The sequence below is a fragment of the Triturus cristatus genome, chromosome 12, assembly GCF_964204655.1.
Source record: "Triturus cristatus chromosome 12, aTriCri1.1, whole genome shotgun sequence".
NCBI lineage: Eukaryota > Metazoa > Chordata > Amphibia > Caudata > Salamandridae > Triturus > Triturus cristatus.
Window position 1 is genome coordinate 678,136,439 of NC_140595.1, and position 72,089 is coordinate 678,208,527.

Consider the following 72,089-nt stretch of genomic DNA (forward strand, 5'->3'; position numbering starts at 1 on the left):
GGTGTGTGCTAAGACTCTGCTTCTTCCCCCAAAAATTCGCTCCCCCTTTCCATCTAATGCAACTGTGAAATCACCAGAGCAAGACGCAATAAATCTCTGCCTATAATTCCTCTCTGCACACAGAGTCATGTTTTCACATTAGTCCCAAAACGAAATTTCTTTGCCAATTTGAAAGCACACTTACTGCTCTTTTTTTTTTCGGCGCAAGTGAAAATCACTTTTACAGACTGACACATTATGAAACCACTTTTTTTGGTTTATTTAAATGCACATGTCCAAACTGTTTTTTCAGACCACCACCATGTGTATTCTCGGTGACTGCCTACACTCCAGCAAGGGCAACCAGCCTTAGTGATGCTGAATGTATTTGCATTACAGACTGAAACCTGAAAACCCCACTCGCTTGTAAATACTGTGCATGACTATACATGGCAAGCACATGGGTGTGTGCTAAGACTCTACTTCTTCCCCCAAAAATTCGCTCCCCCTTTCCATCTAATGCAACTGTGAAATCACCAGAGCAATACGCAATAAATCTCTGCCTATAATTCCTCTCTGCACACAGAGTCATGTTTTCACATTAGTCCCAAAACTAAATTTCTTTGCCAATTTGAAAGCACACTTACTGCTCTTTTTTTTTTCGGGGCAAGTGAAAATCACTTTTTACAAGTGAAAATCACTTTTACAGACTGACACATTATGAAACCACTTTTTTTGATTTATTTAAATGCACATGTCCAAACTGTTTTTTCAGACCACCACCATGTGTATTCTCGGTGACTGCCTACACTCCAGCAAGGGCAACCAGCCTTAGTGATGCTGAATGTATTTGCATTACAGACTGAAACCTGAAAACCCCACTCGCTTGTAAATACTGTGCATGACTATACATGGCAAGCACATGGGTGTGTGCTAAGACTCTGCTTCTTCCCCCAAAAATTCGCTCCCCCTTTCCATCTAATGTAACTGTGAAATCACCAGAGCAATACGCAATAAATCCCTGCCTATAATTCCTCTCTGCACACAGAGTCATGATTTCACATTAGTCCCAAAACGAAATTTCTTTGCCAATTTGAAAGTACACTTACTGCTCTTTTTTTTTTCGGGGCAAGTGAAAATCACTTTTTACAAGTGAAAATCACTTTTACAGACTGACACATTATGAAACCACTTTTTTTGATTTATTTAAATGCACATGTCCAAACTGTTTTTTCAGACCACCACCATGTGTATTCTCGGTGACTGCCTACACTCCAGCAAGGGCAACCAGCCTTAGTGATGCTGAATGTATTTGCATTACAGACTGAAACCTGAAAACCCCACTCGCTTGTAAATACTGTGCATGACTATACATGGCAAGCACATGGGTGTGTGCTAAGACTCTGCTTCTTCCCCCAAAAATTCGCTCCCCCTTTCCATCTAATGCAACTGTGAAATCACCAGAGCAATACGCAATAAATCTCTGCCTATAATTCCTCTCTGCACACAGAGTCATGTTTTCACATTAGTCCCAAAACGAAATTTCTTTGCCAATTTGAAAGCACACTTACTGCTCTTTTTTTTTTCGGGGCAAGTGAAAATCACTTTTACAGACTGACACATTATGAAACCACCATGTGTAACTACAACAAAAACAATTTCCATTTCTATTATTCATTTCTTAAGTTACCACATACATCCCCTCTCAAACTGTAAACTCACCTTTAAAATTAGTTAGTTGTGAAAGAAATGTGACACTCAAACAGCAGATTATCAGAGCCAGGATCTCTGTTGTGTTCACCTCTCTCCTCTCAGCAGAACCAGATAATGGCAAACTTTCCCTCTATTTTTCCACACATATACTTGTAAGTTTCAAATCTCAGTGCTTCCCCCTTTTTTTCAAATGTAATCACACATTTCTATTGGTTGAAAACCAACCCTTTTCCAAAAGTACCCTTCCCCCAACTTGACTTCTGCCTAGTACCCTTCCCCCAACTTGACTTCTGCCTGCTACCATAGCAACAGCTCATGGAACACTGCTGTGTTGAGTTAGGTCAGAAGTTCGCCAAACAATGTTTCAATTCCACAGAGCAAGAGTGCTTGACTTTTCAAACCTAACAGCAAATCCATAGTACTGTTCTTTGGTTACACATTTTTTTTTACCAATACAAAACATGCTTCTATTAATTTACACATACAGCCTAGTTTTTATTCTAGAATGGTATGAAACAGCCAATCAGTTCTTTTTGTTTTGAAAAAAATATGTATGCCTCCATTTCCAAACTGTCTTTCTTTTCATATTGCCATTCTACTGAAAGACACCTCCTGAGTGCATCCAGTTCTCCTTTGAAGATGTTCACAGTGTGGATTGTAGGGCACAGCTATGTCTTCTGGAGTGAAAAGTTTGCAGAGAAAACAGGTATGGTGAGAGACCTTGCTTTGCCAAATGTAGACATTAAATTGATTGGTCAGAGAGGGTTAAAGTGGCACCAATTGATGCCATTGGTGAAATCCTTCATTCAAATCCAACACCCTGACCTCATAATAGTGCACTGTGGTGGCAATGACCTAGGCACTTTGACTTGGGTAGGTCTGGAAATGCTTATGAAGGACACCTTTGCACAACTGTTTACACTTTTCCCTAAAACTGCCTTTGTGTTTTCCAACATATGCCAAAGGCAAAAATGGAACTGGTCCAATAATTTCTGTCCACAGATTGACAAAGCAAGAAAGCACGTCAACAAATCTGTTTCTGCTTTCCTCCGTGACTATGGTATGGGTGCCATTTACCACAACAACTTGCGTTATGACATGCAAGACATTTATAGAGGAGATGGTGTGCACTTCAATGATGAAGGGAACAGAGTCTTCCTCTTGAACCTTAGACTCTGCATCGGTACTTACTTGTAGGTACCACTAAAAAAATGACTTCATAAACACAACAGCTCTTTTTAGAGCTCCCTAATTTCTAAACTCTTAAATCTGCTTTTCATTTATTTATTTTTATTTTTTTTACCGTATGCTTACCGTGAGCTTACCGTACGCGTACCCCGTGATTTTTTTTAAAATCAATAAATGTTTTTTTTGTACTTTTCTGTCCTTCTTTGACCCCCTTACAAATGTTAGGGGGTCTGTAACTCTCCTCATTGCCCCCTTTCCTTGTTTTCACTCTTTTTTTTCAGAGTGAAATACACAAAATGGCGGCCGCCGCTTCCTGGTTTCGGCCGATTCGAATGTTTACTAAGATCTAAGAGCCAATCAGAATCGCGCTCGCGCACGCCACCGTACGCTTACCGTAAGCGTACGGTAAGCGTACCGTAAGTGGGCTCAGATATATATATTGATTTAAAGGCTATTTTCTCAGAATCTACTGAACAGATTTACACCAAACCTACAAAAGGCACTTCCTTGACCTAGGGACTACCTCTCTGCCAAATTTTGAGTAATTCTGTTCAGCCGTTCGGGCTGTAGCTCGTTCTAAAGGTCCTATGGAAAAATGCATGGGAAAAACGCGTTTTGGGACCCCCCTTTTATCTCAGCCCCCGCTTGACGGATCCCCCCGAGACTTTCAGGGTAGGAGCGGAGCGTAGCGGAGCGTAGCGGAGCGTAGCGCCCCACCTATTTTGAGAAATTCGCGAGGATTCGTCGACCGGTGCCAAAGTTATTCAAAATAGAATGTTGAGGTTTTCCTATGGAAACGTGGTCCTAACTATAACTACCTACTGGCGACCGCCAGTAGGTAATATATTTTCTCATTTGAAGATGATCAACATTAATATTTGAAAGAAATTCCAAATTAAATGATAATGTAATCCAACATGAGACATATTGAGTAGTAGCAATGAGATTTATCTTCCAGTTGATTTAACAGAAAAATTCTATTTTTCAAATAGTATTTTTTCCTATCATTCTTTAATTGACTTAAACAATAAAGGAGATCAATACATAAGTTATATATTTGAAACAATTTAGCAATAATAATCTCTGTTGTATTTAGTATTACTTGCTATTTCTATAAACTTGTGATTATCCGAAGTTGCAGCCCCTGACAGAATTGTTTTCAACTTCAGGAACAGACCACATGGACCATGTTTAAGCTGGAAACACAGAAGCTCCAAGATCGTTCCACAATGCTACATGGTCTTCTAACAGTTGTGGGTTGCGGGCTGCAGGATATAGCTGAAGCGTGAGTACATAAAGATTGAGAGGGATAGTAGGAGTTGATATAAATTAAACTTTAAATTTAACTTTAATAACAGTTACATTGTTGAACTAAACTTTCAGGGATCTAAAGAAAATTTGGTATGGAGATTTACACTGCCTGATCAAAACAGCTTTAAATCAATGAGATCGAAATGGATGTGTGAACCCCAATTGGTAAGGTATAAAAGTGTTTTTGAACAAGTTGGACTTAAGGTTATGATACAAAAGTCCATTAAATAATTTTCTAATATACTTTCGTTTTTACAGATATCGCTATTCACTAAGGTTCAGGATAAAAAAAAAATAAGACAATTAATCGAACCGAAGAAATACAATGCACACCATTAATAGTATTGGAGGCTATTAAAGATGTCTTTACAAAGTAAGCTCCTATTCCAATTAATAAATGTATAAGGTTCACATTTTTTTCTTATTACAAAGACAACAGATCAGGAAAAACTGTAAAGGGTATTGATGGGTGAGGTAAAGTGAAGAACTATATATACACTGGCAACTATAAGATATGTATAAGGAAATACATTTATTGGATCTCAGCTATATATTGAGTTGTATATGTACCACTGCTATACATTATTCAGACCAATGATTTCATGACGTGTTTTAACTGTAAATGACAGTTTTAAATACTACAGGGATTTCACATATATATGTAATATTTATATGTGTGACTAGCATAAAAATGGGGTAAAAAAGATTGACCTGTTTGGAGTCTAGCAAGATAAAGCTACCCTAAGTATATTTGAAGGTGTGATGATAGATAATACTGATATATAAACATACATATTAAGACAGTTTCTCTATTCATGTATCAATTCTATTGAAATCTTATTATTGGTTATAGGGTAAGGTGTTTTTAGTATGAACATAATTTCTCGTGCATAGAAGTGATATTTTGTCATTCTTGAAATTGTTTTTTGCAGCCCTAAGGAGGCGGGTCTCCTTGAAAAACATGTTGGCTGCAATTTTGTTTGTGTAATGTGAAAGGGCAAGGAAGATCGGAAAGAACTTGGACTTGGAAGGAGCACCAGTCCTTGCTCAAGGGGGCACTCCCTTCTCACAGAAATAGGTCCCTGGCTCTAGTGAAGTTGATCCAAACTGTGCAATCACACTTTGAGTGTGATCCCCAGGCACACATCCAATTTGGAGTAATTGTGTTATAATTACGTTCTTTTATGGTGCGTTCATTTCCCTCCTTTGTCTATTACTCTTTTCCCCTCTTGGAACCTTCCTACCTCCTTCCCTTCTCTTCTCCCCTCTCTCCTTTCCTCTGTTGGTATTTCCCTACTGTTGGCCGGAAGGCTGCTTTAGAATGTTGGTGAGGGAATCCTTTCTAGCAGAGCAGCGGCTGGATGTGTACTGTGGAGGTGGAATAAAGAAGATCTTACCTGTATTGGAGTCTGCATCTTTATTTTAACAAATACCTTTGGAACGGGAAGGTTCTTCCTTTTCCCACAATCCCCCTTCCACCAAAACACAAAAGAGAAACCCTCTGGAACTAACACCTCTTAAGATTTTGATGTGATGTCTACATCAATAGCTCCTGGTTTAGCGTGCTATTGTTCCCAGGACCTCTAGGATGGCTGGCACTGGGTAGAAGTGCCCACCTCATGGGGCACAACTTGAGGGAATGCAAGAACCTTTTGTTCTACTGAGTGAGACATGAATGTTTTAAAGGCTTTTATTACCTCCATTGCATAATTGTGTATTGTGTACAATTAAGCAGATTTGAATGATGTGTGAATTGATTTTCTTGTTTTTTTTCCTCTATGGAGAAACATTTATCCCATCAAGAAATACCTTTTCTCTATACCCTGGAAGCAGAGTTACTAAAGTCCTTTTTTTGGGGATGGTCGAAGAGGAGTTTACAAATTTCACAAAGTTTGTCACAGACATTCCTTGAGACCCTTGTTTTGATTAAATATACGTAATCATACACAACAAACAAAGGTGACTGAGCCTGAGTGACTACACATCTATTAAAAGTCATGGGCTGTAATAAAAAGTACAGTTTCCATAGGTGAGCACATGGTGCTATCGTGCTAAACACCCATTCACCTTAGGTGCTAATTAACAAACCACACAACATGTGTTTACACTGTCCAAGGGAAAATCAAGCACTCAAGCACACAATAGTTCAATCATCGGCAGTCCAACTCATTTCAAATGATAGGCCATTGACAAAGAATAAATCCAGTCCACTGAAGTTTAGTTCTTCCTTTACTTCAAAGACAGGGTTACTGACAGAAAAATCCAAAACACTGCAGCCGACACTTGTTTCATTCTACTGGACTGTTTAAGGGCTGCAAAATCCTATTTCACTAGAATTACAAATATTAAACAGTTTTAAATGTATCCTAGTCGATGTCACTACGAGCCATCAACCAGTGATTAAGCCAGCAGTATATGTAAAACCCATTTGAAGAGCATAGTGATCACTAAAACAAAAGAGATTCAGTGCTCAGAAATTGGTGCCAATTTTTGAAAAAAACTTTGAAAATATAAGTTCAGAGAAATCACCATGTGACACAAATGACACCATATCACCAATTTTTGAAAAGAAAAGTGAGTCACCCTTTGGCCGTGGTGGTGTTTGTTTGACCTTCCTCCTGGTATAGTGTTTGGCTCCCTGTTTGTCCGGTCTCCTGCTGCCGCCTCTACACCAACAGCGGCCGCGGAGCGGACACTGGACTACATTACCCAGAGCCCCTAGCACCAGGAAGTCGCCGCCGACGCCGTATTTCGCGCCAGGAGGCGCATAAGAGACGGCCCTGATTTTGGCTGAGTGGGCAGTTTCTCTCACCCTTTGGCCGTGGTGGTGTTTGTTTGACCTTCCTCCTGGTATAGTGTTTGGCTCCCTGTTTGTCCGGTCTCCTGCTGCCGCCTCTACACCAACAGCGGCCACGGAGCGGACACTGGACTACATTACCCAGAGCCCCTAGCACCAGGAAGTCGCCGCCGACGCCGTATTTCGCGCCAGGAGGCGCATAAGAGACGGCCCTGATTCCCGCCTTGCGGGACGCGCGCGGGCGGCGCCGGGAGAAGCCCGGGAAAAGGGCGGGCCCTCTGTAGCCCTCAGGAGCCGAAGGAGGCCGGGCCGGGCTCACCCCCTTAACAGTTGCTGGTACTGTTCACAAACTTTTCCGTCTTGTATGACATTTGTTGGACTGTGATTTATCCTTTATTATAGTTGCATATGTCCACATAGTGGTGTTTTAAATAAGTTACATCGACATGGCTGACTGCGCTAACAGGGGTACACTTGATGGTTATTTATTGAAAGTTCCCACGGGCTCAGATCGTGAGACAATACTTGCTGAATTAAGAGTGAGGCGTCGTAATTCTATTGAATTGATTAAAAGTACGCCTTCACTCACGAGCCCACAGCATGTGGTAACTACTCCAGTTGTGAGTGGGTATTCTCCTAAAGATACTCCACTCCCTTCTGGTAAAAATGATTCAATCGTACAACCCCAAAATGTATGTGTTGTTGAGACATTGATTGATTTATCCCCAACTGGTTCACATACACCCCCGAGCCAAACTGCCGAGCAAGCAGTTTTTAATGGGTCACCACAAGCCAGTAAGAACCCATCCCACAAGGCTAATCCATCCAGGCAATTTAAACCATTGGGTCCTCTGCCTAACAAACGGAGAAAGATAGATCCTGATTTGTCAAAGAATAGAAAGACAAAACGTAGCCGCAATTCTGGTATGGCACTCATTGACAAAGATCCTACTCATTGTGCAGTTAATTTATCTTCTCCTGGTAAGCTTACATCCTGTCTCTCAAATAACATAAATGTTAAAGAGTTAATGGGTAATATAGATCAGTTATTGAAATCCCTGCTGTTACCCGTCGTTGATAGCTTAAAAGCAATTGAAAAAAGGCTGGAGAAAGTGGAATTCTTAATGAATAGTAAAATGGAATTAATTGTGGGTTCTTGTACATCGCACACAGTACCTTCTGCTGGGTCAGGTTCTGTTGAAACACCTTATATTGCTCCACTTTCGGAGACCACATTCCAAACTCAGCCGAGTACCAGCAAGATAACCTGCACAAATACAGATAGCAATATAATGCAACCCACTACTTTGATTAATACCAGTGATTACTTGGGAGATAATGTTTTGCCACAAAATGGCCCAATGATTGACAGGAAAGGCTATAAGCCAGCTCCTATTATTAAACCACATCGATCTTCCTTTATTAACCTGCCACCAGAAGCTGTCCCCCTTGTGGTAGTTCTTTCGGGTGTTCCTACCCTAAAAAATGGCACAACAGAGGGATATTCTCAGCTAAAGAACAAGGTGATTCACTGGCTTGCCCAGAACCGCCCTCTTCCATCATATATTAATGGGGATATTCTTCATGTACGGCGCTTACCCTGGCTGGGAAATACACAAAAAAAGATAGATGGAGACATTATTTTAATTAACTTCAGGGACCCTAGAGCTGTCAGTCACATTCTTAATTGGCATATAAATTACACGAGATCTTCTATTACTACTTGGGAACTGACTTTTTTCTATCCAAGAAGTGAGATAGTTCCCAATATTAACCTTGAGGCTCCACTTCTTAACCAATTCAACCCTCCTATCCCGCTCAGAAATCGTTATGAGGCACTAGCAAGTCTCGAGGATGTGGACTGACTTGATAGCCCCAAAGCTCCCCCTTTGGCCCTTGAACAGCCATCCTCCGACACACTTTTAGCTTCTAGCGACCCAAGTAAGCCAGTATTACAAGCAAGTTTAGATACCTTTAATGGCTATCCCCCTGCCCCAGATATTTTACCACCCGTTGACTGCTTGGTTGGTACCAAGACTATCATGGGGAACCTATTCTCCTGGAACATTGCTGGTTTATCCTCTAAAATGGATTCTGAGGATTGGATAGTTTTTGTTAATCGTTATGACTTGTGCATATTCCAGGAGACTTGGCTTTGTGAACCTCTTTTTGTGCAGGGATACCTGAATTATTCGGTGCCTGCACTAAAAAGACCGAGAGGAAGACCAATGGGGGGACTAACTACATGGGTCCGCCAAACTCTAAAATTAACTATTAAAGTTGTAGAAACTAATAATCGAGATATCCAACTAATTAAAGTGAACCTAGAAAATTTAGGTACGCTGGATATTTATAATATTTATGTCCGGAGCAATAGGAGGGGAGCTTAGAGACTCTAGCAGTCTTGAGCTGTCTTCTTGACACCCACTCTCCAAACAATAACATTGTCATTGCAGGCGATTTTAACAGAACGTTTGAGCCATTGATCAATGAAGACAATCTTTTTGGGGAGGAAGAGGATTGTCAATGGGGAGTCCCTAAACTAGAGCTCAAACCGGTTGTGCGCTGGACCAGTGATGTTATAGCCCTAAATTCCATCTGCTATGAGAAGGGCTTAAGAGCTCTGAATGGAAGGTCTAACAGTGACAGGAATGGAGCCAACACATTCGACAATGGGCGTTACAGTAGTCGAATTGACTACGTTTTATGTAGTCTTAGTTTGTGGTCCACAATATGCGACATGGAGGTTGTTGGGAGAATTGAGAGTGACCATAATCCTTTGTGCATCACACATAAATGGTGGTCCCCTACCAACCGGCTTGCTGGTTTCTCTGAGCCGGTTCCTCCCCTGACTGTTCCAACTAATGATCTACGTAGGTTAAAGTGGGAAAAGATAGCAACTAATTGTCAAATTATTGCTGATATATCTGACCAGGTTGATCAAGCAATGCTGGCAATTGAGCTCTCTAACTCACTTGATACCGGTTTAGATAAGGTAGAAGGAATACATAATAACCTTTTTTCTACAATTAAAGATTATTTCCTCAAACCTGCAAAAAATAACGGAGCTAGAATCTTCAAGCCCGCCAAGTGGTATAATAAACAATGTAGAGAAGCACGTCTAGCCTTGGGTAATGCTATTAAAGGTGGTAAACCCCTAGTAATTCAATCAGCTAGAAGGGATTATATAATTAGCATATCAAAGGCTAAGAAAGCATGGGACGAACACCATTGGTCTGAGTTGCTGGTAGCCAGTAACAAACGGGACTCCCGGTCGTTCTGGCACATTGTCAGGTGGGGAAAATCTGGTTTTCCAGAAACCCCATATAACAATGTGCCTGAGGAAGAATGGGTGACATTCTTTAGAGCACAGTATGCCAACCCAAATAGTATTAGCTTGGGGCCAGAAACTAGAGTAGAACAATTCCAGGGAACTTTTTTTAGTGTCTCTGAGATCATGACGCCCTTGGTTCAGTGGCAAGTGGGCGTGCCCCTGGTCTTGATGGAGTGCCAGCGGATTTATTTATTAATGATAAAGAACGCTGGAGTAGGTACATCCACTTACTCTTGAATGCCATTGCTCTGGGCGCACCGGTACCCACCTCCTGGCAAGGCGCAGTAATCATTCCTATCTTTAAAAAAGGCGACAGGTCCAAGCCAGGTAACTATAGGCCAATAAGTCTTATAGACACTATACAAAAAGTTTTGGGACGAGTCATCGTCAATAGGCTCCTGGATTGGGCGGAGGAGTTTAATGCTCTTTCACCCTTCCAGGCAGGTTTCCGTCGCTCCACCAGTACAGTCGATCAGGTTTTCCGATTCACACTGCTACAGTGGAAAACCGTATTGTTGGGCAAGGGAAGTCTGTATGCGGCTTTTGTTGATCTAAGGGCCGCTTTCGACCTTGTCCCTCGTTCTACATTATGGTCGGTACTTAAGAAACAGGGACTCCCAAATGATTTATTATCCTTCATAATGAGACTTCACGAATCCAATTATGCTAGAATCCAATGGGGGGGGATGGGTTCGGTAACTGCGGACTTTCCAGTTGAAAGGGGAGTTCGTCAGGGTTGTTCGATGGCTCCTGTGCTTTTTACATTATATATCAATGACGTTGTGGGCCGCATGCTCTCAGCCCAAGTGGATGCCCCTTTTTTAGCAGGGACTAAAATCCCTATTTTAATGTTTGCAGATGACACGCTCATCTTATCGAAAACTCCTAGCGGTCTACAGCATGCCTTGTCTATTTTTGATCAATTCTGCGGGGAGTATGGCTTAGAGGTTAACACTGCCAAAACTAAGCTTATGATTTTTAACCCCCATCGAAGTTTTAAATCTAAAATTACTTTGAGCAATCGTCCGCTAGAGGTAGTGAAAACCTTTACATACCTAGGTATACATATATCTAAAGAGAAGACCTGGCGGCACCATATTGATCTTGCAACACTTAGGCATAGGCAATTGTCTGGTGCTATCTGCGCAGAGCACAGAAAATCCTTAACTAAACCTGTTAAACCCGCCCTGCAGATTTATGAAGCAAAGGCTATAGGCTCTGCGCTATACGGCGCCGAGCTTTGGGGTTTTGAAAAGGTGGCAGCACTTCAAACCTCGGAGAATAAATTTCTCAGGGCTATAACCGGTGTTCCTAAAAGCACCCCACTATTGCCCCTAAAATATGATTTGGGTAGAAGAGCAGTCACAGATTTAGTTAAGTTACGTCCGATTATTTATTGGCATAGGTTGTGGACCACTCCTGCACTTAAACATTATGCCGAGGGTTTTTTAGACATTAGGAGTTCTGATGTATACCACAAAATTGGATGGCTGAAATCATTAAAGACATCCCTTATCGAGCTTGGTATGTCCCCACTTTGGGAAGATCCTACGAGAGCAATCTTCCCTTCCAAAAGTATTTTAAAGAGTGCTTACTGGGAGATGGTTGCCTCCCGACATTGGAGAAGCTCTAGTGCTGGTTCAATGTCTGGTGAATTTTTGGAGGCAAAAATGTATCCCTGCTTAGAATCGTACTGGGACACTATTACCAGGCCTGGAGATAGGAAGCTCCTCTTCCAACTTCGAGCAGGTGCATCCTGTGACACCTGCCCTGTTTGTGGTATTACTAAAGAAACCATCGGCCATTTTTTATTCTCTTGTAAACCCTATGCAGTACCAAGGCGCATTTGGTTGTCCCCAATGTGCAAAAATTTTGGGACAGGTAGCAGTACTGCGGCCCTGCGTATTATATGCACTAGCACTTTGACATGGGTTTCAGTAGCCACCGCAAAGTACTTAGGTTGGGCGTGGTCAATTAGAAGGAGATTGCTAGGTACTTAACTACTCTCCTAATTATCGCAGAGACTGCTAGCTATTTGACTATTCTCTGTTATGTTTTATCTTCGTGTTTTTATCAGCCATTTTATAACTATTTTAACTTACGTTTTTCAATCATCTTTCTCTTATTAATACAAGTTGAACAGTACACGCATATAGGATTAATAATCTTAGTTAAAAATTCTTTTCTTCTTGAAGTGTGCTTTGCAATTGATGCCAAATGATTGAAGTTTAATCTTGTTTTAAAATGTATGTATTTGTATCTGTTTTATTGTATTTTGTTTTTGCTTTTATGAATGAAATTCGAATAAAGCATACTCTGACTGACTGACTGACTGACTGAGTCATAACAGACTCAAAGTGCAAAACTGGAATTTTTGGGCGCTGAACTCCAACAAGAAAGACAGGAAGAAAAGAATGAGTAATATCATAACCATAGAGCATAAAGCAACTGTGAGTGAACAAATCTCCTCAGAGGTTCTCTTACATAAAATAGTATATTAAAATGTAGGGTAAATCTTTCCAGCATATCCCAGTCATGAACAGTATTACTAAAGAATATGTAAAGGGAAACAAGAGGTAAAAAAAAAGAGATCGGAATCATGAACTATCTCAAATAATCGCTTAAGGCATAAACAAAGTAATCACGCAATAGGGAAAATAAGGGTCACAATAATGTGCAAAAGAAACAATTGATAGACAGAATGCTGGACAATGCAAAAATTCACCCCCACTCACAAAGGTCTGGGTTAAATCCATCATTCTTTTGCTCACCACACCACCCCAGTTTGGATCCAGGCATATGCAAATCAGCCTTGACCCTGTTCCTTGCGAGAACAGTCCAGCCCGAATTGCCAAGTCAGGTCCTTCCTGGACCGGAAAAAAGCATCCTGAGACGGTTTCAGGGCCCTTCATCAGCCAGGCTAGCTTGAATCCAGTGGTGTAGTGGGCACGGGACCCAGTCTGGGCATACCCTTCCCACTTAGGGCGACATATGCAAAAGAAACAATTGATCGACGGAATGCTGGACAATGCAAACATTCACCCCCAGTCAGAAGGATCTGGGTTAAATCCAGAATTCTTTTGCTCACCACACCACCCCAGTTTGGACCCAGCCATATGCAAATCAGTCTTGACCCTGTTTGTTGTGGGAAAAGTCCAGCCGAACTGCCAAGCCAGGTCCCCCCTAGACGGGAAACAAGCATCCAAGGACCGGTTTCAGGGCATCACCTTCCATCAGCCAGAATAGCTTGAATCCAGTGGTATAGTGAGCACAGGTCCCACATCTGGGCATACCCTTCCCACTTAGGGCGACATATGCAAAAGAAACACTTGAAGGATGGAATGCTGGACAATGAAAAAATTCACCCCCAGTCACAAGGATCTGGGTTAAATCCATCATTCTTTTGCTCACCACACAACCCCAGTTTGGACCCAGCCAAATGCAAATCAGTCTTCACCCTGTTCCTTGTGGGAACAGTCCAGCCTGAACTACCAAGCCAGGTGCTCCCTGGACCGGAAACAAGCATCCTGGGACCGGTTTCAGGGCATCCGCCTTCATCAGCCAGGCTACATTGAATCCAATGGTCTAGTGAGCACATGACCCACGTCTGGGCATACTCTTCCCACTTAGGGCGACATAAGCAAAAGAAACAATTGATAGACAAAATGCTGTACAATGCAAACATTCTCCCCCAGTCACAAGGATCTGGGTTAAATCCATCATTCTTTTGCTCACAACACGACCCCAGTTTGGACCCAGCCATATGCAAATCAGTCTTGACCCTGTTCCTTGTGGGAACAGTCCAGCCCGAATTGCCAAACCAGGTCCTCCCTGGACCTGAAACAAGCATCCTGGGACTGGTTTAAGGGCATCACCCTTCATCAGCCAGGCTAGCTTGAATCCAGTGGTGTAGTGAGCACAGGAGGGACCCACGTCTGGGCATACCCTTCCCACATAGGGCGACATATGCAAAAGAAACAATTGATCGATGGAATGCTGGACAATCCAAACATTCACCCCCAGTCACAAGGATCTGTGTTAAATCCATCATTCTTTTGCTCACCACACCACCCTAGTTTGGACCCAGCCATATGCAAATCAGTCTTGACCCTGTTCCTTGTGGGAACAGTCCAGCCCGAACTGCCAAGCCAGGTCCTCCCTGGACCGGAAACAAGCATCCTGGGACCGGTTTCAGGGCATCACCCTTCATCAGCCATGCTAGCTTGAATCCAGTGGTGTAGTGAGCATGGGACCCACGTCTGGGCATACACTTCCCACTTAGGGTGACATATGCAAAAGAAGCAATTGATGGACGGAATGCTGGGAGGACCTGGCCTTGCAGTTTGGGATGGACTGTTTCCTTTGAATTGCATATGACTGGGTCCAAACTGGAATGGCATGGTGAGCAAAAAAATGATGGAGCCCCAGATCTCTGTACTGGGGTGAAAGTATGACATTGTTCTGCATTATGTCCATCAATTGTTCTTTTTGCATTTGTCACCCCGAGTGGGACTGGTATGCCCAGATGTGGGTCCCGTGCTCTCCATGCCACTGGAGTCAAGCTTTTCTGGCTAATGAGGACTGAAAGCCTAAAACCGGTTCTAGGATGCCTGTTTCCAGTCCAGGGAGGATCTGGCCTGGCAATTTGGGCTGGACTGTTCCCATTGGGCGCAGGGTCAAGACCGATTTGCATATGGCTGGGTCCAAACTGAAATGGCATGGTGAGCAAAGAAACGATGGATTTAGACTCAGATATCTGTACTGCGGGCACTTACTCCAAATCCTATATATTCTTTTGTTGTGTAGTTCCTATAAACCTATAAAGGATCTGCACGTTTAGACAACATAGACTGTGGGATTGGGGTTGTTGCAGGGATTCTGCTTATGTACAGAACTATGCACAGGACCTCAGTGAATTGTGGTGTACCAAAAACTCACCTCAGAACCCAGAACCCCTTATCCGACCAGCATCAGTGTCCCATTCGTTATCCGAGCTTTATCTCGGCGGTCCCAATGTATAGACAACCCAGAGCAAGCGACTTAGGGTATTCTCAGGAATGGTGGGTATCAGAAATACCTGTTCGTAATTATTCTCATATCAGTCCACAACAGAATAAACAGAGACACAGTAAAGTTTAGGGAGTTTATTTTATAAACCTCGTGTCCTAAGATGCAGTACTTTGGCTAACATAAGCAGACAAATGATTAAGATCAAAACCATCAGCATAGTTACAATACCATAGAGAATGAAAGGAGTAATCATAATAAAATGACAGTGGATGACAGCCACATTCCTTTCGCTAGTAAACTAATATTATTGTTATTAGACTAATAAAAGGTCTCTAGGCTTGAATGGGGAACCCCATACCGTAAAGATCAGCTTAGTGGAATCACCTCACAGGATCAGCTTAGACTCTGCTCCTGGGAAAGCTCTTCTTCCGAATGTGTCTAAAGCATGTAGCCTGCAATATTAAAAGCACTCGACTTCAGGTATTTGCAGCTGCGTGCGTGTTATGGCTAAATAGTGGGCCGATCAACCTGAACCCAACAACATGCACCGTCTAGCGACCCAGACTGTTTCTTTGCACAATGTTCAGACCAAGGTCGCTACTCACTGTTAGCGATGTGAACAACAGACAGTTCTCGTGTGAAGCAAAGTCGAGCAAGCATTTCTCAATTAATCGTCTATGCGCATGGCCCTAATTACGTCACTACTCAAACCCGGGAAAGCTGCAGATAAATGTGACTCCTACCGGCCCCTCTCATTGCTCAACTGCGATGTGAAAATACTCGCGAAATTGATTGCTACTCGTATTAACTTGCTCCTCCCTAACCTGATCTTGCCTGATCAGGCAGGGTTTGTGCCCGGCAGGGCAACGTCCCATAACCTGCGCACTTTCTTTTCGATCCTAAACTCGGTACACGAAGACCTGCCAATGGCTGCTGTCTTCCTGGATGCCTCGAAGGCTTTTGATTCGTTAGAATGGGACTATGTCTTTAAGGTGCTGGAACGCATGGGGTTTCCACTCATTTTCATCTCGTGGATCAGACTATTGTATACGTCTCCTGGGGCTAAGGTGCTAATCAATGGCATCCTTTCTGAAGCGTTTCCCATTTCCAGGGGCACTCGACAAGGTTGCCCCTTGTCGCCTCTGCTGTTCGCTATAGCCATGGAGCCGCTTGCTGCAAAATTGAGGCAACATCATAAAGATAAGGCGTTACGATGTTTTCATAGGCAGATATTAATCTCCATGTACGCAGACGATATTACTCTTTATATACGAGACCCCAGCGAGAATCTTAATCCGATTCTTAGAGAATTCATCCGCTTTGGTAGGCTCTCTGGAATTCAGATTAATTGGAACAAGTCGCGTATTTTCCCTCTCAAGGCATCTACCAAACGATTTGTGTTGGACTACCCTCTCGCTTGGAGCGAAGGCGACTTTACGTATTTAGGTATACACATAGAAAAGGACAAAGATGAGTTATTGCGGACCAACTATGGAACGACGATGACACGTGTGTCCGCCTGCATTACTAGATGGATCACGCTCCCCCTTTCTATGGCGGGAATGGCCTCCCTGATTAAAATGGTAATATTACCTCAATTGCTGTATTTGTTTTTGAATATCCCCTTTCACCCAGGTGGGTTTTTCTTCCGGCACCTCCGCTCAGAGCTCATTAGACTAGTTTGGGGTGGGAAGTCACCCCGGCTACGGTGGGAGGTTCTCACTAGGCCGTACAGTCAGGGCGGGTTTGCTATATGCCTCAGCTTGCTGCTGAGCACTGGCTTGAACACCAGATCCCCATAGAAGGCACCTTGTATATCCCAGTACGGGGGACAGATAATACGCCCTCGACCGTGATGAGTACGGTGACTGCATGGAACCAACTCACAACCAAATTAGAGAGTGCCGTGTTATATGCGCCGCTCTTACCCCTTGTTTACCATCCCAGTCTGCCTCTGCTACAGGAGGTGGGGTTTCGGAAATTGGTTCGCACTCTAAACGTCAGGACGTGGGGAGATCTGTATCATAATGGTATGTTCCGCTCTATGGAGCATCTCTTTGGAGGCATCCAACCTTCGCCCCTTGAGGTTTTTCTGTACCTTAGGCTCCGGCACGGGATCAAGACACTAACACCTGACTTTCCAAAGGAGCCTCCGGCTGTTGTACCCTTACAACGTATCCTCTTGGACGAGGCCCCTGCAAAGCTAGTCTCCAAAATCTACGGGTCGGTTCACACACTTGTGATCGCCCCGCCGTTGGCGGCTCGTGCGAACTGGGACCAGGAACTACCGGTCCCATTGACGGACAAACAATGGGAGTTCTGCCTCCAGCAGACGGAGCGTGTCTCTTCTAGTAGTAGATTTAGGATAATACACTACAAATACATCCACAGATTATATGACACTCCTGCGCGGCTGTATAGATACCGGCTCCGGGACGACGATAGGTGTGATAGATGTCACGCCCCTATGGCGGACTTTCTTCACCTGGCGTGGGCGTGTGAGGCGGTGAATCGCTATTGGTGCCAGATCTTTACGGCACTCTCTACAATGATTAATTCGGAGATAGAACCCTCCCCTATCCTTGCCCTCTTGGGTTACGTGGAGCCCATACAAGCTTCACACCGCAAATTCATTGCGCTTGCCTTCTTGCTTGCCAAACGACGAGTTGCATGTAAATGGGGTAGGGGTAGGACCCCCAAATTTAAGGACTGGCTGCGAGATCTTACTTATTGTCAGGAACAAATACATACATACTCTGAACTTCTACCACCTACATCGCGACCTGTAGATATCTGGGCTCCATTACACTGCTACTTGTTATGAGGGGAAGCGACTGTTGAGGACAAGACATCCACATAACCTCACGCTGAGAAACCACTTAAGCCGTAGTGACCGTCAGTTAGGGGAGGGTACCCCCCCCTTGGGATGTGGTGCTTTAGGCGCTTTACAATGTGGGACTTCATCCCCTGTTCTACCTGTGGTGCTGGGTGCAGGGAACCGCTGGGGGGTGCCTGATTATCAGGAGCCCTATAGATGCGATGAGACAGATGTAATTGCCTGATACGTGTTTATGCCTGTTGTGTTTATTTCCTGCCTCCATTGCATTGCTTGTGAATGAGATGTGTACCAATTGCTGTACTTATGCAAAGCACTGTATGTTCGCACAAAAAACTTCTAAAATAAAGGTTTAAAAAAAAAAAAAAGCATTTCTCAATTAATACCATGTAACTACAGTGTCGTGTGCAAAAGCAGCAAAAGGGGCAAGATGGCTTTCTAACATCTAAAGCGGTTGTGCTAACTTAGCATTGTACGTATATAGATAGCAATCTTCACTACAGGGTCCAGACTAATGCAAGACACCCCACTGGGTTTGTTTGCCTGTATACCAGCCAGCACACAGTGCCACTAGAAACCCCTCTTAACAAGGAGAGAATAGTTCTTGGCACCTATCGAACATAACAACTCTGTCCCATCAGGGGTCTTGGACACAGTGCAATACTTTTCGCTCAGTCACTCGTGCTCACTTTGTCTCTGAGAAATACACAGAATAAACGGTGGGGGCGTTTTCAATAAGCATTTATTGAACCAGCGTCATTCTATTGTAAAATAGGTGTGCTGAAACAACCATAAGACAGAAACAGATATAAATGATTATAAGCACCAACAGAGTAAAAGGATGGTAGATTTCTACAATAGTGCTAAAACAATTAATACAGGCAGGTATAAAAATACTTCACAGTAATAATGCGTACTCCTAAGATGAGACCCTAACTAAATGGACCTAAGTGTATCTAGCATGTGTGGAGGTGTGGAGCCAAGAATCCCTCTAGGGTAAAGTCAACCCCATTACCTGAAGTGAGAGACATATGGGACCCCATCTTAGTCTGGAGATGGACAACCCGCGAGGGATGTCAGACCACAGCCAGCTGGAGTGTCGGCATGCAGGAACCTCAGCGTCTTGCATCAGTGAGTCAGCATGGTAGTCCCTTTTCTCCTCTCCCTGGCTCAGCAAAGATACGGTGTTTATATTCCTAAAGCTGTACACTCAGGTGATCTACTTTACTGTGTCAACATAACACCTTTACAGTCAGGAAAAAGTGTGTAGATGTGACCTTAAAAAGTCAGCTGTAAAGAGAACGGAGCAGACATAAGAGAAACAACTGAATAATTGCCTCCTTATGAAAAACAGAGGAGCGCATATACCACTTAAATGGCTAAGTAGTCAGCCAATGTTAGACTGCCACAATACCAATTCCAGTCGCTGCCTGTGTGACAAGCAGTGCAAAGAGACCTAAGATAACCTCCTGCATTCTGGCCAACACAAAGGGTCTCCTGTTATCTTCCATTAGGTAAAACGGAGGAGCGTGCACCCAAAAGCATTCGAAACTGTAATGCACACCCCACATATGCACATTTTGCTCATTCGCAAATGGGGGCAAATCTTAGACATAATGCCATTCACCTAATAATGCAGCATGAGACATATGGTCTCGAGTTGTACTGATCCCGAATACATAAAGGCTCTCCATCAGCCTGAAACATGTATAATTAAAAATGACGTGACTGACGTAAGTGACCATACAGGTTACAGCAGGCATTGATGAAAAGACTGGCTACATAAGCCAACAAGAACATATGGTATATGTATTAGTGTAAGCCACATTCACAAATTGTAGTAAAATATAAAGAATTGAGAGGGTTTTCAGTACAGCAAAAAGAACAAAACAAGCTAGTGGCGCGTAAGGCGTAAATCTAACCTCAGTGAGAGATATTGTTAGTACAGAAAAATGTCATTACCTCGTCTCTGATGGCTTTAGCTGTGGAAACAACTGGAAGCAGTAAATACCTAGGCAATGAACTGGTCATGCAAAGACCTATAATAAATTCATTGATATATGAAATGACTCAGTGTACTAAACATTTATATTAAAATATACATTTTATTCTTATAGATTCATAATAAAAACAATCTGATCCAGGATATTGCGACATACTATATTTGACAACATATAAACACATATACATTGCACAAACTAATAGAAATAAATTCAATACACAATTTTCAAACATACAACAGAATAATAAAAATGAATTAATTGTTGCTTATTAGCAAAAAGTGGCTAGATGGTGGACAAATTCTCATTTTTGTCTACGCGTGTTTCGGCGTATGAGCGCCTTCTTCAGGACAGCCACAGCAACCTAAGTAGGTATGCCAATGAAACCAAAAACAATGTTTGGACCCAAGGTAAATCAATTACCTGTAAATAGATAGTAGACCATGAAAATATGAATTGTCAAGCAGTCATTTAAAGAATGAATTTTTCTAAAACAAAATGAAGACTCCTCCTATTGTTCAATCAATATAGTATGGTATACATATCATCAGGTGAACCCAGCCGGGTCCTCCAAGTTGATGTATACATACGGTAGTAAAGAAGGAATTCTTTCTAACAAAGGTAGCACAGATAAATCCAAGTTTGCCGGTCTAATCGGGCTGTGTAATGATTTCAATAAAGGTGACAAGACACTTTTTTGGGCGAAGAGTCCATCTTACGGCGGGATTCCCGGGCTCGCTGTGGAAACGCCATGTATGTGCGTGACTCCATCTGGTCATATTTAAAAAGGCGGAAATGTAACCAAAGATCAAACATAAAAAACAGAGCACATCTCGACCCAATATAGTGACGTAGAGCGGCCGCCATATTGGCGTAGTATTGTACATCACTTAAAGTATGGACACCGACCCGTTTCCTGACTCATAAGTAATATTCTAACAATGTAGAGTTTATCAAATATATACGGAGAGAGGACAAAGGGAAGAAACAATATTCATGCAGTGATGTTTGTGAGGACATATTTCAAAGTGAAAGAGCAAACCCACAAAGCACGCATGTCACCCGTGAGTTGACACAAAACAATCACCATGTTGGCATCGTTATCAACAAAACGCGTGCGTAAAGGACCAACCCATTGTATGTCAAGTAGAAAGAGTATGACACTATTGTTTAATACAAAAACAAGGTAGTAGCATACGAGATGTAAGTATCAGTAAGGGAGGACAAAGTGCACAGAACAGGAAACTGCAATCATGTTTGTAAAGCCACACCATGAGGTGAGAATTCAAACGGTAGTGGATCCTAATGTATCACTTGATGTTTCCATAATTCTGTTGGTGAAGACCAAAGGAGGCATGCAAAATGTTCATCCTTGATAGTGAGATACATCAAAACGTATTCTCAATTAGTAATAAGAAAGGTCCACGTTCTTTTGTGTGAGAGATAACCAGCATGTCTACAAATAATCAAACACTGTCAGACTTGAATAAAAAGTGGAGCCAATCTAGCTACTTCCACACTTTTAGACACACGTGCCTATATATTTATAAAACGACATGCATTTCCTTATCTATATTTAACCACTGTTCCACTGCTCTCAACATGAGAATCCAATTTGCTTCACGCTGCATTAATCTGAGCGTTCTATCACCACCTCTGGGTGAGGGTTTCCCTTGCTCAATTCCATGGAAGCTGATTTTGATTAGTTCATTATCCTGACGTGCCTCATTGTAATGCATTGCAATGGGATGGTTTGGAGTACTGCTACGTATTGCTCTGACATGTTCTTCAATCCATCCTTTCCATGGTCTAACTGTGCTGCCAACATATATTAAGTCACGAATGCAATTTACAAATGAGTCAACTGCAGCGTTTTGGATTTTTCTGTCTGTAACCCTGACTTTGAAGTAAAGGAAGAACTAAACTTCAGTGGACTGGATTTATTTTCTACCAACGGCCTATCATTTGATACATGTTGGATCCCAAGGATTGAACTATTGTGTGCTTGAATGCTTGCTTTTCCCTTGGACAGTGCAAACACACGTTGTGTGGTTTGTTACTTAGCACCTAAGGTGACGAGGTGTTTAGCACGATAGCACCATATGAACAATGCTCACCTATGGACAACATACATTTTACTACAGCCCGTGACTTCTAATAGATGTGCAGTCACTCAGGCCCAGTCACCAATGTTTGTTGGTATGATTACATATATATTGCCAGATTTGCACTCTCTGTTGTGGTATATTGATTAGACAACGTTTGCTTGTATAACTGTAGCCATGGCCACTTTTGATGATGATTGTGATAAATTGATGAAAAATCTAATCAAACCTAGCACATCCACTGTGTCAGATAACCCACGCATGATAGATAATCAAGGGCTCAAACCCAAATTCTTATGGTTAGAATGACTAAAAAAAAACAGGAATTATCCAGATGGTGGGATGCCACTGTACTATGTAAATATGTGAACATGGAACAGGTGCCCAGAGGTTTGCATATACTCATATTTCTCACCTTCAAAGATTTAGACATGACTCATTTGGAAAAAAATGGGAGAAGCTTTTATTCACATCCTTGATTAGGGACACTGAGTTCAAAAGGGCAAAACCATTCGATGAAATTAACACACAATAGAAGGCAATCAGAGCTTTAAACCTACCAGAGGCAACTGATAGACATTATGGCACCCTTAAGGAGGAACTTAGAAAACATCAATTCTATATTAAGGATAAGAAAGTGCAAAAAAAAAGGGATGAGAGAAACTACCAAAATGGTAGAGTCTACACTTTTGCGAGAAAGTTTGTCAATGTCAAGACTCATATCACTACATATATGACTGAACGCCTGGCTCACACTTCCATTACTAATAGCACTTTGGACGTCTCAAGCATCAGCAGTGCTACTAGCAGTGAGGCAACTTCATCAGACAGACCCACCACTTCTACATCTACAGATCCCATTTTTTTACACTTACAGAGATTCCACAAGGGTAACAAACTGCAGTACAGGTAAGAAAACAACCAAAGAAAACAAAGAGGGGGAAATCAAGACACAGACACAAGATCAAGAACCAGGGAGGGTGTCACTACCAGGTCGGTCTCCCAGAATCAGAAGTAGATATGGGGGTGGTTCTTAGTGACAATACCCAGGGAACCAATGACACCATTAATATTGTCAACTTGTCGGATCATGAATTTCATAAAGTAGAAATAAAAATGCTTAGCAGAGGCCTCAGTTTCTGTGCTAGTTCTGTGCCAGACTTCACAGCACTTCATGTCAATTGTTTTAAATTCAGTGGAAAACTTACATTGCGCAAGTTTTTTAGGAATGAACAGTCATGTGAACATGTCACGCTATGCTGCTATAGCGGTGTCAACAGTACCACAGTAGGTGACATAAGGGATGTCCAACTTCTGCTATCCCTTGATGATCAAATAATGCTCACAGGTTTGGGTATCAGCACTTTCACGGAGGGTGACAGTATTCGCATAAAGAAATCTAAATTCACTCCATGTCTACCGACCAATAATTTGACAGACCAATTCTTGACATTGGTAACCCAGGACTTGTACAAATTAGAAGATCAATACCCTAGGGGTACCAAATGCATTAGACAAAACATATCAGTTAAGGAAAGAAGAGCATTGAACATGCTGAAAAATGACAAAACCCTGGTGAAGCTGGCACAGGGGGTAATGTGGTGCTTATGAACCACATTGAATAACTTGGAGAAATTGACAGACAATTATCAGATGATAAGGCCTATTCTAAGCTTTCAGGAAATCCACTCTCCTATACCAATTTGAAAGTGGAGAAAAGACTTAAACACTGGAGGGATTGGGGGTTGATAAGGGATCTGGAATTTAGATATCTGTTCAATTATGCACTGGTCTGCCCCTGTATTTACAACTTGCCGAAAATCCACCCAAAAAAACAGTTTACCTCCAGGGAGACCGATCATTTCTGGAATAGGCTCTCCCACTGAGAGACTATTAGAGTATATTTCTCTATTTCTCTAACCATTATTAAGAAGAATTACCATCATACCTACAGGATACTGATGTGGAGTGGGTAACCGGACATCTGCTTGTCACGCTTGATGTCTGTTCACTCTGTACATGTATTCTGATGACCCTAGGCATGAGAGCAGTACAACATTTCTTAGATCCTTGTCCTGCTGAACTGTTTGAACATTCCAATCTGCTAATGGAGATGATTCAACTAGTTCTTGAGAACAACTTCTTCACACACAATGGTAATTGGTTCCGTCACATTCAGGGTGTAGCTATGGGGGCAACATTTTCACACTCATTTGCTAACCTCTATATGAGATGGTATGAAACTGAAACACATTTGGAGAGAGGGCGTGGCAGAGTGGCTGGATAACAGCCTGTATTGGGGGTGTTATATTGATGTTGTGGTCCGGTACTACAGAAGCTTTGGTAGAATTTTTCAAGTAGCTTAACAATAAAATTAACAATATATCGTCCACAAACAAACAGAGTGCATTTAAAGTAAACTACTTAATCATCAGCATACAGGTCGAAGATAACAAACTTACAACACTGCTGTATAGAAAACACATAGCTTGTAACTCATTGCTACATGCCACCAGTGCCCATCCACCATCACAGATCAAGTCAATCCCTTATGGAGAGATGCTTAGAAAAAAGAGACTTTGTAGTGATGAAACGGTTTTAAATCAGGAACTCAATATAGTAGAGAACACATTTTCAAACTGAGGATACAGTAGAGCCCCACTAACGCAAGCACACGATAAAGTCAACAATGTTAAACAAACAACTCTACTAAAGAGCAAGAACAAGAATACAATAAGATAAAGATGCACTGATCTCTCCTTACTCTGTATTGAGTACAGAAGTGTATAAGATTTTGAGGAGACATTGGCATGTACTCACTCACCCGGGATGACACACTCAAGGAGGTTATCAGTAGGAAACCACTGCTAACACACGGCAGAGGTACAACACTGAGACCGTATCTGTGTCCCAGCTTCTTAATAGCCCCAAAAAAGGACTTGTGGCTGCCTGTGCCCCAAGTAGGTTTTTACAAATGTGGGTCTTGTTGTGTGTGTTGCATCCCATCTGACAAAATCACAACTTTTAACTACAATACATCCAAAGAGTTTAACATCTGTTCTTTATCAATTGCAACACTAAATGTGTTGTTTACTGTATAAAATGCATCTATGACTTAATATATATTGGCAGCACAGATAGACCAATGAAAGAAAGGATTGAAGAACATGTAAGAGCAATCCGTAACAACACTCCAAACCATTCCATTGCAATGCATTACCATGAGGCACATCAGGATAATGAAATAATCAATATCAGCTTCCATGGAATTGAGCAAGTGAGACCCTCACCCAGAGGTGGTGAGAGAATGCTCAGATTAAAGCAGTGTGCAACCAATTGGATTCTCAAGTTGCGAGCAGTGGAACAGGGGTTAAATATAGATAAGGAAATGCATCTCTTTTTAGAAATGTATACGCATGTGTGTCTACAAGTGGGAGGATAGCCAGATTGGCGACAATTTGTTATTCAAGTCTGACAATGTTTGATTGTTTGCAGACATGCTGTTTATCTCTTACACAACAGGACGTGGACCTGTCTAGTTACCCATTGAGAATTCCTATTGATGTATCTCACTATCAAGGATTAACATTTTGCTTGCCTCTTTTGGTCTTCACCTAACAGAATTATGGAAACATCAAGTGATACATTAGGATCCACTACCTTTAGATTTCACCCCTCATGCTGTGACTTTACAAACATCATTGCAGTATCCTGTTCTGTGCAATTTGTCCTCCCCAACTGATACTTAGATCATGTGTGCTACTACCTTGTTTTTGTTTGAACCAATAGTGCCATACTCTTTCTACTTGACATACAGTGGGTTGGTCCTTTACGCACGCATTTTGTTGATAATAATGCCAACATGGCGATTGTTTTGTGTCAACTCACAGGTGACATGTGGGATTTGTGGGTATGCTTTTTCACTTTGCATTGTGTCCTCACAAACATCACTGCATGAATATGGTTTATTCCCCTTGTCCTCTCTCCATATACATTTGATAAACTCTACATCATTAGAATATTACTTATGAGTCAGGAAACAGCTCGGTGTCCATTCCTTGTGTGGTGTACAATGCTATGCCAATATGGCACCCGTTCTATGTCACTATACTCGGTTGAGACGTGCTCCGTCTTTTATGTTTGATCTTAGGTTACATTTCTGCCTTTTTAAATATGACCAGACAAAGTCACTCACATACATGGCATTTCCACAGCTAAAGCCACCAGAGACAAGGAAATTTAATTTTTCTGTACCAACGATATCTATCACTGAGATTAGATTTATGTCTTGCACATCTCTAGCTTGTTTTATTCAATTCGCTGTACTGACATGCCACTCAATTCTTTTTTTGCTACAATTTGTGAATGTGGCTTATACCAATACATACACCATATGTGCTTGTCGGCTGTATGTTGTTAGTCTTTTCGTCAATGCCTGCTCTAACCTATATGGTCACTTATGTCAGTCACGTCACTTTAATTTTACATGTTTTAGGCTGATGGAGAGCATTTATGTATTCAGGATCAGTACTACTCGAGACCATATGTCTCGTGAGACATTTTTAGGTGAACGGCATTTCCTCTAAGATTTGCCCCCATTTGCGAATGCTCATGATGTGCATATGTGGGTTTTGCATTACAGTTTCGAATGCTTTTGGGTGCACGCTTTTTCATTTTACTTATTGAAAGTACAGGCAACCCTTTGTGTTGGCCAGAATGCAGGGGGTAACGTTAGGTCTCATTGCACGGCTTGTCACACAGGCAGCGACTTTGCGGCAGTCTAACATTGGCGGACTACTTAGCCATTTTAATGGTATAGGCGCTCCTCTGTTTTTCAAAAGGGGGCAATTTTTCAGCTGTTTACATTATGTCTGGTCTGTTCTCTTTACAGCTGACTTATTAGGGTCAAATCTACCCACTTTTTCCTGACTGTAAAGGAATAGACAGGAGTTGGGGGTAAGTGCCCTTAGGAGAGACTATTATTCTGACCCCTAATTCCCCAATTTCTTTATGCCTTAAGCCATTTGTTTGAGATATTTCATGATGCCAGTCCCTTCTTGGTTTTCTCTTGTTTCCCTTTATAGATTCTTTAGTAATACTGTTCATGACTATGTCCAATTTAAGTCTGACTTGGTTGGGGGTTGATCTGTGCAAACACGTTACAATATTGTTTTGTTTTAAATCATCAGGGGGAACATGGCGCCATTAGTTAGCTCCGGGCGGCAGCGGTCTCTCCCCCTCCTGATGGAAGGAAAATCACGTTTTAGATGGGCGAAGCCTTGAAATGTTGAACTCGGGGGTAAATCGTAACAAGCTTGTGATTTTATTTACCTGATGTGCCTCTGCTTTTTCTGGCGATCTCTGGCTCGCGTTTCGAGGTCGGCTCCCGCTGCGAGGATTTTCGCTGTGGCCGCGGTGGTTGGAGACGCCGATCTGCCGCTGAGAGGTGGGATCTGGGCGAAGGCAGCATTGCGTATTGCCAGGGGCCGACGCGCGGCTGCTAGGATTGGTTTCCTCGGAGGCGGAAGCCCCTGTACGGTCTCAGCTGCGGAGGCGGGAGCCGAACAAGTAAATGCACCGGAAAGCGACAGGGAAGTTACCGAGGAGAAGCAGCGCCCCTCGCTAATGACCGTGGTAAGAAAAAAGAAGAAGGGGACGCGGGGCAACACTCAGAGGGAGAGAATGTAGGAAATTAAACTGGTAGCGGTAGTGGTAATCTTGGTGCTCAACAGTCCTCAGGGAGTTCTGTGGCTGCAGAAGTTACAGCGGGGAGGAGTAATTGTAGTACCCTCAATAGATACACTCTGCGTCGTAGAGGTCTTTGGGGGCAGGACTTGTCCCGCACTGAAGCGCCGCTAAACATAGTACAAGTGGAGAAAACGATCACTTGACCTCATGTAATAGAGAAAAAAAATACAAAATCTACAAAACCTATAAAAACAAAATATAATCAACCTAAGTTAATTAACCAAGTGAGTACTCGGGTTACGCCATCTCTTCATACTTACTTTAAAGTACAAGCTCAGACCCGAGTTTTAACTGCCCAGGCCCCCCACAATCACGAGCAAGAGAAGCTAGATGGTGGTTTGGGAGCCATGGAGCAGAGAAATGACATGATTTTGCTGGTGAATAGTTTTTCTAGCTTTACAGAAATGGAGGACGCATTAGCAGCACCTCGAACCGGTATTACAGAACAAGATTTAGTGCAGCAAAATTTAGAAATCACTAGCGCTAGCTCCAACTCCACTTCTGCTTCCAGTTTAATTCTAACTCCTGCTATAAGCACTTCCTCAGATAAGCCGTCATCCCAGTTAGCCGGGCAGGGAGGAGGAGCAGGAGGACAGATGATAGGATCCAGTTCCACCACAGAGAATCTACTCCTAAATCTGATCTCTGAGATGAGAGAAAAATTTATGACATCTGAAAGAAATCAGCAAAAGATCCAGGGGGCCTGCGCGTCACTCAAACTAAGAATTAATGAAATAATAGGTAGAGTGGAAGCAGTAGAATCTACAGTTGAAGACCTCTCAAAGCAGGTTAAGGAAAATATAGTGGAGATCTAGAGACTAAAATTGAAAGAAAGAGCATTCTCGGACACACTGGAGAGTTTAGAGAACAACACTAGAAGAAACAACCTTCGGATTCTAAACATTCCAGAAGATCTTGAGGGAAGAGATTTAAAAACTTTTATAATTGATCTCCTAAACGATTTCCACCCTGAGATTGGGAAGTCGATCTTAGAAAACGATATCCCAAAAATTTACCGAGATCCCTTTACTAAAAGGCCCGGAAGGAAAAATCCCAGAAAGATACTAGTAAATTTTAAAACATATTCCATAAAAGAAAATGTTATTTCAGAAGGGTTAAAAAGGGGGGTTTATAACAAGGGGGACTGGTCTTTCCGCATTAGATCGGATATTTCACGCACCACACAGGAGAGGCAGTGGGAATTGGGAAAACAGATAGAGGAACTGAAGACCTTGGGAGCCACTGCAAAGCTCCAATTACCCGCCTCCCTGAAGGTGATGTGGGAGAACCAAATGTTTCATTTTAGAGACCCCGAAGAAGTTAGCACTTGGATTAATCAGATTAAAGGCTCATCCAATTAATGATTAAGTCACAAATTCTATCCTTATCCGTCAAGAGAGGGTGAGAGCCCATTGGAAAGAGGCTTATTATGCCTCTAGAGTTGAGGGAGGGTTCCCCAGGGAGGGAAGGGGAGGTGGGGTTTAAGAGAATGCACATAAATCAAAAAACTCAAGAACATTTTTTAATCACAGGACGGGGGAGCATATGGGAGAAAAACTAAAATAAATCGTCCTCAGTCACAAAATATTGCTCTAGAAATTATGACATCGTAGGTAGGAAGGTACTCTTAGTGGACTTCACGATAAAGTATCGATAGAGTACAAAATTTAAAAATTCTATCTTGGAATGTGAATGGGCTTAGGTTTTTTGCCAGAAGGAAGAAAGTTTTGGAATATTTGCGTATTACTAATTATGATATTATACTCATTCAGGAATCACATCTTACCAAGGAAGAGTGGGCAGGAATACTTAAAAATCATAAATGGATAGAGCACTGTTTCTATTCAACACAAATGACTCCGACAAAAGGTGTAGCTATTATTTTTAAGAAAAGCATCAGAGCAGTCATCGGGAATGTAACGGCAGATACTTATGGTAGATGGGTAACCGCCAGGGCAAAAAATAATTCAATTTGGTTTACGTTTGCTAGTTACTATGGCCCCAACACTGATGAGCCGATTCATCTTCAGTCTCTGTTCCTCCATCTGGGAGATGTAAATGACCGAATCATAATGGGAGGAGACTTTAACGTAGTCCTAAATCCTAATTTTGATTCTACGTCTAAAAGAGCGGTGGGGGCCACACAAAAAACCCGAAAAGTCCTACAACAATTAATGACTAAGGGAGGAGTTTTGGATATATGGGGTAAAAAGAAATCTACTTCAAGGACTGCAGGGGAAAAATTTACTTTTCATAACAAGAAATGTGGCCCCCATTCAAGGATCGACCTTTTTCTGGTGGAATATATCATTAGTAAAGATACGACTAAAGTCACTCATCTGCCAGAACATCTGTCCGACCACTCGGCCGTACTCCTGGAAGTTGCTCTACCAAAGCGCTCTTTACCAAGAAGGTGGACTCTGAATCGCGCAATACTCCTTGATCCCTTAATTATTGATAGGTTAAAAACAGCTACAAAGGAATTTCTCATATTTAACGTAAATTCAGCGGCTCATCATATTGTTTGGGATTCATATAAAGCCTTTTTAAGAAGCTTATTGACCTCTCTGTCTATAATACACAATAAGAAAGCAAGGGAGGGCATTGAGGTAATGGAAGACAACATTTCTCAAAAATCAACAGCATTACAACGAGCGCCAAATGACCCAAACAGAATACAACAACTATCTCTAGCCAAGAATGAGCTAATAGATCACCTTGAGGCAATAAATAAAAAGAAATGGGAGGCAAGTAAACTTGCCCATCATGAGTATGGAGAGGGCTGCGGTAGATTCCTTGCATGGAAAACTAAATCAGATTACGCTCGAAATATGGTGAAGAGCCTCAAATGTTCAAGTACTGGGACAATTAAAGAAGAGGATTCAGAGATTGAGGAGGCTTTTGTTCGCTTCTTTCTAGATTTATACTCTGAAGACTTAACCCCGAGTGAAGAAAACTTGGAAGCTTTCTTTCGAGATCTTCAACTCCCCACTCTTTCGACTGTTGATAGCAATAGCCTAAATAATCAAATCAGGTTAGAAGAAGTGTCGCAAGTTATTAAAAACCTGAAAAAAGGGAAAGCAGCAGGCCCGGATGCTATCCCGAATGAAGTTTACTTTTTAACTCTGTGTTTTCCCTGGCTCAGGAGTTACCGGCATCGTGGAATGAGGCCACGATTACAATCATTTTAAAACCTAATAAGAACCCACAATTCTGTGAATCATACAGACCTATTTCCCTGTTAAATAGTGACAACAAACTTTATACCCAAATTCTCTCTAAGAGGTTAGATAAAGTCGCTGGTTCCATAATACATCCCGACCAAAGGGGCTTTATGAAGGGGAGACAATTGCATGAATTAACCCACGACCCTATTGGAGCAATAGATCTAGCAAATTTATATGAGATTCCATTGGCAGTTCTAACATTTGACGCCGCTAAAGCTTTCGAGAGGGTCAGCTGGCCCTTTCTAATAGAAGCAATCCAACGCTTCAATCTGGGAAAAATCTTTGTAGCAGCAGTAAAGGCTCTCTACAATAATCCTTCTGCTAGGATTCTCGTTAACGGGATCTTAACAAAACAACTTAAAATTTCCAGAGGGACTAGACAGGGCTGTCCCCTTTCGCCCCTTCTTTTTAATATGTATATCGAACAACTGGCATGCAAACTAAGATGCCACACTATTCCCCCCTTTAGCTGTATGGGCTGGGAAAGGAAAATAGGTCTATATGCGGACGACCTCATGGTCCTGACAGGAGATTTAGAACAAGCACTTCCTGCGATCTGGGATCAGTTGGAGAATTTTGGGAAAGTTTCGGGATATTCCATAAATCAGCAGAAAACGGAGCTAATGATATGGAACTCCCAATATAAAAGCGATCTAGTAAAACATCAAATAAGATACCTTGGGGTTCAAATTATAAAGAATATAGATATGATAGCTCAGTTAAATTTTGATAAAACGGTTGCAAGTGTAAGACAGCAGTTACAGATATGGGATCTTCTCCCTCTCTCTATTGTAGGCAGATCTAACCTGCTGAAAATGTCAATCTTACCTAAATTTACTTTCTTATTTGATACTATTCCCTTAGAATTCTCTCAAATCTGGTTCAGGAAGGTACAAGGTTTATTCTCCTCCTTTATATGGGGTAGGAAAAATCCCAGAATTTCCCCCAAAAAACTTAGGAGGAAAAAATCTAATGGTGGTATAGCTACTCCTGATTTATATCTATACTACTGTGCTTTTCATCTTAAGAATTCACGTCAACTTTTAAATGATAGTCAGACCTACTCACCTCTCTTTACAGCCTTAACAGATGCTCATAATATACAAGCTGACTCCTTTCTTTTAAAATTTGGCCATCCTAAATTCTTCAAAAAGGTCAGACTGAAGATTCTTAAAGCAGCTATTAGAGTATGGGTTCAAGTGAGAGCACTACTAGACATTCCCTATTATAACGAAGAAACGCTGATTTGTGATTCTCCGGGTACTCCGGCATGTCTACAAGATGCCCTGACACTCCCCCTACCTAGAGCCGGGATACTAATATGGGGAGAGCTAATAGTGGACAATGAGTTAATCCCATGGCAGTGCTTCTCTACCTTAACCAATAACTCGGTTTCTAAATTTAAGTATTTGCAAATCCTAAGTTGGGCCAAATCAATAAGTAAAGAAAAGGCAGGAAATGGCGATCTGGTCAAAGGAATAGGCACAAGACCAGCACGAAAGGAAGTAGCAGCATGGTATTGGCTAATGATCGAGACTGGAGAGGAAAAAATGAATCATTTTGCAGAGAGCTGGAAGAAGGACATGCCGGGTGAAGACCTCAAAACTCTCGGGCAAGTATCTATGTCTACTCTTTGGTCATATGTGAAAGCTGCCCCCCTAAAAATAAACCATCTCTTTACTGTCCATAAGGCTTACTGGACGCCACTGAAACTTTCTAAATTGGGGAATGGAGCGACAAAGAAGTGCCCGAAGTGTGATGAAATCAACGTAAATGAGGTACATATGTTCTGGCAGTGTCCTTCGTTGGAGCTCTTTTGGGATCACGTGAGTAAGATCATTTCTGAAATTATGGGAAAAGAGGTTAGATTAACAGTACCTATAGTCATTTTCGGGGTAATTCCAAGGGGGATAGATAACCTGGCCCTATCAAGAAACCAGAAGGCACTTCTTTTTGTCTTGATTCTTCTGGTACGAAGGGAGATCTGCATAAAGTGGATCTTACCTATCTCACCTACTAAATCTGAATGGATAAGCTCAGTCCAGCGCATTTCAACTTTAGATCAAGCATGTAAAAGGGCTAAAAAAACTACATTCTGGGATTTATGGGATAACTGGTTTATAACTTATATCTACAACCCCTAGGTTTTAACTTAATGTGCATTAGTTTATCCCCATCATATTTTGATCTACATAATTTTGAGTTATTTTTCATTTGCTGCTATGTTTGATGCTTTTCATCATTTATTGTAGATCTGGCCACTCATCACTTATTTCTGGATTTATTTAGGTAAAGAAATATAATTTATGCACTCATTAGTCCAATGATTATGAACTTGCTCATTGGGCCGAGATGATGGGAAGCTAGCTAAAGCTAGGAGTGAACGCCCTTTGAATGAGGAGGAGCCTTGGTTATATCCGATAAGCCCCTTTTGAAGACATCCCCCAGGGGCTAAATTTACCCACCTTTCAATGAGAATAGACCGGAGTTGATGTTCTCTCTCTTTGGGCTATAATATCGGTCTAAGAAGCTCTTTTTTTCCTGAACTAAGAGCATGTTTTGTAGTATGAGGACAAAAAAAAAAAAAAAAAATAGAAAATACTGTTCATGACTGGGACATTCTGGAAAGATTTACCCTACATTCTAATATACTATTTAATGTAACGGAATCTCTGAGGAGATTTGTACACTCACAGTTGCTCTATGCTTTATAGGTATGATGTTACTCATCCTTATTTTCCTGTTTTTCTTGGAGAAAGTCTGCTAGTAGTGACATCGGCTACGATACATTTAAAACTGTTCAATATTTGTAATTTTAGTGTAATATAATTTTGCAGCCTTGAAAAAGTCCAGGAGGACGAAACACGTGTCGGCTGCAGGGTTTTGGATTTTTCTGTCTGTAACCCTAACTTTGAAGTAAAGGAAGAACTGAACTTCAGTGGACTGGATTTATTCTCTGTCAATGGCCTATCATTTGAACCAAGTTAGACTTCCAATTATTGAACTATTGGGTGCTTTAGTGCTTGATTTTCCTTTTTAATTAAATATACCCCAACCTGTTTGCAGAACTGCATGTCAGTCACTGCTTAATTTGTAAAATAATTAGTTCCAATGCCCAACTTTCAGAAGCCTGCAGCCTTTGCAATTAAATGTTGGTGTGCCCAATACCAAAGCTCCGCAGTCTTAAATTCACACAAAGTCATTTAATTTACTGCAAGACACTCCCTGCCCCTTTATCTCACTCTAGCATGTTCCTGCGTTCTCCCTTTTGTCACAGTTTTTCCTTCTTGCCCTTCTTTCTCATCCTCCGTCTTTTGATAAACAGTTGATGCATAAAAAATAAGTGCTGGGCCCCGAAAATGAGTGCTGGTGTCCCCCATCAGTTACCACATCTCATTTTCCCAAATTAAATATATTCTCATACATGCAACTCCTTCCTACACAACCTAAACAGCTTCACGAGCTCCGCTGCACTATCTGCACCACTTATTACTGATTAGACCTATGTAAGATTTTGATTAAATAAGGTTAATGGGCTGCTATTCCTGAAACTCACATTGCACAAAATACTCCACATTTTCAACAATTCAAGTAATGCAACAGTCTGGGCAGCCACAGCCCGTGCAAGTAAAAGCGGTGGGCCGGGGATTTTTATTTTATTTATTTAATTTACCTCGTCGTTGTCTGTCGAATCTCCTCCCAACCCGGCCCCACTGCCCCACCACTCTTACCTGCATGGGCCAAGGCTAAGTCTGATGGGCATGCTTACAGAGAATTGGTGTGCAGTAGCATTGCAAATCATTTTGCTGCTCTGCCCTACGCCAATTCAAAAGGAGAAGTATGGACCATATTTACAAGATACAATGCATTCCTGTCCTTTCAGCCAGTGCCGGAGCAAAAATTGCAGCAATGAGCCAAAGCAGGCACCCTAGCACCATGGAGCAAGGGTGTCTGTGTTGTTGGCATGATTGTTTTTGTGCAGGAAGGAGCCCCTTTGTGCACGAAAACATTCACGAAAGGCATTCTCCTTGTTCTATGTGTGCTGCAGAATCCATCACATGAGGAAAGAGAAAAATACATGGAGAAATTTAAACATTTCTCGTCATTACGCCTGCTCTGGGGAGGTGTAAGTTTCTGCCGCTGCCCCAGATTCACTCTATGTTGTAAATCTGGGGCAGTATCACAACACCCATGGAATGCTTCCCTGCCGCAATGTAAGGCAACGCAGCAACTTGTGCTGCATGGCTTACACCTCATCTACAAGGCCATGAAAAGATATGGGCATGCACTGTGCGCCACCGGATCATTAAAAAAAGTGATGTTTCGGTGGCGCAATGAGCTTGTGAATATGCCTCTGAGTGTTTTATGCTTGAGGGAAACTGGTTGAGGGAGACAATGTCTAACCTATAGAAGTTTTGTCCTTGGACGCACTATTTTCCCCTCACGTGAATCTCCTATTTGTATATTGCATGACTTTTCCGTGGGATATAAACCTTCAGAATAAAAAGTTAATAGAGGTACTGGTGAAATGTATTTCTTGTATTATGGATAATTTAGCAAAATGCTTCTTCTTCATAAAGAAAAACATTCACATTTTGCACACTCCTATGATACATTTTGGCGCAAGATATACATTTAGAGGAGTGAAGTAAATTCTTGTCTAACACTGAATGAACACCCTAAATGTTTTTAAATGTTCATCTAACTTGGATGTTACTTCTGGAGAGTGCAGAGCTCCTTCACTATTGGCCTCCACATTCGAGCCCACTGAGAAGTCATTGTGTGCGTCTGCTTGCTTTCTGCCTTGTGCTGATTTCTGAAAGTGCCTTCTCTGACAAGGAGATTTTCCAGCTATGCATGACCTTGCTAATGTGAGATTCCATCTAACATAACAAAAACTGTGGACGGGGTTGCAGCTTTCTTTAGTGCAAAAGGGCAGAGGCTCCAGGGATCAATTACTATCTAATCAGGGACCAAGTGGCCATTAACATTAAACGTGCTTGCCAGGTGGCCATGTGCACAATTTTTGACTAGCTCCTACAGAAACTTTCTGAGGATGGAGGTACATTTTTCCCTTCGGCTTTAGCCTCAATGCCTTTTTTAAAATAGTATCTCTTCCTGCCTCTTTACCTAATTGTGTTTAAAATACCCTTATAAACACTTAAAGAGTTTTTTGCCTCATTAATTCCCTCAAACATTGACTTCCATTGTAACAATTGGCCGTATAAAATTCAGTGAAAGTTGCTCAGTATGTTTTATCCAGTTTTCTCCATTTGACCTTTTTAATGCATTCGTGGTAGTGAGTCAATATATTTTTGTATACATATTTGCTTAATGTACTGTTCATGGAAACTTATCCTAGCACGGGGAGTGTCCACAGTAGGTCCAGGAGGTAAGGATCCATTGCAGATTTTAGCCTATCCACATAAGGTAAATTTGTGTGCCCTCTAAATTGAGCTCATTCACAAAATCAGTGCTGATCTTGAAAACAGGCATGGATTTCACCCTTCCGACATGGAATGATCACTCATGCCCAGCCCATTCTTCAGGGTCATAGTTGTGCTCCACCTACACTACTAAACGTTGAGTCAAGAATATTCATGATTAAATTGGCTTGTCTCAATAGGAACCTTCTGTTGAGGCCTTCGAGCTCAATAAAATATTGTGTTCAATTCAATAGCCACCTGTCACACCACTGCCCTTCTAGGTGGTACCACACACACTCTGCAACATCCTGTTTTATATTTTATTGCAAAAGTTATAAATAAGATGTGTCAACTTTTCCTCGGCGTGCTGTTCATGGAGGAAAACATAAATAAATCAATAGCCCAGGGCCCTTAACACTATGCCTTGGGAAATGTATTGGTTCCCAAGTTATCTAACATTCATAGTTACAAGGTTACCTTTGCTCCATCTTGGCAGAAGAGCAAACAATACGAAGCAACCATTGATTTTTTTTCTTATATCCCCTTCTGCTCCTTAGATTCGGTTTTAATACTTAAAAATGTAGCAAAGATGGTATTGCATGAGAGATATGATCTTTTCAAATCCAAATAAAATAAACCCCACCTGTGCCAATGATTCATAATTATTTAGTTTGATTTACTCCCAGCACATGCCAAATGTTTGTGTGTGTGTGTGTGTGTGAGAGAGAGACCGAGAGGGAGTGTGTGTGTGTGTATGTGTGTGCTTGTGTGTGTGTCTCCACAGAAAGTGGCAGATGTGCTTCCTGTTTCTTTCTCTTAGATGTGACATAACTTTAATCCTTTAGGGGCCAACCCGAAGTGCTCATTTGTGGACAAAGTCCACATCCCTCGCAACGTCAACAAGTTGTTTTATACACCTCTTTTGAATATGTCCATTACTTGAGCTCTCTCCTAATTTTTGCACAAACAAATACCTCTCTTCTGTTCTTAGGTTTCACTCTTTGAAGCTTCATTGTGCTTGTCTCCTCTTTACCCTTGGTCATTGAAGTAACCTAGTTCCATTGTGCACTGACTAATTGCTCTACAGAGAGTTGTTTTGGCTCAGTGACTTAAAAACGCAGCAAATAAGATTGGCATTTTCTAAAATTCCCTGTCATGCCACCCAGATCATATTTTCTAATTATTAGTGATTGTCAAACAGCGATTTGTAAACAACCGCTATTTGGTCATTGCTATTACTATTGTTTGTACACCTAGCCCCCAACTCAGTGATCTGGAAATTCCACCCTTTTCAATGACAATGTCGCCCCTCTAGCAAACCTGGTGTGTTCATTTGGCTACCAAGTTTTGTCATATGCAGACTGAGACAACACGCACATTATCTCCATTTCCAATGACCTGTAGTGGGTAGCAGGGAGGTGTAATCAATGTATGTCCAGCATTATTGGCTGGATGAAGGACAACTCCCTGAAGATTAATGCAGACAAGACTGACATGCTTGTATTTGGTGCTCAAAACTCCATCTGGTCAAGCACTTGGTGGCCAGAGGTCTGCGAACCTCTCCCCACCCCCGTCAGGTCAGCTAAAAACCTTGAAGTCATCTTTGATGGCGTTCTGAGCTTTGATGCACAGGTCAGTCCCACTGTCAGCACGTCTTTCAACATCATGAGGGTTTTGAAAAAGGTTATTCCTTATATTCCATCTGAACTGCACCAGACAGTCATAATTGCCCTGATTACCTCATGGCTGGATTACTGCAACGCTCTGTACCTGAACATTAACTGTGCCTTCCTTAATAAACTGCAGGTGGTGCAGAAGGCAGCAGCTTGTCTCATTCTGAACACTCCCAAGCGGCACTCCACTAGGGAGGGGATTATTTTCCTACATTGGTTGCCTTTCAGAAAACACAGTATTTTTAGGCTTTGTGCTTGGTCTTTAAGGCCCTCATAACATGGGCCCCTCCCATCTGAGGTTACTTTTTCAATAGTACATTCCGGGGAGGCAACTGAGATGTTCTTGACGCAAAAAATGTATGTTCCCCAGATTTTGTTTGCCTAGATGGGGTGGTCGCTCTTTTTCGGTAGCGGCCACCAAACTATGGAACTCCCTACCTAACCATATTTCAGATGAGGACTCTTTTTTGGCCTTTAAAAAATATCTGAAAACTTAGCTCTATACATTCTAGTATCCTTTTTATTGGCCGGCTCTCTTCTGATGGTCCTCCTTTTACACAATAGCACCTTGACGCCTATGGGTATTAGTGCGTTTTACAAGTTTTATCCTATCCTATCCTAAGTGTGGAGGTTTTGGGACCGCACTTTGTTCACAAAATATTCCTACAACCAATTCTGATTCAGTTTATAGAAGAGTGTACTAAATACGCCCCTTCCAAATACAGAATCAGTATGTATTTGCAATTCCGAATTGCGATTCGGTAACATGTTACTGAAAACAAATTTGGGATTAATGCATACCAAAGTGTATTTTCAAACTGCCCTACATATCCTCAATGCCGGCATACCAGCTTAACTCACCTTTGCTACATACCTATGCCTGCACAACTCAGGGGCCAATGCAGTAAACTTTCTCATGCTGCAATGGAATCCAAATAGTCTCTTTCATCAGCCCTGGACACAGTGTACAGAAGGACAGCTATTTAGATAGTACTGTTCTTATTTCAAACACCCAGTTCAAAATGCACAACAATTAATATTAATGACTGTGATTTGAAATCCCTCAAGTTAAAAACATTTTCCAAAATTAACAAGAGATAAAATATATATCGAAAATTATAAAACCATTATATCTGCGAACAGATCTTATTTTTTCAGAAACATTTTCTGGCATTTGGTATGCTATTACACATAGTATAATTACTTGAATCTGTATTGGCTACAGTTCTTCAGAACTGTAACAAGCTAAATAATGAGCCAACCTATACAAAATTATTAATAACCTGTATTAATATAGTCTTCAATGCTGAATGTATATCCTTTCTAAGGGGACCATTTGGATTGCGGGTGGACTCCAGTCCGCCCGCCACCCTAGCAGTGCTGGGAACCAGCCGCCAGTGGTGCGGCAGTCCCGCACCACCAATTAGGAAGCGACGGCCACCCTGGTAGTCGCATCCCGCATATCCAACATTGTGGCCGGAGGTGCTGTGAGCAGCACTCGCCACAATGTAGGAGATGAATTTTGTGCATTGGCATGCACAAGGTGCCTGCCACCTTGTGTATGCCAATGTAGGGGGGTACCATGTGTACCCCCCAAGTGCAGCCCCCCACCCCCAACCCCCTGGGGCCCACAACAGGCCCCAAAAGCGATTCCGCCATGGAAAAGCATAACACCGCCCACACAATAATATGGATGGTGGTGCCTGCAAGGCACCGCCACCATTTTATAGGCCCTTTCTGCCCGGTAGGCAATTGTGACGGCGCCACGGTAGACTCTCAATTGAAGGTCTTCTATAATCTCTGTTTTTAAGTTTTAAAAAGTAAAATTTATTAAGAAAATATGCATTCACATTGAGAAGGAATACAAAAGATAATCATTATGCATAGAAATATCAATGCTAAATGCAAAAAAAAAATCGAAAAGAAGCAAGATAAAAAGAAAAGAGAAGAAGAGAAGAGAGAAACAACAATACTCATATACCATTAGAAAACTGCGCATGCCCGCTTGCCCGTGCAAGCGCATTTTGTGTGAGATGGTGAGAAAGAGGAGGTGGGCAGCCAGGGGACGACGCAGGACAGGTAAGTAGTTTTAATTTACTTGTTTTAAAGTAGTATATTTACTTGTAAATAATGGGGAGTGGAGGCGGGTGGTGTAGTGGGCTATGCTGAGGGCCACTCGGTGTTCGTAACTCGGTGGCCCTCCGCGTAGTCCCACTACGCCCAGGGATAGTCCAAACACCCTTATTGTGAATGCCTAATCACTCAGGCTTTTGGTTGTGGGAGCGACAGCTAGCATGCTAGTCCTGGTGCTCCCAAGTGATTGAAATCGTTGCTCCTACCAGAGGGAGCTCTTGTGGTTGACAAGCCATTTGTGATGCACCCGAGCTTGGAGAGGTATTTGACCAAGCATGTTAGTAGCATGTTAATCACTCAAACCTAAGGACTGCTCTCTGCTAATGGAAGCTAAATGGCTGAATTAGTAATCGTGGCAGTATTGATATTTCTCGTGTCTGGTATGCTGATGCAGTATTGATATGAATCTCACAATGGAGACCACTGTGCCTGAAATATGGGTGTTCTGTCCTACTTTCAACCATATGATGCTCCTAGGACAGATTTCTACATTGAAGCTAATGTCAATTAGCGATATATGTCTAATTATTATTGGAGCTGGTACATTTAATAGAGATCCCATTCAAAGAGGCATTTTTAAATCAAAATTCAAAAAAGCCTCTACTAATAACCTTTTTGCTTGCATAATCTTATCTGGCATCCCTTCAAAAACATGGTCAGCAATGCAATGAGTGAGAGATTGAAGGCATTGAACCTCATGCACCTTGTCTGTAGTAACTGATGTACCTTCAACCTTTGTAATCAAATGATTAATTAGTTCCATTAAGCCAATTGTAAACCAGAGTGCACAATGGGCACGAAAAAAACATTGGTTTCAGGGATAACACAGGTGGCACTAACCATAGAGAAGAGACAATAAAGGTTGAACTAACCATTGAGACTTCTCAGTCCTCTATGTGTTTAACACATTAGAATTGACCCTATTTGACTGTTGCAATGACTTAAATTCTAAATGACTGTTATATGACGTGTGATAGTGTGATTCACCAAAATGCCTACAATGTAATGGTGAATTACCTTTAGTATGTAACAAACTACTCTGATACTGCTTTAAAAAAAGGCAGTTATAGCTGTGATACCAGAGCAATTAGATAATTTTCTGAAGGGCAGAGAAGTAGGTTTTTGGTTGCACTGGCAGGATGCACATTTTTAAGATAGATTTTTCAATATTTGAAATGTCTGAGTGTAAAATTCCTAGGTAATTCCTTAGGCATACGTGAACTCACTTACTATAAGCGGAGGAGGTTGTGGCTGTGCCTTCCCATGAAGCCCAAAAGACCTGCCATTGAGCACCTTTAACTAAGTCAGGTAAAAAGTGCTTTTGAGAAAGGTGTTTGTCCATCATGATGTTCAACAGGTAAAACCTGGGGCCTATTGCTGCAGCAAATATTGCAAAATGCTGGTTTCATACACCAGCACAGGTCAAACAATCCAAAATTTTGGACGTAATTCCCCATCGCAACTTGGAATAGGGTTTTAATTCTGTTTATATTAGGTATCTCTGCAACTCTATTTAATTTACCACTTGCAATTGGACCTTAAATTTGCTAACCCTATTGAATGGATGCATTTATCAATCCTGTGGTCGAGTTCAACATTAACAATCAGAGCATTACTCCAATTGTGAGATTATGTGTGCTGTTTACTGCCATAGGAACAAGCATAGATTTTGATTGATGCTTTCCTTATTTTTTTTACCTGTAGTTGGTTTGCTCTAGTGAGACTCTATCAGGATTGGATATGTACTACCCTGCAACAGTGATGTCATTGAGCTGCACAGGAGTGATGTGGATCCACCCCAACCTCTCCCACCTAAGTCTCTTCAAATGGTGAGTACATGATAGAGGCACCCACATGAATAGGGGAAAATGGGAACGAAAGACAGTGAGAGGAATATGCCCACTTGACACCAGGGTCACATTGTTCTTTAGTGTGAAAGTAGTTCACGTAAATTGTTGGATGCCCAGGAATTATATTTGTGGTGGTATAAGAGGAAGAAGAAAGATTATGATAACACAATGTTCCCCTCCCTCTTTTCTATGCTATTGGTTCTTTATGTGTTCAATAATCTGTGGTGTGTGGGCACCTGGTTTGGAGCTTGTTTCTACTTTCTTTTTAGACTTCTGTTAATTGAAATGAAGGCACTATGTGAATTTTCTATGACATTTTAGGTGATGACAGATCCTACAAAGAATTGAAACAAAAATAAAATAGTCATTTGATTTTGCCACAAGTATTCCAACTATGGGGTCTATTATGCACCGTAAAGGAATGCGGGACCGTCCGCAACAGGTGCGGCGGTCCTGCACCTGCAATTAGGATGCCATCACCATCGTGGCGGTGACATCCTCCATTCCCAACACTGTGGCGGGCAGGGCTCACAGCACCGCCCGCCACAATGCTGGGAGTGCCTGCCACCTTGCCCGTGCCAATGTAGGGGGTACCACAGGTACCCCCCACATGCAGCCCCCAACACTTAGTGGGCCCGCAATGGGCCCCCACAGGCAGAAACCGCATGCCTTTCCATGGCGGTTTTTCCGTCCGCCGCAGACCCCCAGCCATACTAATATGGCGGGGGGTCATTCAGACAAGGATGGCAGGTGGATCGCCCCTGCTGGGCCGGCAGTGGCTACCGCCGGCCCAGCGAGGCGATCCGCCCGCCATCCTAATGGTGCCCTAAATACTTTGTAGCAACCAATCTGATTAAATCAATTACACTTCAGATAGATATATCTCTTTTCACTCTTACCCTACCATGCTCTTCGTGTAATGATTTATACATTTACCAAACAGACCAGACATGTAACCAGTTGAGTCGAGAGCGCATTCCATTTCACTTCAAAGAAGCTTTTCTAGAAGAAAATAGTGCCACAAGGCACCAGTAAATGATTCTCAGATCCAGGTTGTTTCTGAAAGGTGAGATGTACGCTGCAGTGGTAGCTGAAGATTTCTCATGAGAGCTTAGGAACACTACAGCATGAAAGCTGGTCCACAGAAGACTCCGAAAATATGAAGAATGTCTCCTTGGTGACAGATGGTTCTCAAATCTAACAGAAATAAAAACACCTCAACAGCAACTGCTGATTGACGGAAAACTAAGGGATGCAATGGAGTTACTTGAGGTTTCAGAGATGAACCATAACTTTCTGAGTTAGTGAGACATGTAATATAGCTTCTTGGACAAACACATAAAGGCAACCACTATGTTCTAGAAGAGAGCAGTTAGTATCTACACAGAACAGCCGAGTTGGGCTCTATGGTCATAAAACCTTGCAGTCTCTCAAGTCTTGTGATTTTGCCCACCCATGAGTTTACAGACTTAACAACAGTGAAAACACACTATTCCTTTGCCAGCACCATGCTTTGTCCCTCAGAATTCAGGTGAGGCGTTTGGACCAAAAGAATATTTTGGAAGTCTGAAAGCAACATATACATCAGAATTGACAAATAAAGATTCCAAGGGCAACTGATGAGACCCCACAATAGTATTATTCTCCAAGGAACAAGGTGACAAGCTCACTCCAGCACATTATGGACACTGTCTCCACTTCTCAACTTTCCACTTATAAATCATTGCTCTCAGGTGTGTTAGTCTAATTAGTTCAAAGGAAGCGCAGCAAGACTAAAACACCCTAATTGCATTAGGGTAGCACACAAGGTTCAGGACTGGAAACAAGGTCCATAATGATTTAGAGAAAGATGATCACTTTACAGATGGAGTTTTCAGACTAGGAATATGAAAAATTCTGTAACAACTCTATGATCAGGATTACGTGGGATGACATTAATGCTTTTATTCATTAGTTCAATTTTGCATAAATATGAGTTTGGGTGGGTTGAACTTCACTCAGTGGAATTCTGCTGAGCTATATAAAAACTCTGATGGATTCTGTGTAGTTCTACCAATGGGTAGAAATAGGCATGTCACGCTGCTCGAACTGTGATTTAGCATCAGGAGTGCAATGCATTGAAAAATCAACTCGAACTGCAGCACGTGGCACCCAAGAGGATCCAGCTACTTAAGTTGAATTTGACAGCACTTGAGTATATTTTCTACTCAAGCAGCAGCCTTTTGACTGTGAATGGCAGTGAACACCCATGTTAGAAAATGTTGCCGGATGTCCTCCTAAAAACCAGAAATTGTTAGTAGACGCCAAATCTCTCTCATGCAGCCAATTTACCATCCTGCAGCTGCACTGGAGAAAAATTTCCACCACAGATGATTGGGAAAATGTGTCCGGAACGCCAAGTTACAAGAGTAACGTGGAGTCACTAATATTATGCTAATTCTACCAGTGGAACTGAATATTTCACCCACTCCTACTTATGAGGAGATGTGTGGTGTTCCCTCACCTGGTTTACCAGATGTCAGTGAACCAATCATAATTGTATTTGGTCAGTAATTCTGGACATAAGAACTGCACTAGGTTGTGGCTACAGCAGCAACCAATCCTCAGTCTGCATGATTTTCTCTGCCTCCACTTTCTGCCTCTAATCCACCCAGGCTCTCTCTCCACCCCACCCACAAGTTAGCACATACAATTACCACCTGCTCAGAGTGGGTGGTAAATGTATTTGATAAAAGTAGTTTTACAACTGAAATAACCATTCCACTATGGTACCTCTCCCCTCCATGAGGTGTTACTTGTAATTTCATGGTTCTGGGACAATTTCAGCTGTCAGAAATGGTAAAGTCACACGCGATTTTACTGTAGCCTGCTACATTGCAGGGCTGCAAGGTTTATTCATGGAGTCTTTTCAATAGAAAAACTGGGACACAGTCCATCAAGTCATATCTCCAGTACCTTAATTTAACTAGTCACTAGCATCTGTTCCATACAAAAACTTGCCAGGAAATGAATGGAAATAAATATACAGGTATTTCAATTTCTGATAGGTCATTGATATTTATAACTTTATAAATGCAGTGCTCTATTTCTTACTTCTAGAATTTTAAGGGGGCTTCAGAGTGACAGGGTTGCTTTTTTTGCTTCCACTATCTGGGAGTCTATCTGGTAAGAATATAGACTGTATAGTCATTTCATAGTATACTCCCGTAAAGGGACTCATACAAGAGGGGCACACACCAACTCGAGTCCTCACCTGTGGAATAATGTATCAGTCTAGGAATGCATCTATTAGTACGTTTTTAAACACGTTATTACAGTTGTTGCTTGCTTAGCATCCAAATGTAAATCAATTTTAAAACAGCCAAGCACAATTTTAAAATCATTATTATTATTGTCTTTCATTAGTAATAACTTCCATGCAATATGAGTCTTACATACATGTGAAATCCAAATATTAATCACACTTTTTTATTATTTAAAAAAGTTAATTGTGCATATCACTTTTCACTTCCCATTGTAATGTTTCTTCAAAAACAGAGGCACTGACAACATGTGTTGTGTCATCAAGAACAACTTGAGGTATTTGTCCTCAGTAGCCCATTCACAGTTTCATATAACACTTTAACACTTACACCTGCAAGGGTGACTGGACATTTCAGAAGATATAAGAGTGTTGAGACCAATGCTATTTCATGGAAGAAATCTACAGTGGTTAAATTGGTCTTATCAGAGGCCATATGTTCCTCATCGAGACCGTAGTATGGTGTGTCACTATCACACTCATGTGTTCACAACCATTCCATAATGTGTTCCTAAAATATGACACAAATGTATAGCACATCGTTAAAGTGGGGTTGGGTTTATTAATAAAATAAGCCATGAATGTTCATCATCCCAATCAAGTGTAAAGCTATGGAATTCCAAAGCGGTAGACTACTATTACAGGCCACTTATTGGCAAAAACTGTTTCTTGTCCAGGTGTTAGCTGCCCTTCAACATCACACTAAAATTCAACATTCAAAAGCAGCGTCCAGTTCAACCCCACAACGTGGATTGAAACATAAGCCACGTTCAATATGTTGCTCTGTCATATATTTTGTGATCAATGTGTTTTAAACATGGTGATTACAAGAGGGACACATCTGTAGGAGGCAATGAAAGAGACACAGAGAAGCTGCCATCAGTCAAACCGTAGTTTAAATCACTAGCATTGCCAGAAAAAATAGTCAAATGGGGCTGCAACTCAGTGGTGTGATTGGGATTCAGCGGTCTGCAGTTGCAGATATCAGCGTGGTCTCTCAATGGAGACGCCACCTGTGATCCATTGTGCAGCATGCTGCCACCATGTACAGAGGAGTATGTGGCATTGCTGCTAGGCATAACAGAAGTTGAAGTTCCTTATCTGGCTCTCTCTGTTCATATGAAGGAAGGCCAAAATATGTGGGCAGAGAAGGATCTATCTCACACTGTAAGTGCTCATTAATAGGGCAGAGTGCAAACCAGTTCAACAGAGACTGGACTAATGATAGATCTGCCCCACTAATGATGCACGCAGGAAGCCATCTGACTGTTGTTTTCATAATTATGTTTTTGGACCACTCAATTACTAGACATGCTGTGGTGATGAGGTAAAAGGCACAGCTGGTCATCCCTACTTCCTAGCTGCTTGTACACAGTCCATACGATCATTTAGGCACTCGATATGCTCCTATGTCCTCTAGATTCAACATTATTGAGATTGAAGGAGTTGTATCTTGGTTCGCTTCAACTTTCTTTAAGGTGATGCCAGTTGTTAAGTGTGAAATGTTGCAGTGTCTGAGTGGTCAAGTTGGTAAGAATGGATCTGCATCGGCTACAAAGCATCGAGAGTCTAATGAACTGCAAAGCAGTATCGTTTCTGGGGTTTCTCACACTCTGCATGGTTCTGGGTTGATGAACTGAGCCTCAGCGTGGCAGTGGCACAATTGTCACAGAATTGTTTTCAAGGTGTTTGTGATGGTGACATTTTCAGATCAGCCTTAACAAATTGATAGCAGTTGCAGTCTTTTTTCAAGTTTAAGTCTGCTAGGTTCTCACCAGCACCTTTCTGGTCAACAGGTCTAGATCCCCAAAGGATAGTACCCCAGAGGCAAGGAAAACTATGCAAGACCCCTTCTAGCCTGGACTTTGTTCAAAAGATAATTTTTGGTATTAGTAGTTCATATTATCACTCATGTATTATTTACAAATGGATAATTACGTTCGTGAGAAAATTAGAAACCTGTTTTTTTTGTAATATTGGGATTCTCTGTCTCTGACTTTCTTCTAGACCCCAGAGATTCCTGGTTTGTGAGTCCCTTTTATTATCCTCGAATAGTGGTTGGACGTGCCTGGCTCCACTTGCTCTGTGACGCAACAGTCTAAGTTCTTTATTTTACTTTCATGCTTTACAGTTGTCTTTTATTTACTTTCTCGGTAGTGCCACTGGCAAAGGAGCTTACCGGTCTTTACAGAAGTCAACGGAACTGCAGTTTGGCTTTTTGTTTCCCCCCATTGCTTTTCATTGTGCGCTTCTGATAGTGTGATGCCTTCCAGCCAATCCACACCCTCTCCTAACCCGGCCTTTAAATTTAGTGGTACTGTGCAACTATACTGGCAGCATGCTCCAAAGGCAAGCCTGTCTGCGCCTGTCCGTGCCCAGATCGTGTCTAGCGCCAGGGTCCATGGCCCTTCTCTATCTGAAAATCATCCTCTCATCTCTTATGCCCCTGATATGCTCCACACTTAGATCAAGAAAAGCCAGCTACCTGAGCCTTCCCTCCCGCTTGCACCTTGTTTGGCTAGTTCAGCTGCTATCACTAAAAATAATCCACTCCAGTTGACACTCTCTTTTCTACCTCAACTATGCATTTGTGGACATTCCAAAACAAGCCTCAGCAAACTATTGTTAATTGTTTTCATAGAACCATGCCCAAGTTCTCAGAAATACATTACACAGACCAGCTCTTAACAGCTCAAGCATGTGCCGTCCCTAGCCTGCGGTCACCTTTGGTAATCTGCAGTAACCTTTAACCAACTCACCCTGGAACATCAGTGAGAATATCACAGATGACAAGGCTAACTTTCATGATGGGCATGAACTCCCTCTTAACACCCTGGCTCCCACTAAATCCCTTATGTCACTTCAATCTAATCCTGCCGCCTCGTGGTTGTCTGAGGAACTAAGGGACAAGAAGTGACTGTAAATCCTTGGAAAGCATCTGGAGATGTAATTATGCAGAGGAAGGTATGAACATTCTCAAAGCTGCCATTAAGGGCTATTAACACCTCACTGGAGTTGCTCACCTAGTTCACTTTGCAAACATCCTGTTAATTTATCTTGGTACGCATTTCGCCTCACCAAACATTTTCTGCAGCCTGCAGCATGCAACAACTCTATCATTCCTACAAACTTATTATGTTAAGCTCTGTCCTTGCACTTCATCAATAAAATCAACTTTATACAAATGGACTCCTGTCTCCAACCACCTATCACCTCTCTTGGTTTATTAAACACTCCTGTGACAGCCCCTAACAAAGCTTTCATGGACATTCTTACTGCTGTCACTCTGGAAGACACCCTCAAAGCCTTCCCCACCACCATATCGGTCTAACAAGATGATCCTTGCCCACCCCACACCATTTTCTTATGTTCAGAATATATTGGCCCTTATCTCACACATCTTGTCAATCTATCTTTGGAGTCAGCTTCTGTCCTCAGCTCTTGGAAATATGCACCTGTGGTTCCTCTACTGAAGAAACCTATTGCTGACCCCTTTAATGCAGTGAGCTACAGGCCTGTATCTCTTTTACCATTTTCTACTAAACCTACAGAGAAATGTATACATAAACCTATCCTGAAACCATACAGCTCTTCCTCTGCCCCAATCTCTCCTTCATGGAGAGTTGATTTCATTTAGACTTTTGAAGTGACTTTTTTTTATTAATTTCATGATCGAAGCTAGTGCATGGATCATGCACTGAAAGTTGCTACTGCAGCTTAAGGGAACTCGGCTGAGTTTCCAGAACTACTCTTCAAGAGGAGTTCTTCATTTCTATTCATTGCTCTCTTCCAGCAGAACTCTTCATGGGTTCATATTCAGAATAGGTCCTTTAGTTAGCATATTGGGTTTCTTTATGGAACACATGGATGCTGACTACTAACCTTCTTTTCTATTTCTGCTTTTATAGAATTTGAATAAAGATACTTAAATTCCAAATCATAAAGATAAATAAAACCTTTAAAACTAAACCCAACCTCTCATCATTTGACTCAACATAATCTTAAATGTCAATGATGTTTGATGACCTTACTTTGTAGGTGTCTCTAATGTTCGACACAGTAGAAAAGGTCCCTCCGACCTCCCTCAGAGGTATGGAGGATTCTCCATGGTGCTATTTGTAAATTGGTGTGTTTTAAGGGCTCAACCATGTAGGAGAGTCCTGTTGGGCTCCGGTAATTTCTGGCAGCAGATGGATGGGTTTACACTCAGAATAGAGACTCGAAAATAAATACCCAAAGATGTATTTTAATATTCCCAATTCCCGGATTGAGTGACGAACAGTTATGGTTTTGGCAATTGCGGTTTGAGTTGTGAGTATCAATAGTGAGAATGATGTTGTAATTGCGGTTGTGAGAGTAGAGTGAATGTTGTATATGTAAACAAATCGATATTTACATGAACAGTATTAAAAGTCATAGTTGTGAAGAAGTTGATGTCAGGCTCCAAGAGTTAACAAAAAACACACAATTGATGGATGGAATGCAGAACCAATCAAAACATTCACCCCCAGTCAAGAGATCTGGGTTTAATCCATTATAATTTTGCTCACCATGCCACCCCAGTTTAGACAGATTTTAAAATATTAATCTTGTTTGAAAAGAGATTTTAAGATGTGGCGTGTACCATCATTCCCATCAGTAACAGTAGGGACAAGTGTTGGTGGTTGATTAACTTTGCTAATGCTGGTAAAACCTTTTTGCTCATTAAGGTGAAGCTGCATTAATTGGTGTGAACTTTCGATGTTCAAGAAGTCACTCGTGATTGTGGATACTTTCTGGGTGAAGGGAGATGTAATATTTCTGTTACAAAGGAGTTAAGCAAACAAAACTGGTCAAAAGTTTTTTGTTCAAAAACTGTGAAGGAGGGTGGATGCTGCAGAGAGTAAGAAGCTGGCATCACAGTGTTAGTCCTAGGATTGACTGGTTGGTGTGTTTAGCGCTGGTATTGGTTGGTTGGTGTTTTCGGCTGCACTGCATATTGGACATAGTGAGTTTGAGTGTCGATCGCAGATTTGATGAAGGGCTACTGAAAATTAAAACTGTTATTTGATTGGTTATTACATTCTGACATATATGGAATCAAAATCAAAACATTTGGTTTCGCAAAAAACAATTAGGCCAATTGAACAGTAAAAATTAAATGTTTAAAAGATTTTAAGAAATGTATTAAAGGAGATGTTACTATTCCTGTTCAGAAAAGTGAGGAGTCGCCTCCTGAGGTACTTCAGCATATATAATGACAACTGAGCACGGTTTAGATCGTGTTTTTGGTTGAGACAATGGATGAGAATTACAGAGGATGAGAGGGAATTGCGTTTCCCTTGGTATGGAACTTTTAGTACCAGAATTTTAGAGCATTTATGGGGAAATTTTATGAAATGAAGGCACCAACTCCACCTATGTAATATGAAGCTTTACAAATCTGGGGAAAGGTTGGAAGGGAGAAAGAGAAGGAAAAAAAATCAGAGGAGAGCATGGAGAGCAATGACAAATTATGCAAACCCTCAATGGGATGAGGACCAGTGTATGTGGAGAAAGTGAATTATCAAGGGAACCAGATTATATCCAGTTCTTTCATCAGAAGATAAAGAGAAGGATATAAAATGCTGTTAAGCGAGAATGGGAAAATTCAGATGCTGATTAAGGAGATGAACTATTGGAAGAAATGCTGTCATCCCGACCAGCTCTTGTGACCTATATGGATATGGGAGAGATAAGCATTAGTGTGAGTCAGACTAGGCCTACTGCCCCAGTACAGCTAGAATTAGCTTCAACTGTAAGACCTTTACGGGTTTTGCAAATTGCCCTGTCAGTAATGAGGCAAACAATAACTCTGGTCCCCATTGACACTGACCCAGCTGTGTCAGGAGCAACCCCTACTGCACAACCTCAGATTGAATGAAGCCCAGAGGTAATAACAACATAAGTTGTCGAAGTACCTGCAAAACAGGACACATAGCTAGCACTTTGGAGACCTCAACAAAACATACAGGCTTTAATAAATGGATATGGTGGATAACCAGCTTGGCTTGAAGAATTTACAAAGGAAAGAAGGACAGAAGCTGCAGACTCCCGAAAGGTGCAGACATTAAAAAAGGATAAACCTTTAGACATTCCAAAACTAAATATAGCGCTAGAGGAATTAATCAGAGAATGTTTGAATTGTATTCATTTAGACCAGTGCAAAAGACTTGAACTTACCTTTTTATGTTAGGAGATTACTCACAGGGCATCAATCACAAACAACTACTTGGCAGGAATAGCAAAGAAATTTGATTTTGATCTCACTAATAATGTGGATTTGCACTGCAATTACCAAGTTGAATACGATGATCAGGCTATTGAGAATTTGAGTGCTTCTGGAATGCGAACTTACATTTTTTAATTAATTAGAGCTTAGGTTGGCAAAGAAGCATGAAAAGAAAAAGAAGCAAACTGAAGCGAGGCAGGAAAGGTGTTGTGGAAAGACTTGGATATGTTCTTTGACATTGTGGTTCCAGCAGATTTGTGGTCTGAATGTAACATTTCTGTGCCATGGCCTAAGGCTGAGCTCCCGAGAGAAAAGGGAACAGGTGATTTGTCACCTTTAGTGATGAGAAATATGAGGCAGTGATAACTTTCCTGAGAGGGAAGGTTCCTCCTTTTTTGAAAATTAAAAGAACTACTCAGGAACCAAAGGAAACTGTTCATGAATGCTAAGAGAGGTTGTTGCAGATTTCCACACAGCAAAGGGGAAGTGAATATCCTGAAGAGAAGGATGTGGGAATATTTGTGTTACAGTTTCCTTTGGGATTGAAGCCTGAGATTAGTTCACATATCACCCAAAATGTAATCAGTTGGCAGTCAAAATCATTAGATGAAAATCTGCGATATGCAAATTACTGCATTGACAAATTTGTTACAAAACAGTAAGCAGTAAGATAACGTTTATGTTAGCACAGACGAAGTTGGCTCAAAAGGGATTTCAAGTTCCATCGCTGGCTGGAGGTCAGGGTATGATGCAAGGAGTTGTTGCCCCGCAAGCAGGGTTTGTGACAAATGCAAATGAAATGTGAGTGTCTAAGGGATGTTCCAACAGGTGTGGGATCAGGAGCCAATATTGCCGCTTTGAAGAAAGTTACTCCTTGTCACATTTACAATGGGGTGGGGCATTGGAAGAGAGAATGTCAATTTAAACCCAAAAATATAACAGGGCAAGTCCAAATTTCACAGGGAATGACAGGTCAAAGGTTACAGGTATGCCAGTTTCAGAATCAAATGTAGGACCAAAACCAAAGGACTTCAAGGGAGCAAGGACAAATGGTAATACCCGAATGAATATAAACAAGTTGCCAAAATTAAGCCCAAATTAAATTCAAAATGCTACACCACAAGTCCAGAATTTGAATCAAGAAATGTTAGGACAATTTCCTTTGTTTGAATTGGATGAGCTTTGTTCTGAAAATGTAGACTGATGTTGCCTGAGAGAGGAAGAGGACTGCGTACATTGTGTAGTCCTAGAGGTAGAACAAAGTGGCCCTTATGTAGATGCAAACGTCTATGGTCACGATGTATCATTCTTGATTTATACAGGAGACTTACCTTTCTCTAGAAGATCAATCCAAGTAGTTGAAGTCACCAATAAACAAATGTCAAACACAATTTCAGTAGAGGTCCCTGTCATAAAAGGGACGTTTGAGGAAAAACATTAATTTGTAGTTTGTGATTTTAGCCCTGGGAACTTATTAGAAAGGGAGTTTCTAGGTACTGTGCCTTGCAAGCATGTAAAATCAATGGAGGTCTTACAGTCAATGATGGTTTCACCTACAAAACTGATGAAGAGTGAGCCTTTGCAATGATGACGGAAATAAGTGACACTTGGGAAGAATTCAAAGGGGTACAAGAAATTGTGACAGAAACTGAACAAAATTGGTGGATCAAGGCAGGTTGTACCAAAACGCAAATGATATTTGGATGTCCAAGGATGGAAAGCCCTTGCTGATGTGGTTAGTTTTGTTTCTCATCAGGTGGCAGCAGGCACACTAGATCTCCATCATGAACAGTGCCACAACCTCAATGCTGGAGATTAGGTCATCATCAAGAAGCACGTTCAGAAGACTTGCCTCAAACCCAGATGGAAAGCCCACTACTAAACATTGCTGTTAAATGTACTGGAGTCCCGAACTGGATTCATGCTTCACAGACACCGAGAGTGAGTAATGCAGAAGAAGGACCATTGGTCTTTCATCCTGAAAGAACAGCACTAGTGATTGCACATTCGGTGGAGAGACCAGACTGACCTGTAGCACCAGCAAGACAGCAGGCAGAAGAACAAGTAGTTGAACAAGCAGAGCTGCAGGAAGAAGTAAGGGGTGAAGAAGATAGACAAGTACAAGTCTTCAGTGAAGAATTCAGAGAAATTGAAAAGGAGTTCAGAGAAAAACAAAATGCTGCTGAAGGAACAAGCTCTGAAACTAAAAGACAGAGTCTACAAGCTGAAAGGCCAAGCAGTCCAAATAAAAGGGAAATAAAAAGGAGTTTGTCGATTGCTTGCATTTCAGATACAGTGCCTGAGAAAAGTGAAACCGAAGAGGACAGTTCGCTTGATCCAAATAACCAGGTGTTGAGAAGATCAAAAATAGCATAAATTCCTTAAAGAAGATATTCTAGCACTAATAATGATTATACACAAAATGTTCGGAACAACACCTTTACAACACACTTTAGAAATATTAAAGGAGAAAATGATTCTACTAATGTTTATTCTAGATTACTGTAGGAATATACAAATGCTTCAGATGTTAAGGATTGTTATGTATGTGCATGTTTGCCATCTTCTGGTTCAGAAGAATTCACCTATTAACATTTACCCTTATGTTATGCAATTTCATGCAGAACTTTGCTTTCATTAGTTTATAGGTGGGAACACATTGAATACTTCTATTCCGATTATGATTTAGTGTTCTCTTAAGTACCTTTGAAGGAAAGCATAAATTTACACCCACAAAGAAAAACAATGGCCACAGCTTGGTATTATTTCTTTCCACATTTGCCAGTGAACACTTTAGAAGCTTACAAAAGAAATGTAACTTGCCTAATGCATCTCAAAGAAAAGGCATACATTATGTTGTTAGAAGAAAGGTACATGACCATGAAAAAAGAATGCTTATCAAAAGGGAGATGTATTGCAAAATGTATTGAAAAAGGAGGAAAATAATTTAGAAGAAAACTACCATATCCATGTGGGGATTAGCAGTTTGGATCACACTTTCAAGTTATTGGGGGGAAGTTGGCAAATTTTACAGGGAGCTGAGAATGTTAATTCCGAGGTATATTAAATTTGTGGACAGAATGCTTACTTCTTAATGCCGGCTGACTGTGAAGGAACATGCTATTTAGGTATCTTGAGTCCAAAGATGTATCATGTTAATAGTATAGAAGCCTTAACACTAACACCACCAAACAGACATTAGCGATGTACTGGGAGCGGAGCTTCATTAGCGGTAGAGATAGTTGGAGCAGTGATACTACCGGTGGGGATAATATTAAATGATGAAAAGATCCAAAGACTAGCAACAGAAGTGGATAAAATGACAACTAGTTCATCTGGAGCTTTAGTACATCTGGAACTTTATTATTAATTAACATAGAATCAATTGCTTTGCAGTCTGTGGTTTTACAAGACCAACTCCAATTAGACATCCTTTTGGATGAGAAAGGGGGGGTCTGTCTCATCCTGAAGCTAACTTACTGCTGTTCATATATCCCAGATGAGAGTTGACAGATAGAGGAATTGACAGAAAATATATCAAACTTGAGACATGAATTACAAGAATTGGAAACCCCAAATCTGTATGAAAATTTGGGAAGAGTTTAAATACAATTGGCAATTGGTTCTCAACAGCTCAAAAAGGAATAATAAAAGCAATATGAATGACCATACTAATTTTCTGTTCATACCTGATAATACTATGTATCCTATACTTGACCTTTAAATGTATACTTCGCAAAAGACATGATGCTTATCAATGAAAACGGTTTGAAAGGGACATTAGTTTAGTGGGAATTATGAATGATGATTACATAAAGACACTAAAACACTCAAGAGGGGTAAAGAGAAAGAGATGGAATACATTTAAAGACAATACAGCATCCTAGATTCTGATGTGAACGTGAACCCAGCAATTATTCTGATGATATACGACATCAAAAGGGGGGAGGGAGTTTGAGAGAAATTATTGAATGTTTAGAAATAGACATATTTTAGCACATTAGAAATGCAATTCGGAGCATATTTTAACATAAGTAAAACTCATATTTAGAAATACCCTACAAAATGTGTGAATATCTTTTAGTAGAATAAGTCAATAAAACCAAAACATATGATAGAGTAACAAAAATAGATGTGAAAAATGCTATTAGAAATGCTTCACTGAAATTGCATGTATTTAAAATATTTGCAACAAGCAACTATATTTGAGCCTGTGCAGTGACTAGGCCTGAAGCTTCTTTTTGACCTTTGTTCATAGTAAAACATTCTGTGCAACAGCCTAACATTAAGGTAATCTTAAGAAATGTGCTGACTTTAGAATTATGTTCATGTAGTTTCTCTTACCCCATGTTATATCATTTTCATTGATAATAATAAACTCATTGAAACTGAAAAAAATAAATGGCGATGAAGACTTATAATGTTGCTTAAATATTAACTCGATATGTGTTTTCACATTTGCTGACTAACTTTTATTTCTGCGCTGAAATTCACAATACATCTTTAGCTTAGGTAAGAGGGTTCTCATGGGAACCTTCCTTCATGTACCAATTGCACCAAAGGACTGCATCATTTCGGATGATGAGAGTGCAGACTGAGGGAATTGAATAAGATTAATTATATGACTGACAACACCACCATATGAACCGTTCTGTTTGGACACCGAGGGAAATCATCATTACGAACAATACATGTTTTGAAAGGGTATAATAATGAGTGTTCCTAGATAATCAGACTGCAAACCTCTACTTTCCCTCGTACTCCTCTGCAGTCTCGCTGTTGGATTTTTCCCCTGCCTGAGACTCTTCTTCATGGAGAGTTAATTTCCTTTAGAGTTTTGTGGAGACTTCATTTTGTAATTTCGTGATCGATGCTACTGCATAGATCATTATTCTGTAAGTTGCTACTGCAGCTTTAGGTAACTCGGCTCGTTTCCTGAACTGCTCTTCAAGAGGAGTTCATCCTTTCTATTCATTGCTCTCTTGCGGCAGAACTCTTTACGGGTTCTTATTCAGAATAGGTCCTTTAGTTAGCTTATTGGGTTTCTTTATGGAACAAATGTCTTGATTGCTAACCTTCTTTTATATTTCTGCATTTCTTTGTATTGAATAAAGATAAATTCCAAACTAAAAAGACTAAACCTTTAAAACTAAACCCAACCTCTCATCATTTGACTTAACGTAATCTTAAATGTCCATTATGTTTGATGACTTTACTTTGTAGGTGGCTCCATGATGTTTGGTGACTTTACTTTGTAGGTGGCTCTAATACTCGACATGACAGAAAAGGTCCATCCAACCCCCCTTGGAGCCTGGAGGATTCTCTATGGTGCTATTTGTAAGTGGGTGTATTTTAAAGTCTGAAACATCTTGGAGAGTCCTGTTGGGCTCCAGCACTATGGCACAACTCCGGTAGGTCCTGGTTCCTCCCACTTGGTGGGGGGACAGATCTGACCCTCCACAGCTGGTGTACCTCTTCTGGTTCGGTTGCTGCGTCAGCGTCTCTGGCTCATCTTTGTCCGTTTTCTTCTTAGGTCTGGTAAATCTAAATTTCAGGGTCCATGGGTAGCACCTAAGTTCTAAAATTAGGGGCGTTAAAGGGAGTACCAGGTAGTAGCCAATGGGCTACCTACCTTAGGATGATTACTCCCTCCTATGACAACTTCCATTGGGAAGGGGGCATAACCCTGACCCTGGGTGGCTAATTCTATCCAACACAAGATGGAGGAACTGGAAAAGTGGGGTCCACATCACATGCCTCAACTTAGGGGTGGTGCTGTCTGAATGTGAGCCTGCCTCTTCATCTAACTAATTTTGCCGCCGTTCCTCACGCCAAAAGTGGAGCAGGTCAGGGGGGTTGGTATCAACAACTAACTGGAGCTGCCTGGGTTGCATTTGATAGGCGGCACTGCCTTTGAAGCTAACTGCCTGGGAATGCCATTCCAGACTGGAGGAGTTGTGAAGCACCTCCACCTAGAGCAGGCATTGTTCACGGCTTCTGAGAGGGAAGGCACTCACCCTCTGAGGTCAGAAACATATTTGGGGGTGGAAAGCTGCCTAAGACTAGTCAGAGACAACACCAGTGCTTGCTAGGTTTTCATGGGGGACCTCTAAGGTGCCCTATGTGTGCAGTTATTAATAAATCAAACACTGGCATCAGTGTGGATTTATTAGGATGAGATGCTTGGTAGCAAACATCCCTGGGTACAGTGAAGACATCATGTTGCTGGGGAACCCGTAATAATGCGTGCCCAGCCCATGTACTCTTATATGGCTTCCCTGTGCACTTACAATATCCCAGAATGGACTTAGATATTGTAGGGTCATATCTACTCAGGCAGATATGACCACACATGTGGTATAGTGCACCCTGCCTTAGGGCAGTAAGGTCTGCAGTAGATGTGACTTACCTATACCTCATGCACCGTCTGGGTGCATGGCACGCAGGGATGTGTGCTAAGTAAACTCGTCAGTTTTCTCTGCGCAATGACACTCAGCCTGTGATGGCAGTTTGCATGGTCTTGGTGAGGGGGTCCCTAGGGTGGCACAATTCGTGCTGCAGCCTTAGTGGTCTCTCTTCAGTCCCAATGCCCTAGGTACCAGGGGTACCACTAACAAGGACATACACACTGAAGTTGTGGGAATCGTGGTCCAGTTTTAGGAAAGAGCCCTGGCACTGGGAACCTGGTTAGCAATGACCAAGCGCATTTTCATTCGAAATCACATCATGTTTCAGACAAAAAGTGGGGACTAAAAGAGGCACTTTTCGACACAAATGCTCTGCCTTCCCATCTTCAGTCACAGTACGACTGGCACTCCTTCAGAATGGTCCTCAAAGCCTGGATATTGCAAGCAGCGTAATCACTCTGGTCCTCTGTTTTCCAGTTAGTTTTTGCTTGGCGCTCCTAAGCAACAGGGCACTTTTGGTGGGTATGTGTTGCGCTATCCAAATCCCTACATACATAATCAATTCCAAAATATTAAGAAAATTCAATATCCCCAAAAAAGATAAACAAATCGTCTCCATGTGCAATATCAGATTCCTAATAAACCCTATCTCCTCCCCCTCTCCAAACAATAACACACACTCACATATATTGCAAAAACTGGTCTCTGACCTTGTTCGTAAATACATCCTTTACAGTGATCAGTGATCAGTCACTCGTCTCAGGAATATGCTGTGGTTTCAAACCTAATAATAAACACATAGTAAAAATCTAAAATCGAGTTCTCAAATAAAACTAAAAACTGAGTCGAGCATGTAAAGCAGGGGCAATTCCGGGCAGGTATACAGGTTATTGTGTAAATGAATGTAATTATTACTTGGAAATATCTAGGTAAATTTTTTTAACAGAAATTGCACTCAAAATATCAATGATGGGATTCTTGAATAGACTTCCTCGGACTCCAGCAGTTATTATGTTCCAGCTGTACAATCCGTGCCTGAAGTAATATTCTTTATTTGTGTTTTAATAGGTTAATTTAGAAAAAATTTAATTATAACAAAGATTCGCAGGAGAGTGCTACAGGGGCCTCAACTGAGCTTTCAAGAGAGGTGCATTAATTCTATCCATACACTCTATTTAATATCACATAAGCATAAAACTCCCACTGCTGGCCAATCCCTCAGTTTAGTTTATTGAATCGTTTTATTGAAACATCGAGCTAACAAAGTGAAGGTAATATATTTTTTAAAGCAGGAATTAAACATTTCCATCCGTTACATTCTTCTTTTTATGATGGGTTGAGCATAATGCAGCCTCAGATTACTGGTATGGGGGAACTTTTCAACCTCTCGTAAAAGTTTAACTCGTCATGAAATGAGTCTAATGAAACTGTCCAGCCGGTTTCATCAGGTCGTTAATGCAGACATTGTTATTAGATACTTGCTGAGGAACGTTGCTCTCGGAAAAACTAGAGTTTTTTTTTTATCAATGCGAATGTAAGTACTGAAAGTTTGAAGATTGTTTATTAATTCGATATAGTATGTCCTGAAAACATAAACAGCTTCTGCGTTAGCCGTTTAAGCACAAGAGACACCAAACTAAAACCACTCTGCACTTGCCAGGAAATCTTCCCATTCTTAAGAGGGGTCTCCTTTCCCCCTCCGAAGTTGGAATGTGCTAATTACCTGGGTTAGATAAACATGGGGGCAGATTTACGAGCCCCTTGCGCCACTTTTGCGCCACCGTTGCGTCACTTCTGTGACGCAGCGGTGGCGTAAACCATGCACCACGTTGCGCCCTATTAACAACGTGACGCATCTAGGGAGATGTGTCACGTTGTAAAGCCCTGAGCCACATGAAACCTGAGTGAAATCTACAAGATTCCACTCAGTCACTTTTCCGCCGCCGCTGCGTCAAAACCTTTTGCCTGCTTGAAGCAGGCGTAAGGCGTGATGCAGCACGTTATGTATAGGCAGGCCACTAGCATTGCAGGAGTTGCGTCGTTCTTGTGACATGACTCCAGCAATGTGCCACCCTTCCGAAGGGAGATGGGTCACACATCTGTTTATATGTGCGCCACAGATGCGCTGCTTAATAAATGCGGCGCATCTGTGGTGGCGCAAGGGAAAACTTGCATTACGCATCTTACCTGGCGCATCCCTGCTGTTTTGCAGGGATGCGCCAGTCGTCATAAATCTGCCCCATGGTATTCAGTTTTACACGTTTTCCCCCCAGGTCAGTCCGAATTATCAATGTAGCTAAAAGGTTGAAACATAAGGTGGTCTCCTCAAAGCTTCTTTTGAGGGGCTAAAGTTGAAGAATTTGCAGGTGTGTTGTTTTATTTCACTCCAGCCATGTGATTCGGCTCTGGTAGGGTTGGCAGGGGTAGTTTGCACAGCAGCCATTTTCCATCCTGAATTTTAATAATGGCTTGCACAATGGCCTGAAGTGGGCTTTTGGAAGGGTCCATTTTACCTGGCAAATTGTTAGGTTCCAAGAACTCAGGCTTACCAAGAACTCCTGATAGCCCTAAATTCCTGAGTAGGGTATTGATTACTGATGTTCCAGTCGGAAATGGAAAAAAATAGGAAAGAGGTAGAAGAAAACCAGGACTGGATTCGCCATCTAGGTGGATTTGTCTCAACTGGTTGTGACATATTGGAATTTCTAACACACATGCTTGGGAACTTCAAGGAAATGGAGACCAGCTTTAATTAAGGAGAAGGCGACATTTAGGAGTTAGGAATCTAATTAGTAGAGTAAAGAAACAAACATAAGCAGATGCGGACTGAATGACTTAGCCATCATAATGGCGGAATGCACTAACAAGCTCGTGTCAGAATAGGCTATCAGATGAGAAACCCAGGAGGCCAGAAGACAGACAGGTCACCAGCTGAGTAGTAAAACAAAAACGCAAACAACAGTACAAGAGGAACAAGGAAGGTACCAATGGAAAAACCGAATTGCAAGGAAACCAGTAATTGAAAAAATAATAGAAGTACAAGGACAAATATAGGGGGTGAACTAAAGTAAAATGAGAAACCATAGTAAAATTACACAATATTTTGCCTGGTGTCTGCCCCACATTGAAAGGAACTTACATATTGACTCTTCAACCAAGGTCCAGCAATTGATCAGACTACCCAGGAAATGAGGATGGGTATAGAAACTGTGCTCTTTGTTTTAGTGTTTGCTTGAACCCAATTTGCAAAGCCCTCTTTCCCTATGCTCTGAAGTTTTTACCTATCATATAGGTGACCTGATGGGAGTGAGCATCCAGAATCTTGACAGCAACTGGTGTGTATGTAGTTGAATGCAGTGGTATGACAATACTGTGAATTAAATTGCAGGTAAGGACATCAGGAGCCATTACATCGCAGAAACTACACTGAGGGCCACTACATTGGGAGTACCCTTACATCCCGACTTTGACAGTAAATCTATCATTTTGTTTATCTCTCTATATACATTTATATCTATATTTATTAGTACTCTTTAATTGAGTTTTAATTCAATCCTATTTCATTTTACTTTGATTTTACTTTAGAATTTATGTTACATGGTGTATTAAATAAATAAATAAATATATATATATATATATATATATATATATATATATATATATATATATATATATATATATATATATATATATATATATTACCTACTGGCGGTCGCCAGTAGGTAGTTATAGTTAGGACCCCTTTTCCATAGGAAAACCTCAACATTCTATTTTGAATAACTTTAGCGCCGGTCGATGAATCCTCGCGAATTTCTCAAAATAGGTGGGGCGCTCCGCTCCGCTCCTACCCTGAAAGTCTCGGGGGGATCCGTCAAGCGGGGGCTGAGATAAAAGGGGGGTCCCAAAACGCGTTTTCCCCATGCATTTTTCCATAGGACCTTTAGAACGAGCTACAGCCCGAACGGCTGAACAGAATTACTCGAAATTTGGCAGAGAGGTAGTCCCTAGGTCAAGGAAGTGCCTTTTGTAGGTTTGGTGTAAATCTGTTCAGTAGATTCTGAGAAAATAGCCTTTAAATCAATATATATATCTGAGCCCGCTTACGGTACGCTTACCGTACGCTTACCGTAAGCGTACGGTGGCGTGCGCGAGCGCGATTCTGATTGGCTCTTAGATCTTAGTAAACATTCGAATCGGCCGAAACCAGGAAGCGGCGGCCGCCATTTTGTGTATTTCACTCAGAAAAAAAAGAGTGAAAACAAGAAAAGGGGGCAATGAGGAGAGTTACAGACCCCCTTACATTTGTGAGGGGGTCAAAGAAGGACTGTAAAGTACAAAGAAAACATTTATTGATTTTAAAAAAAATCACGGGGTACGCGTACGGTAAGCTTACGGTAAGCGTACGGTAGAAAAAAAAAAAAAAAAAAAATGAAAATCAGATTTAAGTGTTTAGATATTAGGGGGCTCTAAAAAGAGCCGTTGTGTTTATGAAATGATTTTTTAGTGGTACCTACAAGTAAGTACCGATGCAGAGTCTAAGGTTCAAGAGGAAGACTCTGTTCCCTTCATCATTGAAGTGCACACCATCTCCTCTATAAATGTCTTGCATGTCATAACGCAAGTTGTTGTGGTAAATGGCACCCATACCATAGTCACGGAGGAAAGCAGAAACAGATTTGTTGACGTGCTTTCTTGCTTTGTCATCGCACCGCGTGCCCACCGTGCGTGCACGGCACTAACTGCGTAAAGTGGGCGCGCGGTGCTCGAAGCGCACCGCGTGCTCACCGTGCGCGCACGGAACGAACTGCGTTAAGTGGGCGCGCACGCCACGAATGGCGTAAAGTAACTTAGCATTTAAAAAACCGTACAAATTCACTGAAAAAACCATAGGTTTCACACACGTTATAGTTAGGAATTAGCATTTAAAAAACCTTGCAAATTCACTGAAAAAACCATAGGTTTCACACATGTTATAGTTAGCGGAAATTTTACTGATAAAAAACCAATGAAATTCCCCCGTTATAGTTAGTGCAGGCAACTATAACTCACGCGACCGCAATCTTCTGCTGATGACATATGTGTCTTTATGAAAAAAAAATATTTGTAATATATGTATAGCTAAAAATGTATGGAAGAAGACATGGGCAAATAAGTGTCTAAATACAGTATTAGCATCAGCAGAGGATTGCGGTCGCGTGAGTTATATTTGCCTTCACTAACTATAACGGGGGAATTTCATTGGTTTTTTATCAGTAAAATTTCCGCTAACTATAACATGTGTGAAACCTATGGTTTTTTCAGTGAATATATATATATATATATATAGTAGGTTATGAACTGAGAAAAACACACTCTTTGCATCTTAAGTGTCGATGGAAAATTCTTTTTTTATCATCCGTCCTTGTTCAGACACAAAACATGTTGTCTTCAACTGTGGCAGAAGTAACATTTGAAGTACATCATGTGCTTGATCACAAAATTCTCTTCACATAGTAGTCGTACAGAACAGCCAAGCCAACACATATTTCGCGAAATTAATTCACTTCTTCAGGGCTTCAGAATTTCAGTTCTTTCATACTAATAGTCTTCTCAACTCTTGATAAAGGGATCCCAGATTCAACCTGGCAATATGCACTGTATAATATAGACTTCCAATATCAGGAAAAACGTCTATAACCTCCCATCGATACAAACACCAGTCAATAACTGTAGAGATTTTTGTGATCAAGCATATGATAAACTTCAAATGCTACTTCTACCAAAGTTGAACAAGGACGGACGATAATAAAAGAATTTTGCATGGACACTTAAGATTCTCAGTGCATAACCTAATGTGTGACTATTCCCTGAAAGGAAAACAGGGATCTGGGAACTAGCGCCGGGAACTTCTCTAAATTTCCTCTGTTGTTAAGTTATATATGTATATATATATATATATATATATATATATATATATATATATATATAGATAGATAGATAGATATATATATATATATATATATATATATATATATATATATATATATATATATTCACTGAAAAAACCATAGGTTTCAGGGGCGTTATAGTTAGCCCGGACATTTCACTCGTACAAAACCATAGAAATTCCACCGTTATAGTTAGTTCAGCTAACTATAACTCGCGCCCCCGCAATGCACTGCTCGTGACGTCACATATTACATCATTCATGGCATGGTCAGTGACATCACTGATGACATCTCAAATGACATCACTGATGACATCATGCCGTGACTGTGAGTTTCTGTAAAGTTTAAATATGTTTTATATATATGCCAAGCTGTATTGAAGAATCAGTGGGTGTATAATTGTCTGGATGAAGGATTTACGAGGTGTGTGACTGATTGTACAAGTGACTGATTAAACTTGTCTTACTGAATGCATGCATTAGTGACTAAACTGTGTGAATGTCTGTATTAGTGTGTCTGTTGTTGTGTAAGCTAGTACATGGGTTAGTCAGTACCTACATGACAGTTTATATGGGTTATTGACTGTTTGCCTGAGTATTTGTAGCGGTGCCTGAGTGTGTATGTGGGTGGGTGGGAGGTGTGTGACTCTGTGCATAGATGTGTGACTAGTTGATTTACTGGGTGTATGGGTTCAAGAATGCATGTGGAACAGCTCTACGACTGGGTGAGTGTGTGTATGGGTCTGTTCGTGAGTGAATGGAGATCTCAGTGGTACATGTAAGTAGCTACATATGTAAAAGGCAGTTTATGTGAGTGATGGTGTATATAAATAACTATATGTGACAGTGAGTAATTACGAAAGTGGCTGTATGGATGAGTGTGTACTTGTATCACTGATTATATAAGAGAGTAAGTATGCACTACTATCTGTATGAGTTAGTGAGGTGATGTGTGTATAACCGTATAGGTGAGTAAATGTGAGTGTGATTGATTCTTTACATGACTATCTAGGTCTGTGAGTAACATCATGGATGAGTGGCGGTATGTGACTGTTTGAATAGGTGTATGACTGCATATAATAGTGTTGTATTGAGGAGTGACTGCATGTATAAGTGATTGTATGGGTGAATGAGTGTGTGTAGACCTAAGAATCAGTGAGTGGGTATGTAGTAACTGGTATTGGTATCTCCATGGTTTCAAAAATGGTTGTCTGTATTTTAGAATGGGTGTATCAAAGGTTTTATTAGGGTGTGAGAAGGTGCATTGGATTATCATGTGGATGATGTCATCAGTGATGTAGTTTGAGATGTCATCAGTGATGTTGTTTGAGATGTCAACAGTGATGTCATCAGTGATGTCACTGACCATGCCATGAATGATGTAATATGTGACGTCATGAGCAGCGCATTGCATGGGCGCGAGTTATAATTAGCTGAACTAACTATAACGGTGGAATTTCTAAGGTTTTGTACTAGTGAAATGTCTAGCTAAGGATAACACCCCTGAAACCTATGGTTTTTTCAGTGAATTTCTAAGGTTTTGTAAATCCAAATTTCTAACTATAACTTTTGTAAAACCTATGTTTTTTTCAGTGAAATTCAAAGGTTTTTTAAATGCTAATTTCTAACTACAATGTCCCCATAACCTATAATGTTTTTCAAGTAAATTTTAAAAAGATGTGTATACTTTTTATAGTGAAAACTAACTTAACAGTAGTCTTTTATAACTTATAATTATGGCTCCTGGTTTTATGGTATTTCTTTTTTGGGCAATTCCGTATGTATTTATCCCTATATTTTTTTATAATTGTATCTGTATTTACCCATATATATTTTGGGTTTTGTGTAAAAATGAATCTGAAATGAGTATATTTCCACATTTATTTGTCTGATAAATATGCACTCATGCCTGAAGGACTGACCGTTTTCATTCATATAAACACACTCAGATGATAAAATATGCACAACCTTGATAATAAAATGTGCATGTTTTCTTTTACGATTATATATATTGCTGTTTAAGGCTCTTTAATAAAATTCTTTTATTGTTTTAACCCATTTACTTTTAGAACAACAGACCTATTGGCCTGGTAGTCATGATTGACAGTATTTAGAATCGCTCCAAAAATAACCCAATTTCCGTTTTTATTCACATTTTAAAATAAACATAGAGAGGAAAATAAATAGTTTTCTGTCTGTATTTATCTGTAAAAATCATTAAAAACGGAAACAGTTCGATTCGCGGCTCGAGCAGCATGTTAGCCCACCACTATCTCACTGTGGGCAACACCTTGCTTTATCTTCCCAACACCCCCGAGCGCCGGTACACCTTTCCGGGGGTAGCTGTCCGCTTTACAAATGCTGGCATTTTTTTTAATTTAACATCATAGTGATGACAAATATTAGGACGTATTTTTTTTTCTTCTATTGTGAACAATATTTTTTTTATGCCTTCTATTTAGATGTTTTTAATCATGAGAATGCAAATGACACAGTTTGCCAGGTAACAGTTTTTAAACTCTCCAGCGTATGTACATATTAAGGACTTTATACGTGTTATGATGGAAATCAAAACCTTTACAGCTTCACATTTTGTAACTTTTCCCAACACGTGCACAAGTTAAACAGTTAAAACGAGAGCACGTGTAAACTATAAAACATGACATCTAAATAAGTGGAGCCACATCTTCCTTTCATAGGCTACTCAATAACCAAAAAGTATATAAACCACACCCGTTCAATTCGTTTTGTTTTCGCGAGTTATTTATCCGTGTCCATTCTGTGATCCAGGTTCCCTTTTCTAGCGATGGATTCTTGTTTTTCGGCAACAAAACATAATCAGGAGTTTTAAGTTGTTTGATTATGGCATAGTAGATATTTATCCTCTTCGGTGCTCGTGACGAGACCAGCTCGTCATAAGTCACGATGGAGCTGTGCTCATGACGAGCTGGTCTCGTCATAACGGCTGCACTCTGCCCACGCGTGATGAATTCCCCGCAAATTAATCAGTGGGCTGGGTCGTGACGAGACCAGCTCATCATGAGCACAGCTCCACCGTGACTCATGATGAGCTGGTCTCGTCACGAGCACCACGGCGCCGCGCTCACCCCCTGTCCCCCGCACCGTGGGGGAATTACCCCCACAGGGAAGGGGTTATAATACGTAGCTATTTGTCAATATTTAAACATTTATATCTAGAAAAAAGTGTTATTGCATGTTTTTGCCTTTTTTTCTGTGACGTCAGCAGCTTGTTTTCAGAAACAGACAGATTACAGCAAACATTGCTCCTTTTCTGGCTCCTTTCAGCTTATATATTTTGACTTTCTATATTATAATATTGATGCTGTACTTCACTTCAGAGGTGTTGGTGATCCGTCGGCGCAAACCTTAAAAATGTATAATTAACGTCACTAGCTTCCAGTTGTTAGTGTTTTCCCCTGGGATCATATACTGTCAATATGTATAATATGATATGAACAGTCATGGTGATCTCAGAGGAGTTCATGACCCATCAGCGCAAAGAGTAAAGAAATATAAGAAACGTCACCAGCTTCCGGTTTTTAGTCTGTTCCCCCCTTTTGATCATATACTGTGAATATGTACATTATAATTTTCACAGACATAATGATCTCAGAGAGTTTATGACCCGTCGCCGTGAAGATCAAACATTTCGAAGTCCCGGAGAAAAGAAGCTCTGAAAATATTCACCACTCGAAAGTATTTCGTTATTGATCTTCTGTTATATTCATAACTTTATTTTCCTTTTCTTTTTACTGTAACAATGGCGTAATTTTTTATATTGTAATAGACTGTCCTATTGTTACAGAAGAGGAATTGGAGATTTGTCGGCGCCATCTGAAATATAGCTTACTAAGCTTTATAACATTCTTGATCAGATAGTTTTTTCAGTGAGCATATTTTACGAAATTGCAGTCTAAAAATATATAGCTTTCATACATACTTTCTCACTTTAAACATTTGATAAACCCTACATTTCTGAATGTTATTTTCTAATTTCTATTTTTCTCAGTTGCGGTTCCTATTCACCTTCTCCCTATAGGATATATAGACCAATACTGTATATTATAATAGTACTCTACAGAATTCATTAATTCTACAAAATACAAACTTGAAAAATTAAACTGTTTTTTACTTGTTCTTCTGACCCGAGATTATGTAGTGTGGGAGTGTTTGTTGTAGCACTTCTTTTCTACTTTTCTATAAAAGTAACTGATGCCCTCTTATATTATCAAGAATATGGGGCAACACTTTTACAAACTAAAGCAGAAAAAAGGAGGATGTGGCCACGCTTAAGTGATATTTTATGAAATTCCATTTTTATTTGTCACCCCTTTAATATATACAGCGACAGTATCCGAAGAAAGTTCATTTGTAATTGCTAAATAAAAAGAGTTTGAAACCTAAACTGACATGTTTGCTGCACAACCACACCTCCCCGTCACAAAAGTAAACACCACATTATAAGTAAATAGTGCTCCTGGGAAGTATCCCTCCTGCAAACTTAATAAAAAGAAGACCGCAACACACTCTGTTATTTTTCCGCCATGATTTGCACACCCCACGTTAATTATATAAATGGTCCTTAAAATATATAAAAAACTATTTTTACCTTCACAATGCCTCTCCACCACCTTGTGACCACTGTACAGAGTTAATAGTTAACCTCCCCTCTACTACTTTGCTTTCCCGTACTCCTTTGAAAGTGTGTCACAAAATGGCTGACAAAAGTGAACCGTTCCCACCCAATAAGGAGCAAACTTGTACTCGGATCACTTTAGCCAATAAAATGTCCATGTTGTTCTGCAGAGGAGGAGGGAATGGCTGCCAACACTTCTACTTTTAATGCTTCACAGCCAATGAACTTTAAGCTTGGGAAGGTCCCGATTGGAACACGTTACCCAATGAGATGTCCCTAATACTCCGCGGAGGGGGAAGAATCGCTGACAACAATTCTACTTTCAATGGTTTACAACCAATCAACATGAAGCTCTGGAAGCTCCTCCTTAGAACACGTCAACCAATCAGATGTCCCTCCTACTCCACGGAGTAGAAGGGAATGCCTAACAACACTTCTACTTTCAATAGCTCACAACCAATCAACATTAAGCTCTGGAAGGTCCTCCTTACAACATTTGAGGCAATTAGATGTTCTTGCTACTCTGTGGAGGGGAAGTGAATGGCAGGAAACACTTCTACTTTCGATGGTTCGCAGCCAATGAACATTAAGCTTGTTGTTAGAACACCACAGCCAATTAAACGTTAATTTTGTTCCACGCACAGATACAGAACATGCCCTCCCACATATTAATAAATTTCCTGTAACAAAGTGACTCTATTCGTGATTTCTGGTGACTCGATTCTACTGTGTCACAAGATGGCTGCCAGCACTTCCTGGTTTGGAGCGTTGGCAGCCAATCACAGTAAAGCTTGTGCACGGGACTTAGGTTCCGCCCAGATATCGAAACTTTTATTTTTCAATTTTCTCAGCAAATACTGAACGGATTTACACCATTTAAAAATAAAAGTCACTTTCTGATCCAAGCACTACCTTTCTGCCAAATTTGGGGTAATTCCATTCAGTAGTTTCGGCTGTAGCCTTGCACAAAGTTTCCTATGGGAAATTGATTTTTCACTCTTATTTTTTCAATTTCTCAAAAACTACTGAACGGATTTACACCATTTAAAAGAAAGGTCGCTTTCTGAACCAAGCTCTACCTTTCTGCCAAATTTGGGATAATTCCGTTTAGCACTTCGGGCTGTAGCTCGTTGCAAAATTTCCTATGGAAATTAACATGCGGAAAACATGTTTTGGGACCCCCTTTTTTCTCAGCCCCGCACTTTCAGGATAGGAGCTGACCTGGATAGACATTTTTTTGGAGACTTTCGCAAAGATTCGTCAAACAGCATCAAAGTTATTAGCAAATCAAAAAAATGCTTTTCGTATGGAAACTAGGGTGCCGATCACGATCCGGTAAAAAAATTGCCCGTCCGACTCGTATCCGGTCTTTTTACCGTACGAATCGTACAAGTGCCGTACAAACTGCCAATTACAATTCGCATGGGAAAAAGTCCATACGAATCGCATTGGGAATTATTCCCCACACGTCCTCAGGTCGGAAAAAGTGTCCGACACGTCCACGGACGATTTACCTTACAAATGTGAAATGTGAAGTCCGACCGGGGAATCACGATCCATCCCGTGCGTCCGATGTTACAACCATATGGAAAAAACACCGTCCGCACCGAACTCCCATAGCAACCATGGAGACATGTGCCCGCATACGCGCCCAACACCCCCCCAGCCCCCGTACGTTCGAGTCGTACCCCCACCCGTGTATGTACACCCGTGTACGTGTCGCACCCCCCGTGTATGTACACCCGTGTACGTGTCGTACCCCCCGTGTATGTACACCCGTGTACGTGTCGTACCCCCCGTGTGTGTACACCCCTGTACGTGTCGTACCCCCGTGTATGTACACCCATTTACGTGTCGTACCCCACGTGTATCTACACCCGTGTACGTGTCGTACCCCCGTGTATGTACACCCGTGTACATGTCGTACCCCCGTGTATGTACACCCCTGTACGTGTCGAACCCCCGTGTATGTACACCCGTGTACGTGTCGAACCCCCCGTGTATGTACACCCGTGTACGTGTCGCACCCGCGTGTATCTACACCCCTGTACGTGTCGAACCCCCACCCGTGTATGCACACCCGTGTACGTGTCGTACCCCCACCCGTGTATGTACACTCGTGTACGTGTCGTACCCCCACCCGTGTATGTACACCCGTGTACGTGTCATACCCCCGTGTATGTACACCCGTGTACGTGTCGTACCCCCGTGTATGTACACCCCTGTACGTGTCGTACCCCCCGTGTATGTACACCCGTGTACGTGTCGTACCCCCCGTGTATGTACACCCGTGTACATGTCGAACCCCCCCGTGTACGTGTTGTACCCCCCCGTGTATGTACACCCCTGTACGTGTCGTACCCCCGTGTATCTACACCCGTGTACGTGTCGTACCCCCGTGTATGTACACCCGTGTACGTGTCGTACCCCCCGTGTATGTACACCCATGTACGTGTCGTACCTCCCATGTATGTACACCCGTGTACGTGTCGAACCCCCCGTGTATGTACACCCGTGTACGTGTCGTACCCCCCGTGTATCTACACCCGTGTACGTGTCGTACCCCCCCTCTATGTTCGTGTCGTACCCCCGTGTATCTACACCCATGTACGTTAGAGTCGTACCCCCACCCGCGTATGCATGGAGCATACCCCCACCACAACATCCTAAGTACGGAGCGCACCCCAGGCCCCAACATCACAACCGCATGTACGAGTCGTACCAAGCCACACACAAGGACAGCACTGTACAACAAAATGGGCCATGTACACACCGTACACACGCTAAAAAAGCACGTACACAACCAGGACAAACCAAAATGACACAAGAATACACCATTCGAATGGCACAAAGCCACAAAACATGTCCAACAACCACTAAAACAACACATTCACTGACCTGCAACTGCCAAAAACAAACAGAGGCCCAAAACACCACCACTCCTTATAACACACCCACCCAAAGTTCAAACACAGCCACACCCACCAATGGACCAATAAAAAGGGCCCACGCACACAAACCATGAGCCTTTGCAACAGACTCACTGCTGCCAGACCCCACAGACAACCTACAGCACCATACTAGAAGCTTCACCACACCTTACACTTGCACACCTTCACAAACACCCCCTCATCACATTCACACACACACCTGCACAACCACACCCACACACCCACAACCATCCACACACACACCCCCCACCATCCACACCCACACCC